Source organism: Eschrichtius robustus, chromosome 13 (assembly GCF_028021215.1).
Source record: "Eschrichtius robustus isolate mEscRob2 chromosome 13, mEscRob2.pri, whole genome shotgun sequence".
NCBI classification, from domain to species: Eukaryota; Metazoa; Chordata; class Mammalia; order Artiodactyla; family Eschrichtiidae; genus Eschrichtius; species Eschrichtius robustus.
Window position 1 is genome coordinate 97,643,162 of NC_090836.1, and position 68,704 is coordinate 97,711,865.

The 68,704-nt window shown below is 52.9% G+C and overlaps 5 protein-coding genes across 5 annotated transcripts in view; 4 read left to right on the forward strand and 1 right to left on the reverse strand.

Moving 5' to 3' along the window:
* MGAT3 (beta-1,4-mannosyl-glycoprotein 4-beta-N-acetylglucosaminyltransferase) overlaps positions 1-1,513 on the forward strand; it is a 1,602-nt gene extending 89 nt beyond the window's left edge. Inside the window, exon 1 of the mRNA XM_068561456.1 lies at positions 1-1,513. This exon is cut by the window's left edge and continues 89 nt beyond it. Within this exon, the coding sequence (XP_068417557.1) occupies positions 1-1,513 (1,513 nt within the window).
* An 18,645-nt stretch (positions 1,514-20,158) lies between these two features.
* On the forward strand, positions 20,159-22,435 carry MIURF (mitochondrial elongation factor 1 upstream open reading frame). Its single transcript, XM_068560204.1, has 2 exons — positions 20,159-20,317; positions 22,195-22,435. The coding sequence occupies exon 2, from the start codon at positions 22,223-22,225 to the stop codon at positions 22,433-22,435; it is 213 nt and encodes a 70-aa protein (XP_068416305.1). The 5' UTR covers positions 20,159-20,317; positions 22,195-22,222.
* Positions 22,436-28,308: 5,873 nt separating this feature from the next.
* MIEF1 (mitochondrial elongation factor 1) lies at positions 28,309-33,174 on the forward strand. The gene is made up of 4 exons (XM_068560203.1): positions 28,309-28,452; positions 29,295-29,472; positions 29,672-29,934; positions 30,868-33,174. The coding sequence occupies exons 1-4, from the start codon at positions 28,309-28,311 to the stop codon at positions 31,672-31,674; spliced, it is 1,392 nt and encodes a 463-aa protein (XP_068416304.1). The 3' UTR covers positions 31,675-33,174.
* A 4,205-nt stretch (positions 33,175-37,379) lies between these two features.
* ATF4 (activating transcription factor 4) lies at positions 37,380-39,468 on the forward strand. Its single transcript, XM_068561025.1, has 3 exons — positions 37,380-37,580; positions 38,144-38,461; positions 38,552-39,468. The coding sequence occupies exons 2-3, from the start codon at positions 38,236-38,238 to the stop codon at positions 39,379-39,381; spliced, it is 1,056 nt and encodes a 351-aa protein (XP_068417126.1). The 5' UTR covers positions 37,380-37,580; positions 38,144-38,235; the 3' UTR covers positions 39,382-39,468.
* Positions 39,469-42,512: 3,044 nt separating this feature from the next.
* RPS19BP1 (ribosomal protein S19 binding protein 1) lies at positions 42,513-45,993 on the reverse strand. Its single transcript, XM_068560465.1, has 4 exons — positions 45,889-45,993; positions 45,598-45,726; positions 43,379-43,476; positions 42,513-42,984 (listed from the first exon to the last, which is right to left on the reverse strand). Exons 1-4 carry the CDS (start codon positions 45,938-45,940, stop codon positions 42,850-42,852), a joined length of 414 nt encoding a protein of 137 aa, XP_068416566.1. The 5' UTR covers positions 45,941-45,993; the 3' UTR covers positions 42,513-42,849.
* Between the last annotated feature and the right edge of the window lie 22,711 nt (positions 45,994-68,704).

Below are 68,704 nucleotides of genomic sequence, written 5' to 3' on the forward strand. Positions count from 1 at the left end.
CTATGTCACCTTCCCCCGAGAACTGGCCTCCCTCAGCCCTAACCTGGTGTCCAGCTTCTTCTGGAACAATGCCCCGGTCACGCCCCAGGCCAGCCCCGAGCCAGGCAGCCCTGACCTGCTGCGTAACCCGCTCTATTCCCACTCGCCCCTGCTCCAGCCGCTGTCGCCAAGCAAGGCCACGGAGGAAATCCACCGGATGGACTTTGTGCTTCCCGAGGACACCACCGAGTACTTCCTCCGCACCAAAGCCGGGGGCGTCTGCTTCAAGCCAGGTACCAAGATGCTGGAGAAGCCGCCATCAGGGCGGCCAGAGGAGAAGGCAGAGGCGGGCGAAGGCGCGTCGGCGCGGGGCCCGGGCCGGCAGCTGCTGAGCACCCGGGAGCGGCCGGGGGGGCGCGGCGCGCGGCGCAAGTGGGTGGAGTGCGTGTGCCTCCCGGGCTGGCACGGGCCGAGCTGCGGCGTGCCCACCGTGGTGCAGTACTCCAACCTGCCCACCAAGGAGCGCCTGGTGCCCCGGGAGGTGCCGCGGCGGGTCATCAACGCCATCAACATCAACCATGAGTTCGACCTGCTGGACGTGCGCTTCCACGAGCTGGGCGACGTGGTGGACGCCTTCGTGGTGTGCGAGTCCAACTTCACGGCCTACGGGGAGCCGCGGCCGCTCAAGTTCCGCGAGATGCTGACCAACGGCACCTTCGAGTACATCCGGCACAAGGTGCTCTACGTCTTCCTGGACCACTTCCCGCTGGGCGGGCGGCAGGACGGCTGGATCGCCGACGACTACCTGCGCACCTTCCTGACGCAGGACGGCGTGTCGAGGCTGCGCAACCTGCGGCCCGACGACGTCTTCATCATCGACGACGCCGACGAGATCCCCGCTCGCGACGGCGTGCTCTTCCTCAAGCTCTACGACGGCTGGACGGAGCCCTTCGCCTTCCACATGCGCAAGTCACTGTACGGCTTCTTCTGGAAGCAGCCGGGCACCCTGGAGGTGGTGTCGGGCTGCACGGTGGGCATGCTGCAGACGGTGTACGAGCTGGACGGCATCCGCCTGCGCCGCCGCCAGTACTACACCATGCCCAACTTCCGCCAGTACGAGAACCACACGGGCCACATCCTGGTGCAGTGGTCCCTGGGCAGCCCCCTGCACTTCGCCGGCTGGCACTGCTCCTGGTGCTTCACGCCCGAGGGCATCTACTTCAAGCTGGTGTCCGCCCAGAACGGCGACTTCCCCCGCTGGGGTGACTACGAGGACAAGCGGGACCTCAATTACATCCGGAGCTTGATCCGCACAGGGGGCTGGTTCGACGGCACGCAGCAGGAGTACCCGCCGGCCGACCCCGGCGAACACATGTATGCCCCTAAGTACCTGCTCAAGAACTACGACCAGTTCCGCTACCTGCTGGACAACCCCTACCAGGAGCCCAAGAGCACAGCAGACGGTGGGCGGTGGAGCAAGGGTCCGGAGGGAAGGCCACCCGCCAGGAGCAAATTGGACGTGGTTGAAGGCTAAGGCTGCATGATCTTATCGGGCCAGTGGCCGGGGTAGGGGGGTGGGCAGCTGCCCCCCTGTTTCCTTCCTGTCTCCTTCCGCCGTCTGGGTGGCTCTTAAGAGAACCAGGAGTGGGTAGGTGGGGGAGTCTTTCCTACTCAAGCCCTTGTGAATCCAGGGTCAGGCCTGTGAGCTCACAAAACATCCTTCCTCGTCAGGAGAGGAGAGCAGGCCCTTTCACCCCTCCAAGAGTGCTGCAGCCAGGAGGTGCCAACGGAGAGTGCACGGTGGTTACTGGGGAGCAGGGGAGGGTGGGGAAGGGAGCCTGCAGGAACTCCCTAGGGCAGCCAAGGGGGAGCTACGGTCCCCTCCGGGGAGAAGCCCACCATTCGGCCTCCTGGGGCTTTGGACCTGCAGTGGGAAAGGGGGATGCCGGGAGATCCCAGGGCTCTGTAAATAGATGCATTTGGGCCCAGGTGGAAGAAGGGACACCAAGGTGGGAGGGGATGAAAAGTGGCAGCTGGAAGGAAGCCCCGACGGATGCTTTGTAGTGTCCTCAGGAGTGCTGGGCCAGAGCGAGCAGGGACCTCCACCCGCCTGCCCCACAGGACACACTGCACGGATGGCCCTGTGCCCCCAGCCCCTCCGGACCTGACACAGGTGTGGGGCCTGGGAAAGCCTGGGAAGTCTTCCTTTTGGTTCCAAACCTGGCCTTGACATTCCTTCTTACTTTTGATATCGCTGTCTTGTGGGCTGCCCACCCAGTGCTTGCAAGACCAGGAGTCCAGTTCTCAGGGTGGGACGGGACCGTCAGCCAGCCTAGTAAGTCAAACCTGGGGGAGGGGCCTCCTCCTCCCCATCACCCCTTCCCACTGGATCCCACGGCCCCAGCTCTCCACCGTCTCAGGTGGAGTCACCCATGTGCCCCTCCTTGGGGCTGGCTAGGGACCAGGAAGGGGCCATGAGGCTGCCCTGGGCCCAAGAGGGACATTAAGGCCAGTTGTATGTCATCTCATTCCTTAGTTGCCTCGTGGGGGAGGGGATGTATTTGTTAGAGTAGATTCGAAGCTGCTAGAATTAAGAGACCCCCAAATACAGTGGTTTAAGCAGACAGAAGCTGGTTTCTAACTTAACTCTCTAGAGGGAGGTTGTCTGGATCTGGTAGGGCAGCTCTGCTTTCCTTCCTCACACTTTCCAATTCTGGGTAGAGTGGTTGCTCGAGCTCCCACCATCACATGTGCATCCATGTCTGAGGGAAGCAGAAAAAGGCATGGAAGTGCACACCCTTCCTGTTAAGAACATGAGCCAGAGATGGCACAGTCACTTCCGATGGCGTCTCACTGGCCAGGACTTAGTCACATGGCCACAAGTAGCTGCAAGGGAAGCGGGAAAAGTAGTTTTCAGCTGGGCTGCCCTGTTCATTTATTAAAGGAAGGAGGAGGAGAGGATGGATGTGGGCACAAGGAGCATCTCTGGCACAAGGGGAGGAGGGAAGAGGGTAGAAATGACTGCTGCAGCTGTAGATCCTGCTCGCATGTTCAGGGCTCCTGAAACCTGCCCCTGCCCCCCTCACTGCCAGCCCAGGGCCGGGGTGCAGTGAGAGCCTGCCGCTGTGGACTGGGAGAGACGCCCCCTCCCCGAGGCCCCCTCAGATGTTTACCCAGGGATGCCGGGTCGCATAGCCTGCCTGTGGAACCGTACGTGTTTGTGCGTGTGTGTGTGTGTGTGTGTGTGTGTGTGTGTGTATTTATGGGCATGGGTGCATGCTTGCTGTATACTTGTACGTGACTGTGTCGGTGCGTCCCTGTACATATACGCTTGTGTGTGGATGTGGAAGCAGGGCCCGGGCCGCCCTTTCCGAGACCTGGAGCCTGTGGCCACACCTCCTGCAACTTCCCAAAATGACTGAGGCAGAAAGCAAGCTGGGGAGTCCGGAAAGCCAGGCTAAGGGGGATGTTGGGTCTGTCTGTCTGTCTGTCTTTCAGTCCAAGGAACGAGAATCCTCCCGACCAGAGTTCTGTAGGGCTGAGAGCCCACCACGACCCCCCGGCCCCTTCCCTCCACCCCAGCCCCTCCAGCCTCCAGCCGGGACTTTCTTGGGGTGTCTTATTGGGGGTTTCCTGATGGGCCGGGAGAGGAGGGCGTCTCCTTTGCCACAGCTCTGCCTGGGGAGGCGCCCAGCGTGGGTGTGGCTCGGGGAGCTGGCCGCGGAGCAGCCTCAGGTGGGCGGGCGTGAAGCAGGTGTGGGGGTCTCCGTTGCCCCCACTGCCCCTCCCGTCGAGGGGGTGTCCCGAGGGAACCCTTCCCTTGGAGGTAGAGCAGCCCCCTTCTCTCTGGCCCCTCTTGGGGCTAAGGGGCTCAGGAGGTCAGGGTGTCCCTGTGGCTCTGGGTCACCCAGGCCAGGGTGACCTGGCCTCACCTCCCAGCCACCTCTGCTCCCCGCCGGGCGGGCGGTCCCTGGGGGCTTCTGACTCGTGCCTGAGCCCCAGCCCAGGGCCCCCCTCCTTGACAGCTTCCTCGCCCCACGCCCCTGGCACCCTCTGCTGCTGCAGGGATGCCCCCTCCAGGCTGTCAGGGGTCCCTGGCCTCCAGTTCACCAGCTCAGGGGCAGGGGACGGCAGAGGGGAGGAGCTCAGACCTGCCAGGCCCCACCTTCCCTCTCAGACCCAGGAGGGCCGGGCGCGTTCACGGTCACCGCCGAGTGGAGGCCTGGCCATGGAGTGGAGCGCACGGCTGCCAGCGGGCTGTGGGGGCCAAGGCGTGGGGTTGAAGAGGTTCACTTATAGGCACGTCAGACACTGGGAATTTCGGGGGCAGGGGAGCCCTGGGCCACTCCCCCAGTATGAAGGGAAACCAAGCTGTGAATGTGAGCACCCTGCACTGCTGGCCCTGGCGCCGCAGCCAGCTTCCTTCCTCTGGGAACCACCCGCCCTGTGGCCTCCAGACTCAAGGAGGCCCAGCACACCTCGGATCATGTTGGTTCCCATGGGCAGGCGTGGAAGAGCTTTGGGGACAAAGGTGACAGGGTGGGGAGACGGGACTTGCCCAAGCAGCCGGCAGAGTCCTGGGAAATGTGTAATTTAAGGACACCAATAATAATAATAGTATTATTTTTTTTGTAAGGGAAAATCAATATGTACATTCTGAAATCATTTTCTCTGTAAATGGTTGGATTTCATTTCACCCTTAAAGGGATGCTTAAAGGAGAAGATAATATTAATAATAAAAACAGCTACAAAGTCTGAAGTGTGTGCTTGAGTGGCCGGTTTGGGGGTGCTCTGGGGCAGGGAGGGGTGCGAGTGGGTAGCTCTGGTCTTGCTGGGTCGGTGGGGTGTGAGCCTGCCTGAGGACTGGACAGCGGTGAGGGAGGGGGCCATTCTGAGCATCTTCATTTAGAGACGCAGTTACCCCCTCCCCTTTCCCCGACCAAGGGAGCATCTGTCCCTCCCACCGGTGGAAACGGGCCTGGAAAGGGAGGGCGCTGACAGTCCTTCACAGAAGGACCTGGCCTGGCAATACCCACCCTCCTGAGGTGGGTGGGGACCCCTTTGGGGATCTAGATGAAGACTTTGGTGCCTCTAGTGAGAGTGGAGCGATTCTCCCGCAATTGTGCTCTCAGTGGTCTTCCTCCCTACGCCTGTCAGGGGTGCTAAGGCCACACGGCCACTTGGTGGCAGACCAGGGCCAGATCTGAATTCCCAGGACTAGTCCCGTCACCAACCCTCCAGGGCAGGTAAGGGCGGCAGCCTCCAGGATGGTCACCTCCCCTATGGAGCTCATCTGGACTTGTGCTGTGATGGTGTCTGAGAGTGAATCATCACCATCATAAACATTTGCAGACATTATTTATTAAATGCCTATTTCGTGCCAAACCCTGGGCTAAGAGTGTTCCCTCCCCATCATTCCCATTTTACAGATGTGGAAGGTGAGGCTTGGACACATTACATAGGCAGTGAATGGCAGTCAGAGTTTGCCTAAACCCAGAAGCTGAGCTCTTAACTGCCAAACTGCACTGCCTCTATCAGCATCCACTCGGGGAGGAGGAGGAAGGGGGAGAAGAGGCGAGGAAGCGGATGAGGAGGAGAGGATGGTGGCGATGCCTGTGTCAATGTTCAGACATCATCCAGGCTCCTAACTGAGCCAGGCACAGTGCTGGGTCACCGGACACTGCGAGTGAGGACAGTCCCTGTTCTCAGAAGGACCACAGTCAGTGGGGGAACACAGACAGGTAAGCACGACCTCAGGACGGTGAGGTGAGGCTGGCGCAGAGTCCTCAGAGCCCAGGAACCGGCATGGTGCTCTGTCCGTGAGCATCAGGTACAACACTCCCCCTCAGCTGGCCGTCCAGGAGGGTGTGGGGTGCTGACGGGCTCCATGACCTTGGGAAGGACGCATATTCCCTTCCAGACTCTTCTCTCTGTAAAAACGGCCCATAGAAAGCTTTACTGCACATAGAGGGTAAAATGAAATAAAGGGAAATGCATGGCAACCTGTTAAGCTCCACCAGGATGGAAGAGACAAGAGCAAAAGTGATGACTAGAGTCAACACCAATCATTAACCACCGCCCTGCCCAGTTTGCTTTGCAAGTTGGAGCTTCAGCTGTGTGCAGATAAAACCCCCAGATCCTGAAGGCCCATCATCCTGGAGCCCATTGGAAGTCCCCACCCGTGTGCCCCAAATCATGAAACATCCACAAATCTCTGGTTAAACCTCAAAGGAGGGCTTCCCTGGTGGCGCAGTGGTTGAGAATCTGCCTGCCAATGCAGGGGACACGGGTTCGAGCCCTGGTCTGGGAAGATCCCACATGCCGCAGAGCAACTAGGCCCGTGAGCCACAATTACTGAGCCTGCGTGTCTGGAGCCCGTGCTCCGCAACAAGAGAGGCCGCGATAGAGAGAGGCCCGCGCACCGCGATGAAGAGTGGCCCCCACTTGCCACAACTAGAGAAAGCCCTCGCACGGAAACGAAGACCCAACACAGCCATAAATAAATAAATAAAAATTAAAAAAAAAAAAAAAAAAGAAATAGGCACGTTCTTTAAAAAAAAAAAAAAAAAAAAAAAAAAGCTCAAAGGAGTGAAAGGCCCGGCCCAGGGCCAGCCTTCTGGCCAGCATCCTTGGCCCCTCACCTGCTGTTCTAGTGAATTTCCAGAGACTCCATTATTGCAGGAAACTAACTCTTTCAAATTCATATGGTCTTTTAATAGTTTTTTTTTTCTTACTCTATTGCTTATTTATTGCTGTAACACAAACCACCCTGAAATTTAGTAGATGAAACAACAATGTATCTGCTCACAGTTCTACCATCAGGCTGGGTTCAGCTGAACAGCTCTTCTGCTCAGCAGCGGGCGGGCAGCTGCTACAGGGACGCACCCACCTGCTCAGACCTGACCTACATTGTTGGTGACAAAGGAAGGGATAACGCACAAAAGAATGAGCCTGTCAGCCAGTCAGCCATCACACACACAGACAGGACTCCCCCAACCTCACAGACCCACTGAGAAGACGCTCTGAGAAGGACCCCACATCACCCATGAGGTCTACTGCCAAAAAAGGCATTGCCTGACGATGATCCCAAGGAAGCATCACACAAAGCCACATTAAGGAACAATCCACAAAAAAACCGGCCCTTCATGTATATATCCCCCTTATTGCCTGCAACCCTGTCCTGCAGTATTTGCGAGAAAAGCCCAACCCTGTATCAGTATCACAGACCATCTTTATATATATATATATATATATATATATATATATATATATATACATATATATATATATATATATAAAAATTTGTTTGTTTGTTTATTTATTTTTGGCTGCATGCAGGCTTTCTCTAGTTGTGGCAAGTGGGGGCTGCTCTTCGTTGCGGTGCGCGGGCTTCTCATTGCGGTGGCTTCTCTTGTTGTGGAGCACCGGCTCTTGGCGCACAGGCTTCAGTAGTTGTGGCATGCGGGCTCAGTAGTTGTGGCTCGTGGGCCCTAGGGCGCAGGCTCAGCAGTTCACAGACCATCTTTGAAGCACCTATCCTAGACTACTGAAAGCTTCCAGAGACAAAACATCAACAGTGATACAGATCATTACCAGTGTGGCCTCAACATGTGGCCTTGTTGTCCCCATCATCCCAACTGGTCAAGGCCAGAGAACTTCCCAGTCAAGTCCAACCTAAAGATCAATCCAGTCTCATGAGCTAAACTGCTTTAGCCACTAAGCTGTGGGGTGATTTGTTACACAGCTAGTTATGGCCCTACATAACTGATACAGTTTGCTTTCAGTTAATGACAGAAAAGCCAACCCAAACTAGAAAAGCAGAGAGGGAATTTATTGGCTTGCTGGGGGTAAAGTTCAGTAATGGTAAAGGCTTTGGCTCCAGCTTTGGCAGAGCTCAGTGTCACATTGTCATCCAGCTCTCTCTGTGGCTCAGCTCAGTTCCACATCCCAAACTGTGTTGTCCTTATTCTCAGATGGGTTTACCCCTCATGCCTGCAAGATGGCTGTAGCAGCTCCAGGTCTCACACCATCTCATCTTGTGTACTCAGCACAGAAGAAGTAGAGCTCCTCCCCCTAAAAGTCCTGTGCCTGGATCTCACTGACTTGGATGTGGTCATGTGATCATGCCTTGAGCACTGAGGCTGGAGGGGGGTTGGAATATACTGATCGCCTTATTGAAAAGGAGGGGGGATGGTCCCCCCAAAGTGGGGGCAAAGATGTCACCATTGGTACAACCTCAACTGCCTCCGTTAGGCCTTTTACGAGCCCTTGGTAAACTCCTTCTCCTGGATCATCTGTGAAATGAGGCTCTTCATAGGACAGACTTCCGGAGTGGTTGTGAAGGTGCTCAGAGCTTGGGACAAAGCCCGGAGCACTGTGAGAGTGTCGTAAGTGTGAGCTATCATCATCATGACTATGTTCTCCCGCTCCATTTCCTCAGGTGGTGCATCTGACGCACGGATCACACAGCCTGTCTCAACACCCCTTCCCTTAGCCTCTGTGACTTCCTCTTCCTCCTCCCTGACATTCCTCCTTGGTTGCCTTTCTGGGCTCCTTTTACGCCATGCACCCCTTCAACAAGGGGGCTCCCCATGGCTTAGTCCTGGGCCCCCTGCTCTGCTTACAGTATATGACTCTAGTCAAGGTGGCGTCGGCTCACTCTCTCCAGGGAGTCCTCTCTCCTGAGCATCTTGTCCATGGATCCCACTGTTAGATGAGTCCCCAAGGTGTCAAGGTCACCTCCAACACCAAGGAGCCACGTGGAACTCAGCTTCCCCACAGGCTCTTCCCCCTGTTCTGCACTTTCCATCCCATTCATGACCCTTCATCTTCCCAATCACGACAGCTGGAAATCTGAGAGTCATTCTTGAATTCTGCCTAACAGTAGCTACCATTCATTGAGTACCTGCTCTATACTGGGGACTGTGTTATGATCTAACCATCCAGGGTCCAAATCCCAGATTCCCACTTGCCAATCACATGACCCTAGATGTGTTCATCTCAGCATTTGTAAAGTAGAGATGACTGGGCTTCCCTGGAGGCGCAGTGGTTAAGAATCTGCCTGCCAATGCAGGAGACACGGGTTCGAGCCCTGGTCCGGGAAGATCCCACATGCTGCCGAGCAACTAAGCCCGTGCACCACAACTACTGAGCTTGCGCTCTAGAGCCCGCGAGCCACAGCTACTGAAGCCCGCGCACCTAGAGACCGGGCTCTGCAACAAGAGAAGCCACCGCAATGAGAAGCCTGCGCACCACAACGAAGAGTAGCCCCCGCTCGCTGCAACTAGAGGAAGCAACAAAAGACCCAACGCAGCCATAAATAAATTTATTTATTTAAAAAAAAAAAGTAGAGATGACGACTCAAAGCGTTGGTTGTTGTGGGTATTAAATGATGCCTGTGAAGCAGCTGGCACAGAGCTGGGCACCCAGTAGGCACTCAGGCAGTGCTACCTGCTGTGGACATCTGCACCTGCTCTTTCTCACATCTCTTCCTCCCAGAACTTTGTTGTTTTGAATTTTTGAATTGAATTTATTTTTTTATATAGCAGGTTCTTATTAGTCATCAATTTTATACACATCAGTGTATACATGTCAATCCCAATCGCCCAATTCACCACACCACCATCCCCCCCCCGCAGCTTTCCCCCTTTGGTGTCCATACATTTGTTCTCTATATCTGTGTCTCAACTTCTGCCCTGCAAACCGGTTCATCTGTACCATTTTTCTAGGTTCCACATACATACATAATATACGATATTTGTTTTTCTCTTTCTGACTTACTTCACTCTGTATGACAGTCTCTAGATCCATCCACGTCTCAACAAATGGCCCAATTTCATTCCTTTTTATGGCTGAGTAATATTCCATTGTATATATGTACCACATCTTCTTTATCCATTCGTCTGTCATTGGGCATTTTGGTTGATTCCATGACCTGGCTATTGTAAATAGTGCTGCAATGAACATTGGGGTGCATGTGTCTTTTTGAATTATGGTTTTCTCTGGGTATATGCCCAGTAGTGGGATTGCTGGATCATATGGTAATTCCATTTTTAGTTTTTTAAGGAACCTCCATACTGTTCTCTGTACTGGCTGTATCAATTTCCATTCCCACCAACAGTGCAAGAGGGTTCCCTTTTCTCCACACCCTCTCCAGCATTTGTTGTTTGTAGATTTTCTGATGATGCCCGTTCTAATTGGTGTGAGGTGATACCTCATTGTAGTTTTGATTTGCATTTCTCTAATGATTAGTGATGTTGAGCAGATTTTCATGTGCTTCTTGGCCATCTGTACGTCTTCTTTGAAGAAATGTCTATTTAGGTCTTCTGCCCATTTTTGGATTGGGTTGTTTGTTTCTTTAATACTGAGCTGCATGAGCTGTTTATATATTTTGGAGATTAATCCTTTGTCCATTGATTCGTTTGCAAATATTTTCTCCCATTCTGAAGGTTGTCTTTTCGTCTTGTTTATGGTCTCCTTTGTTGTGCAAAAGCTTTTAAGCTTCATTAGGTCCCACTTGTTTATTTTTGTTTTTATTTCCATTACTCTAGGAGGTGGATCAAAAAAGATCTTGCTGTGATTTATGTCAAAGAGTGTTCTTCCTATGTTTTTCTCTAAGAGTTTTACAGTGTCCGGTCTTACATTTAGTTCTCTAATCTATTTTGAGTTTATTTTTGTGTATGGTGTTAGGGAGTGTTCTAATTTCATTCTTTTACATGTAGCTGTCCAGTTTTCCTAGCACCACTTATTGAAGAGACTGTCTTTTCTCCATTGTATATCCTTGCCTCCTTTGTCATAGATTAGTTGACCATAGGTGCGTGGGTTTATCTCTGGGCTTTCTATCTTGTTCCATTGATCTACATTTCTGTTTTTGTGCCAGTACCATATTGTCTTGATTACTGTAGCTTTGTAGTATAGTCTGAAGTCAGGGAGTCTGATCCCTCCAGCTCCGTTGTTTTCTCTCAAGACTGCTTTGGCTATTCGAGGTCTTTTGTGTCTCCATACAAATTTTAAGATTTTTTGTTCTAGTTCCGTAAAAAATGCCATTGGTAATTTGATAGGGATTGCACTGGATCTGTAGATTGCTTTGGGTAGTATAGTCATTTTCACAATATTGATTCTTCCAATCCAAGAACATGGTATATCTCTCCATATGTTGGTATCATCTTTGATTTCTTTCATCAGTGTCTTACAGTTTTCTGCATACAGGTCTTTTGTCTCCCTAGGTAGGTTTATTCCTAGGTATTTTATTCTTTTTGTTGCAATGGTAAATGGGAGTGTTTCCTTAATTTCTCTTTCAGATTTTTCATCATTAGTGTATAGGAATGCAAGAGATTTCTGTGCATTAATTTTGTATCCTGCAACTTTACCAAATTCATTGATTAGCTCTAGTAGTTTTCTGGTGGCAGCTTTAGGATTCTCTATGTATAGTATCATGTCATCTGCAAACAGTGACAGTTTTACTTCTTCTTTTCCAATTTGTATTTCTTTTTCTTCTCTGATTGCCATGGCTAGGACTTCCAAAACTATGTTGAATAATAGTGGTGAGAGTGAAGATAGTGGTGAAGATAGAATCTTCACTATCATTATTCTGAATTCTTTTTCTGGAAGGTTGCCTATCTCCACTTCATTTAGTTGTTTTTCTGGGGTTTTATCTTGTTCCTTCATCTGGTACATAGCCCTCTGCCTTTTCATCTTGTCTGTCTTTCTGCGAATGTGGTTTTTGTTCCACAGGTTGCAGGATTGTCGTTCTTCTTGCTTCTGCTGTCTGCCCTCTGGTGGATGAGGCTATCTAAGAGGCTTGTGCAAGTTTCCTGATCTTCCTCCCAGAATTTAACCATGCATTTTGGCAAGGTTGACACACACGCACATGTGCACACACACATGCCCACACATGCACACACCAGCTCCTGAAGTAGCCCTGCATGGCTAAGCCAATTAGTGACATCCGCTGCCAGGTCAGGGCGATTGCTTCAGGGATGGACAAGTGGACCAATTCAGGCTAGTGATACAGAAGAAATCGCGGGAAGCTCCTAGAAAAGAAGTTCTTCTCTCTTCTTCAAGAATAATAGAAAGGGAACTACTCCCCTTCCACTACCAGAAAAAATACAGGGGTGTGTGTAGAGCATATAGCTTATAGCACTGGCTGCTGTGTGGAGCCTCCGCTAAAACCCACAGCTAGGACTTCTCAGCTATGTGAGCCCATAAATTCCCTTTTGTTAAAGACACCTTGAGGGACTTCCCTGGTGGTCCAGTGGTAAAGAGTCCGCTTTCCAATGCTGGGGACGCGGGTTCGATCCCTGGCCAGGGAGATAGGATCCCACACGTCGCGGGGCAGCTGGGCCCGTGCAGCACAACTATTGAGCGCCTCAACTAGAGAGAAGCCTATGAGCTGCAACGAAGAGCCTGCGCGCCGCAACGAAAGATCCCGCGTGCCACAACAATGATCCTGCGTGCCGCAACTCAGACCCGATGCGGCCATAAAGAAAGTGGAATAAATAAATATTTTTAAAAAGATAAAAAATAAAGACGCTTTGAGTTGGGTTTTCTGCTACTCACAGCCAGAAACATTTGAACTCATCTGATGGAACTCAGCACTCCTCTGCCAGTTCGTACCCACTATTCTCTCCTCCCTCCCAGAACCTTCTGCCACCATTTTGCACCCAACTTGTTCACTCTTTTGGGCTCCACTCCGGTGTCAGGTTCTCCACACCCGGGTTAGGTGCTGACCTTCTGGGCTCCCCTTCTGCCTGAATGTCTCCAGTGATGCCCTTTCCACACGGACTTAGAATTGCCTGCTTTTGGGTTTGTCTCCCTGAAACAGTTCTGGCACAACTCAATGGCTATCAGAGGAATGAATGACTAAACAACTCAACGTCACTAAACAGTGGAGGCGTCAGGATTTGAACCCGGGACTGTCTCCAGTGCTGTCTGATACCCCCACTTCCCTGACCCCCTGCTCCTTGGTCACCCCACTCTGCCAGCCTGAGGGCTGGCGTTCTGTCACGGACACCCTCCCTGCCCACCCGAGGGCAGTAGGTATTCTACGGCCCAAACTTCCTCCTCTGCAGGGCTTGCCCACAGGATCGGCTGCCCCGCAGTCATCCACCCAGCCTGGCCCAGACTTGTCACTTCTATTGAATATCACACTGGATCAGCCTCTGTGGCGTAATTAGAACCTCCGGCCTGTCCTGTCAGGCTGCCTCTCTGAAGACCCAGCCTGCCTCCCACAAGCCCCCGTTTAGGGGGCTCCGCCTTCTAGAGGGTCACACAGGACAAAGCCAGGCCGTCATCCATGTGACAGTCCATCAGGGAGGCAAAAATAACAATCCTCTCCCTTCCTTGATCTGCTCTGCCCGCCACTCCCTTGCCCTTCCAGGAACGGGACTTCTAGACTTTCTCCCATTTGGTTCCACAAACATTGGTCAAGGCCTGGGGCGTAGGTTGAGGGGTGGGAGGAACAAGACACGACATTCTTGAGATTAGTACAAGGCAGAGAGTTTCCTGATTCACCCGTTCCAGTTAATGAGACCACTTCTTGGGACAGAAGGCTCTGCTGGGGGTGCTCAACTCAATAAAACTTTCAAAGAGGCCCCTTGATCGTTAGCATTTGAAGCAATCTGACTAACGTGCTTAGGAGGCAGTTACGTTTTTGCAAATCCCGTTCAGCCCTCAGGAAGCCCCACTGCTAATGCAGTCAGGCACGTGGCCCTGCTCCATGCCCATCAGTCCTCTGGTCTGATGCCCACTGGTCCTACCACCATATCCGGGCCACTACTTGCCTTTCAACTTGACCCTCCACTCAGTGACAGACTGCTGTGTGACAGGCCCTGAGGAAGACACAGAAATGGACAAGACACATTTTCTGCCTTCCATGAGCTCAGAATCAATTGGGAGTAGACCGGGGTTTCCCCGACCTCACCGCTACCAACATGGTGGGCCAGATCGTTCTTTGCTGGGGGCGCTGTCCTGTGCACTGCAGAGGGTTTAGCAGCATTCCTGAGCTCTACCCGCTAGACGCCAGTAGAATCCACTCCCCCAAGTGTGACAACCAAACATGTCTCCAGACATTGTTAGAGGTAAGGACCCCTTGAGCAGGAGAACCCGACCACTGGGCATCTGCTCTGTCCACGCCAGGCCCTTTGCATACGCGACCTCCTGTAATCTGAATAGTATTTGGCGGGGGGGGGGGGGGTGGGTTTCCTCCCACTTTCCAGCCTGCGAGATTGGAGCTTCCCAGCTGGGATTTAGGACCAGGGTTCCACCAGCCTTCTCGTGGTGCAGCACTGCCACCTGGTGGGAGAGCCGGGCATGTCCGTGACCCGCGGCGCTGGCTTCCCTTCTCTCCTTTCCTTCCTCTTTCTTCCTTCTCACTGGACACCACCCAGGATATGAGGTAGATTATACAAATACAGGCCACAGAATGGAAAAGCAAATGTATAAAAATCAGAACCGTGGAAAATGATAAGGATAAAAGAAAACCAAACCTAGGAAATAACTCAAAACGCTGAAGGCAGTGCTGGGGGAATGTCAAAATGCTAAAGGCAGACAGAGGAAAGGGATCCTTTCCTCCCCTTTCACAGAGGAAATGAAGTTTCCAGAACTTGCACGGGAGGTGTCAGAGCTCTGAGGAAGAACACTGGTGGAGGACACACCTCTGGAGCATTTGTCTTGTCTACCCAGCAGGGCTGGGCCTCACCTCTGGGTCCCCAGCACTCTGCCCAGGGCCTGGCCACGCTCACTAAATCCTTGCTGAATTCTACTGACCCGAGATGCACGTAGTAACTCACCCTTCCTTGGGTGACCGGTCTCCCAGGCCTCTAACTGGCATTAGAATTAGTAGTAGTAGATGTTGCTATCTGCTCCACTGGCGTGTCCCCAGTCGGGCCCCAAGGACTCAATTACTGGCCTTGCCATACACCCCAGACCTTGACCTGGAAATGCAGAAATCATCCACTGTTCTTCCTTTTCCCTCTTCCAGTTTCCCCCTACTAATCCATTCTCCATGCAGGGCTACTGCCAGCCCATAAAGGCTTTCGTGCAAAATCGGGAAGGGCATCTCTTCCTCAAGACATTTTACTTCCATCTATTGGAAAATTGCCATAATGTACTGATTTCATTAGAATGAGACAAATCACTGCCTCCTGCTAAAGAAATGTCATAAGAAACATACAACTCTACAAGGTCTAAGATGTGACAGGTGCTCCTTGGATGTGGTGTCCTTGTGCAGTACGTAACCTGAACAACCACACCCAGCAGCCCTGCCTCTACATTCTAGATCTGATTCTATTACCACCCCTTCCCAACTTAAATATAGTCTGTAGCTCCTCATCACCTACAGTGCCAAGTCAAAGTTCCTGATGCAGCTCCAGGGAGCCTTGCGGAGGGCACACTCACCCGGAAGTCGGAAAATGTAAACTTGTCACAATATTCTGAAGAACTGGAGATGGCGTGCTTACATACACACAAGAATTTAATATATAATAAAGGTGGCATTGGGGGAAAGGAGGATTATTTCATAAATATCTGACAGCCATTTAGAAGAAAGGCTAATTACAATCCCTCCCTCACTCCTTACACCAAAGTGAATTCCAGATGAATACACCACAGATATAAAAACTTTAAAAAGTAAAATTTGGTCAGTATTTTCTGTCTCTGGGTGGCTGTACAGTTGAGTGTGTGTGTGTGTTGGGGGGGGGGGGGCGGTCAGTAGGGAGGGTTGAGCTGGATAAACTCCCAGGTCTGACAGCGGCGACAGCTGCCATTCATTCATTTCACCCCGACTCTAAGCCCAGAGACCTCAGCCCACCACACCCATCTGCCCCCTGTAACACTTTCTCCTTGACTGCACAAAGCGGGCAGCAAAGATTTCACAGGACAACGGGGGAACCTCACTCCCGTCCAGGGATATCAGGTTTTCGTTTGGTGAACACAGGATCAGTGACATCTGAAGACAGCAAACCCCGTTCGGAGGGGCTTGGCTCTCTGAGAATGATTTCCGGGTCCCTGGCTTCTCACTCTCCCGGATCTGGTTACAGCCAACATCTCCATCATCCTGGGTAATACGAGCATCTACACCTTCACTCCACCCTGGGTTCCCCTGGGAGGGCTGCGGAGGGTTGGTGGGCTGGATTGAGCCTTCTGTCTTGTCATCCAATAGCAATTTCCCTCCACTTCAGAGCACCAAGCATTTACAGAGCGTCTCAATTTTCTAAGGCATCCTCCCCGGCAAAGTAAAGGGAATGAGACCGGAAAGACCCGGCCTCAGGGTTCTCACTCTCTCTGCCTTCTTAGGGAAGCCTGGGGCTGGCCTGAGCCACTCCTCCTGCAGGTAAAGGGGAACCTGGCCCGCTCTCACTCTCCCCTCCTGCCCCTCTGTGACATCACTCCAGGGAGGGCTTACTCACGCTGGCATTTTCAGCTTCTCTCCCTCTACTGGCTCCTTCCCTCCCCTGCTTGCGGCTAGAACGAGCATCAGCCAAGCCCAAGCCCAAGCCCACCCGACCCAACCTGCTTTTCTTCCCCTCTAACCGTCCTCTCATCTTGCTCTTTCCCTTCTCAGCAAAATCACTGTGTCTCTCTCTACTTTCCATTTACTCTTCAGCCCCTGGGCCTCTGCCCCCACCTCTTGCTGAGCCAGTCAGTCGGAGACCAGCTCCTAACAGGGGAAGGATGATACGGGACTTGCTGGGGCGCCGGCCTCTGTGACCATATGCTCCTCCCCCCAAGCCTGCAGGACACTCCTGTCTTCTGACTGGCCCTCTCTAGCATCCTTTGCTTCCGATACGTGTCCCCAGGGCTGCTCCTCCTTGTGCCCTCCCTCCACCCTTGTCCTGAGTGACTTCATCTAGCCCTTGGATGGTTTGGAGCTCAGACCCTAGTCCCACCGCTTACGGCTCTTCAAGATCCCATCTCCTTGGATGCAACTGGGACAATGACAGTCTTATCCTCACAGGACTCTGATGGCAGGTGGGGGTTGGCACGTGTGTCTTGGCACAGGCAGAGAGCTCAGGAACTGTTCACTTTTACTGTCCACTGATGACCCCTTCGAGGGACACCACAGTGGCCTGGGGACTGATCTCCTGCAGGTCTCAGCCTGCCCATCCTGTCGAACCAGGTAGAGCCCTGAGATCTCGGCACCATGGATGCATGTGGTTGCCAGATGCCTGCCCCACTGCCCCACCTCCGTTGCCATGGGAGCATGGGGTGGGGTGGGCAGGGAGGAGCCTTGTGAGTCTGGAAATAAAGAGAAGACCCTGAAGAGTAAGAAGAGTCTGGGGGAGCTGATCTGAAGGGCAGACCCCTCCCCGCCAAGGGACCTCCCTCCTTCCCTCCTAAAAATAATGTTCTGTAGAACAAGAGGATTAGGAGAGACATAAAAGGTCCCCTGGTCTTCCAGCTGGGAATGTCACCACTTAGATTTATTTGTGTCACAAAATTATTTCTTTAAAGAGCAAAGTAGGGCAGCCTCGAAGAGCGGAAAGAACACACATTTTGGAGTAAGACAGACCTGGGCTCCACAGCGAGCTTTTTGGCTGCCTGGCTCAGTGTCTTAGAGAAATGCCCGAACCTTTCTTTGCTCTGGTTTTCATCATCAGGATAATCATGCTGACCAAACAGGGTTGTTGGGATTAGACATAATACAACATTTGTAAACTACTCAATCCAGTGTCTGACACACAAGAGATGCTTAATAAAGGCAGATGTAGAGGCTGGTGCCCTCTCAGTGTGAGTGTTTTTCCCACACCAAGCCAGCCCTGGGGGAATGATGCCTAAGATCCCAGATGCCACACGCATTATTGCTCTTAAATCTTAAGCCTCCTCAAGACCCCCATCTGGGCCCCTCCCTTTCCTAGAGGTTCCAGGGGTTCACAGTCTCCCCAGTATTGATGGGGCTCCCTATGCCATGGAAAGTCTTCCTTTACCTGAGTGGGGACCCTAGGGCCCTGGAAAACTGCCTTCTTTTAGCAATTTGGAAGGCCTGGAAGATGCTCCTGAATAGACTGGAGCAGAGGGGCAGCAGGGCAATTGCTCAGGCAGGACCCCGAAGCCACGGGTTACCCTTCTATCTCACCCCCACATCAGCAACTTCTGTGGCTCTACCTCCAAATACCTCCTGGATCTGACCACTCCCCTCCACACTGCCACTCCCCTCCACACTGCCACCCTGGTCTGAACCCCTGTCCTCTCTCCCCTGTGGCTTTGCAGCAGCCTCTTGACCAGTCTCCCTGCTTTAGCCCTTGCATCCTCCCGTTAGTCTCAAAGCCAGACTGATCCTGTGAAAAATGGAAGTCAGGGACCCTTTTCACAAAGATGGTGCCGAAAGTGAAGAAGGAAGCCCCTGCCCTCCCAAAGCTGAAGCCAAAGCAAAGACTTTGAAGGCCAAGAAGGCAGTGCTGAAATGAATCCACAGACACACACACAAAAGACACAGCGGCTCCAACCGCAGCCTAAATATCCTCGGACGTGCGCCCCCAGGAGAAACAAGCTTGACCACTACACCAACACCACGTTCCCCAGACCACTGAGTCTGCCATGAAGAAGAGAGCAACGCACTTGTGTTCATTGTGGAGGTCAAGGCCATCAACACGTATCAAACAGGCTGGGAAGACACTTTTATGACATCACATAGCCAAGGCCAACACCCTGATGGGGTCTGATGGAAAGAAGAAGGCATATGTTTAACTGGCCCTGACTATGATGCTTGGGGTGGCGCCAACAAAATTGGGATCATCTAAACTGCATCCAGCTGGCTAATTCTAAATATAAATTTTTTCACCATAAACAAACAAACAAATGGAAGTCAGGTCCCATCACTCCTTTGCTCCAGATTCTCTGGTGGCTCCTGTCCCAGCAAGATTTCCCCTCCCCTGCCCCAGATAAGGACCCCCTGTCCTGCCTCTCCCCCACCCGCCTCCCCCCCGCCCCCCCCAGCCCTTGCTCACGCTCTCACGCTATTCCCCATGCACTGGCCTCCTCCCTGTTGCTCCTAGGACAGCCTGAGGGCCCACCTGAGGGCCAACACATGGAATGCCCTTCCTGAAGGTCCTACTCAGGTCCCCTTATCAGACAGGCCTTCCAGCAACACTCCAAGAAAAAAAGCAACTCCTTTCTCTCCATCCTCTCACCCAGTATTTCTCCTCCCAGCCCTTATCACCTCCTCTCACATCAGCCCCCACTAGAAGATGAGGACTTGATTTCTCTGTTCCCTGCAATGCCTGTGGCAGTGCTTTGCACACTAGACACCCCAAACAAGGATTTGTGCAAGAATAAATGGATGGGTGGGCAACTGCTCTGTGTCAGTGCCCACCCCTTCCTGATAGATGTCTTTTAAATCCTCACAAAAGCGGAGAGGGGCTGAGGGGGTTAGGAAAGTTGTCAGAGGGCAGGCAGCTGTCCTTAAGTGGTGGAGCTGCATCTGGAGCCGCCTGGGCCTGATTCCAAAGCCTGCCTCTTTCCCTCTCCCTCTACGGATTCCATAATGACATGGTTCCTGCCCTCAAATCTGATGAGAGACAGAAACTAATGCAGAAATTAAAAAACAGTGCCTGGCAAATAACAGGCGCCAATAAACACGTTTCGTTGTTGAAGGAGCGAAGAAGCCCTAACGGTGGTGTGCAGACATTTCTGTGGGGCCCAAAGGAGACACCTAAGTGTGTTGGATGAGGGGCGAGGAAGGGGCTGTAAAAGACTTCTAGAGGGGGACATTTGAAGGGGACCTTGAAAGGTAGGTCCTTGCCAGGGGTGCGGGAACAGCACGGAGGGATGAAAAGAAAGCCGTCTGACAAAACGGAAGACCTTTAAAAGCCACGATAGGGAATACCCTTAGTGTTAAACCTCCCCCAGGCACGCCCATGGCTCCAGCCCGAGATCAGCAGACAGTGCTGGGGCCTGACAGGCTACAGAGCTGGCAGCAGGTTGGGGGACTACGCCGCACAACGGCTGCAACCGACCTTCCCCGGCTCTACCCAACCCGGACCACCGCTCCTCGGCCCTCCGACTGGGCGGGGCCCGAATGGGTGGGCGGGGCCCGAATGGCCTCGGCCGGCCCGTCCTTCGGTGACGTCACTTACGGAGGAGGGACTCCGGCCTGTGGGGCGGAGCCGCGCAAGGGGCGGAGCCTGACGCGGCTCCTGGCCCCACCCCTAGAGAGGCGTAGGCCTGGAAGACCGGAAGTCCTCCAGTCCCCGCCTGCCTCCAGGCTCTCTTCGGTCCCACTCCTCAGCTCCGTGCGCAAGGTCGTGTCCCGGAAGTGAAGGGGCCATGTTGGTGGGTGACCCCAGGAGAGATACCGGGCGAGAGGCGAATCCCGAGGAGTGGAAGCGCGCGCGGTCCGCAGGTGAGTGAGGGCTGGAGTGAGGGCCGGGGTCGGGGGCTCGCCACGCCTTCTCTCAGGGCCACTGTCTGGGCCCCCCCATCCGGCCCGGGTCCGGGCTACCGGCCTGGTCGTCGGGGGTCTCGCCCCAGCCCGCCCTGGGCTTTCCCCTGGAGGCCGCTCCGGGGCCCCGCCTCAGCCTCCGGAGCCTTCCCGGGGCCCCTGAGCCGGCCTGCCCCAGCCTCGGGGTCTCTCCACCCCGCCTCGGTGCGACGCCCCGCAGGGTCGGGGGGACCTGCCGGGGCCCAGCGGTCCACTCGCCGATCGACCTTGTAGTAACAGCCCTCGCGTGACAATCGCCTCCTACTTCATAAAGCACTTTTCCTGTTGATTTCTGGATTCATCTCTCCCACTCCGGGAGGCCCTTGGGGCCGAGGGGCGCTCTTCTACAGCTGAGGAAAAAGGGACGCGGACAGTGGCTTCCTCAAGCTCGCGCAGCAAGTTATGAAGGCCGGAGGCTGATGGCTAGCCGACTTTGGGCCCAAAGTCCAGACCTTTTTACCAGTCAAATACCTCTTCCACTCAGTCTCAGTTCTTTATTTCATAAAGAGGGATGATGCTTTTTTCCACACAGGGACGTTGTGAGGGTTCCCTCTTTCGTTCAGTTTCTTTTTTGAGCCCTTGGTATGTGCCAGGCGCTGTGCTGGGAAAGTTTGTAAAGCACCTGGAAGTGCTGTACACATGGTAAGATCCCAGCAAATAGTAGTTATCATTACACAGGCAGTCAGAGTTGGGGGTCAGGAGTGCCCCCCCCCCCCCGCCCCTTTATAGCTGGGTGCTTGTGGGCAAGTTACTTCCCTCTGGGAGCGTCCGTTTCCTCCACTTAAAATGGGGATACTGACGACACTGGGATTGTTGATGGAATGAGAAGAGTTGTCACGTGGGATCTGCTTAGCCCATGCGTGCTACATAGTAAACACTCCATAAGCGTTAACGCTTCTTGTTTTGAACCTTGGCTACTTCATAAAGTCCTCAGTTTAAATGTGATAATGGATGACAAAGCACTTTACAGATGGTAACCCTCTGTGATTGTGTAAGACTTTATTTTTACGGGAGGAAGCTGGTGACAGTTTATGTGTATCTAATTCTAATACTTATCGAGCACTTACAAACGAGGGTAGGTAGCATTAATAATATTGATGCCTGTCCCTGATAGACTGCTTAGTATATGCCGAGTGCTATTCTAACCACGTTTACATACATTAACTCATTTAATCCTCATACAAACCATATGGTAAATACAATTTTAATCCTCATTTTACAGATGAGGAACTAAGGTAGGCCCAGAGAGGTTAAGAAACTTGCCCAAGGTAATGAGCTCATAAGCGGTGGTGCCAGGATTCAAGTATGACTGAGACCCCTCGTCTCCAACGACTCTAGACCACCCCTTGTGGTGAACTTCTGTTACAGGTGCTTTACCAGTGATATCTCAGGCAATTCTCAGAATAACCCCATGTGGTAAGTACTGTTAGTGTATATAGTATTGATGCATAGCAATATGTAAAGGTAGATAGCATTATCTGTATTTTAAAAGTGAGGACGCTGATGCTCAGAGAGGTTATGTACTTTGCCCAAAGCTATATGGCAAACAAGTGGCAGAGCCAAGATTCAAGCACACACAGCGCAGCTTCCAAGCCCTGGCCTTTCAGCGTAACCGGCAGTTTCCCAGGAGCAGGAGTCGGTAGGCTGGGATATAGTCCCAGCCCCGCCACTAAGTCATATTGTGATCTTGGGGGGGTCTCTGAGACCTAGATTAAGAACTGCTGAATTAGATAGTCTCCACAGGCCCTTCCAGCATTAATTCTGATTCTAGGCTTCTCTTTCTTCCCTTCTGCATATAGCTTGACGCCCAGCCCCTGTCAGTCCCCCATGGCCCCATGGAGCCGAGAGGCGGTGCTGAGTCTCTACCGGGCTCTGCTGCGCCAAGGCCGAGAGCTTCGCTACACTGATCGAGACTTCTACCTTGCCTCCATCCGCCGTGAGTTCCGGAAAAATCAGAAGCTAGAGGATCCTGCGGCCCGGGAGAGGCAGCTGGAAAAGGGCCTGGCATTCCTCCACAGCAAACTGGGAGGGATTATTTAGGATCCTCTCCTTTCCCCTCCCATCCTAATTCCAAGGGAAAGAGGACAAAAGTGCCTTCCATAGACACGCCTGCCTCTCTCCCACCTCCACCTCACAGATGCGGTAAGAAGCCTCAGGTAGGTAGGCCCTTGTTCTTATAGGTTTCATTTTTTCTGTTGCAGGGGACCAGGAGAGGGAGAACCTTTCCTTTTAGTGACCAGAGTCCTTTAGTCATAAATCAATGGAGGAAATACAACATATTAACAGAAGTATGTTCCCTTGTTAAGAAAAAAAAGGCCCTGAGTTTCAGGCCCCACCGGGAGACCATTTTGTTTCATAAAACATTTTACCTATGAAAATGCTAGAAAAGACATTGGTTAAAACTATTAGAGCTCAGTTCCTGGCTGCCTCATTCTTTGGTAGATTCACTTCTATTGAGGGCAAGATCATGTTTCCCCAAACATAACTAGACTTTGTTGCAACAGTCTCTAAAGCAAACATAGTGTACAGACCTTGGAGGACGGTGCCTTCCTGGCACTGCTACTAACAACTGTGGGATTTAGGGTAAATCACTAAATCTGTCTAGGCCTCCATTCCCTCATTTGTGAAATAACAGTACCTAACCTCTTCAGCTTATTGCAAGAATTAAATGAGACAACTCGGGAATTCCCAGGCGGTCCAGTGGTTAGGACTCTGCGCTTTCACTGCTGAGGGCCCAGGTTCAATCCCTGGTCCGGGTACTAAGATCCTGAGGGCCGCACGGTGTGGCCAAAAAAAAAAAAGAGATAACGCACACAGAGTACTTGGAATGGTTCTTGGCCAGTGGTATGTTAGTTCTATTTACTTCCCATGCCAGTGTGATAGTCCCACTGTAACCAAATGATTGTATTTAATTCAGCAACTTCCCAGAGGGCCTTCTCTGGCCCTGGCATTCTGGTAGGCTCTGAGGTGGAGATGAACGATGTGGCCCATCAAGGGACGGGTCTCATGTGGAGATCGGCGGGAGGTAATTCCAGGGCGAACAGCTCTGCACTAGAGGTCGGGTAAAGAGCTTGGAGACAGGGATGATGCCAAAACCGTGCCTTGGGGGCGGGGGGGCGGTGGAGGGATCACAGGTGGCTACAGAAAAGAGGACATTTGAGGTCTGCCTCAGGTGAGAAACAGAAGCTTGCCGGGCAGACGGGCAATGAGCAAGTGCGGAGGTGAAAACACAGACTGCCACATTTTATAGTCTGGAAACCTGAGACCAGAGTGGCTCGAATGGTGCACCTGTAAGGCAGGTGACCAGAGTTGAGGCTGGACCAGGTCTGGAAGGACATCGAATCCCCTGTTGAGGAGGTCGTGATATCGGACAGAGGGGGACCGTCAGAGCTTTGTCAGCCGGGGAGTGGCGTGGGTGAGGGATCGTGGCCGTGGCAGCATGGAGAATACACTGGCAGGGGGTACCAGAGGCCGCGGCTCTGACCAGGTGAGCTGGAGGGACTGCGGCGGTGGGGTGGCTCGTGAGCACACCGTGTGCGGCAGCGGACTTCTCCAGGCGGAAGCCGGCGCAGCAGGAGGAGAGAGGAGCGAGCGATGGCCGTGAGGTGTGAGGCGTGCCAGCTGGGTGGACGGCGCTGTTTTTAACGGAGGGAAAGCAGGAGGAGGAGCCTGACGTAGTGGCTTTGGGTCCTCCTCGGCCACACAGGTTGATGGGCAGACTGGCTTTGGGGAGTAAAGGGCCAGGTGAGAGATGATGCCCACAAGGGCCTGCCTGCCCAGGGAGAGAGGAAGTGAACACCGAAGGCTTTGTGTTCCTCGTCTCTTGACGTCTCTTGACGGAGTTGGGTTACAGGTGCTGCTACCACCTCCTCACCGCCCACCCCCCCACCCAGAAAAAAAAAGCCATAGAATCAGTAGCTCATTCGTGCAACAGATATTTGCTACGTGTCAAATACTGCTGGCCCTGAGGACACAGCAGGGAATGAGTCACAATGCCCCCGGGAAGCGTATGGCCGAGTCCGAGTGGTTAGTGGAGAGGAGACGTGTACGAGGAGGGGCTGCAGGCTACTTGGACCCCTGTAAACTACTCCCCAGCCCCGTGAGCTCTAGGTTCAACTCTTGGCTGCACAACTTTCTGACATGGTGACCTTGGGCCATTACTTAACCTCTGCCTCAGTTTCTTCATCTGTAAGTTGGAGATAACAATGTGACTGATCTCATGGGATTGTTGTGAGGATCAAGGGAACTAATAGGTGTAAAATGCCCAGCACATGGTACACACTCAGTATATGTTAGCTCTTCTCAAGTTTACTCAAGCCAGATGTTTAAGTCATATGGCCTTTTCAAGGAGAATAAGTTGGAATTTTCACAGTTCTGTGCTGTCATCCTAGGAAGATACAGGGCCTCCATTACTCATCATTCCCACTGTAATGCAGTGATGAGTATTTCTATTCCCATTTTTGTATCTAAGGAGACACGTTAAACAACTTGTCTGAAATGTGCCTAGAGTTCACATTCCCCATCCTTAGCCCTGCCCACCAGGTCAGTGTTCCGCCTCCTCTTTTTTTTTTTTTTTTTTTTTTCAATATTTTAACTGTTTGTAAGTGTACAGTTCAGTGGTGTTAAGAATATTCATATTGTAGGGACTTCCCTGGTGGCGCAGTGGTTAAGAGTCCGCCTACCAATGCAGGGAACACGGGTTCGAGCCCTAGTCCGGGAAGATCCCACATGCCGCGGAGCAACTAAGCCCGTGTGCCACAACTACTGAGCCTGCGCTCTAGAGCCCGCGAGCCACAACTATTGAGACCACGTGCCACAACTACTGAAGCCCGCGTGCCTAGAGCCCGTGCTCTGCAACAAGAGAAGCCACAGCAATGAGAAGCCCGCGCACCGCAATGAAGGGTAGCCCCCACTCGCCACAACTAGAGAAAGCTCGTGCGCAGCAACGAAGATCCAATGCAGCCAAAAATAAATAAACAAGTTAAAAAAAAAAAGAATATTCATATTGTTGCGCAAGAGATCTCCAGAACTTTTTTATCTTGTAAAACTGGAACTAAACCCATTAAACAACAGGGCTCCTCCAGGCCCCTCTCCTTGCCAGGCAGAGCTCCCGCCTCCCGCAGGCTCCCAGCTAGTGCGGCAGAGCCTGAGTGGACGGTAGACTGTGGTTAAGTAGTTTCAACTGGAACAGATTGAGTTCAGTTTTAGAATAGAAACTTTGATCTCCCTATGGGAGCTGTGGATGTTCTTTCCTCTTCCAGGTCACCAGGTCTTTGACATCACCTGGTCCTTGGATGGGGCGGGGAGTATATTGCACTAGAGTAGAAAAGCCTTTTCCCAAGCCTGCTCAACTTCATAGTTTTGGTCTCAAGCCCAGGATAGCATCACCTTGGGTTTCATAGGCCATTCCTGGCTCCATCTCAGAAGGTAAAATGTAACTCACAGGACAATCTGGATTGCTGACTGCCTTCTGGAAGTTGACCTTTTGTCCTGTGGATGGAGATCTTAAAAGACTTAATGATGGCCCACATTTGTAGAGTCCTTTTACGGTGTATAAAGTGTTCACATACGGTATTTTAGTAGATATGTTTTCCTCACTGCAACCCTATGATTTAGGCCATGCAGACATCATTATCCCCATTACATAGCTGAGGGGTTAAGAAACTCATTTGAGGTCACCCAGCTAATTAGGGCTCAAAGGCAAGTACTCAATCTCAAGATTTCCGACTAAAACCCAGGCTCTTCTATTATGCCACCTCAGTGCCTTGTTTTCACCAGTCATCAGAGGGGCCGAGGGGCCAAGGAACCAGAGAGGCTCCTTCCGGCTTCTGCGCGGAGTGAGAATGTGCCCTTCTTGCTCTGCTGCATCACATGCAAGGATCATTTAGAGCAGCGGTCCCCAACCTTTTTGGCGCCAGGGACCGGTTTCGTGGAAGACAATTTTTCCCCGGGCCCGGGCGGCGGGGATGATGGCTCAGGCGGTGATGGGAGCGACGGGGAGCGATGGGGAGCGGCAGGTGAAGCTTTCCTCGTTCGCCCACCACCCGCCTCCTGCTGTGCGGCCTGGTTCCTCACAGGCTGTGGACCACTACCGGCCCGGGGGTTGGGGACCCCTGACTCAGAGGGTGGTCCTCCCTATTGTAAATACATCCCTAAAGTTTCTTTTGTTTTAAAAGCAATAAAACAGTGGTCATGGTTTTGTATCGGGAACTGTGTAATGATCAGCTTTGTCCTGATTGGATTACTCTGCCTCAGATGAGTTTCTGTCCCATCTCTGTCTCAGTGGCCACTGGAGGGAGGATGACTAGAGCTCTTGCCTGACCCCACCTGTAAATACAGAGTTTAACTCTGCTCCTCAGCCTTGTTTGCTCTGTGCATTTGAAGTGGGAGTATATTTCATTTGGCCAAGCAGTCTCTCATTAGGTCCCTAAACCTGAGGCTCCTATCGACGGTAAAAGGTGGAGAAAAGAAAAGTGCCATGGCTGTGAACTCTAGTTAGGGAAGAAAATAATTTTGGGATTGACAGCGACTCTTAGTTAACTCAGTTGCTGGAATAAGTAGAGGCAGACATATTTCTCTCTTGTTGACGGGAGGCCAGGGGCGTGGCGTGCAGCACTAGCAACACCCAGTTGTAAGGGTTTAGAGAGGATGTTACTTCTCACTGGGAGATGCACCAGTGATCTCGTCCCGCTTTGTCCTCCCGTTCTAGGTGTATTGGTGAATGGCAGACAGCTGTTTTTCCCTACATAGTTCCTGGCGTACAGGACACGGGAGGTAGGAGGAGTAGCAGTGTTCAGATTTGAGCCACTTTGCCATCCTTCATCTGGGTCAGGCCCAGGGTTCTAACTCCATGGGAGATGGGCTTACTGGGAGACTAGGGGAGCTTCAGTCAGGATGACCCTGTTGTTGCTGGGGAGCAAAGGCGTGCTCGCCTCGCTCCAGCGCTGTGCGGAGGCCAGCCTCTTCTGCCTTGTGCCCATGAGCTCCGCGTAGGCGACCACATTTTTAGTTCATTTTCCAAGCACACTTGAGCAGGTGGGTATTTGGTTTTCCAGTTAACAGCTGAGTCTGCAGTGACCGTTTTGTTTATTCTCAGTCTCTGTCGCAGTGTCAGGCTCACCTGAGCTTCTTGTGGTGCCCCTGCACACTTTCCCCAAGAAACAAAGCATTTGTCAAGTGGGACTGTCCACAGAGAGTTCTTTTCTTCTTTGGATCTTTCTCACATATGGACTTGTAGTTATGTCTCCGTGTGCCAGGGTATTTAGTCCGTGTTGTTGTTGTTATTATTTTTCGCAGAAAATACGTAGAATAGGAACAGTTTGACTTGGGTAAGGGGAAACATGATACAGTAGAAAAACCATCATGCTAGGAGTTGAGAGGCGGCCTGAGTTTTGCATATGGCTTTGTCATTGCTTTTCTCTGGGACCTCTGGCAAGTCACCTCCCTATGTGTGAAGTGATGTGATGGGATTAGGTGGGTCTCTAATTAATTTACACCTTCTCAGATCTAACCTTCCATAAGCAGTGGTCAGAGGATCAAAATACGATCTGCGTTGTAATGTTGGGAAGGGGTCCGGAGGGTTGTATTGCGTGGGGGCGGGGTACTTCACTCACACGAGAAAGGGCTGACAGCTTATAATCGCTCTCTGTAATCTCAATAGACTGGCGGGGAGGTTTTCCCGTGACTAGCATCATCATTTCCTCCGCCTTGCATCCAGATACATCAAGGGACACGACACCTCCCTCCTGACCCTAGAACATGGAGCGATAGAGGCAGGAGGATTTGGGTTCCTGGAACTCACAGAGTACCCTGAAATTGTTGGGGACCGGCCTGACGGGGGAGGGAGGAGGAGGGCTGGTTCTCAGGGTCCGAGGTGGTGATGGCTGTATTCTGCCTTCATCCTCAGGTGAGCAATGGCAGGCGCTGGTGAGCGCAAAAGCAAGAAGGATGATAATGGCATCGGGACGGCCATTGATTTTGTGCTCTCCAATGCCCGGCTGGTGCTGGGGGTGGGCGGAGCAGCCATGCTGGGCATTGCTACGCTGGCGGTTAAGCGGGTAAGTACACTCAGCCAGGGGTTGGAGAGGTGGTGAGGCTGCCGAGTGGAGCTGACTTAGAATAAGACTTCGATACCGCTAATGGAAATGTAACTTGGTAATTTGGCATTATTAGACGAGACCTTAAGAGGATTCAGTAAATCTACTTCTAGGACTCCGCCCTAAAGAAACTGTTGGAGATACAAATAAAAAGTTTATCCCAGCGAGTGAAAAATTGCAAATAATCAAAATATCCTTCCTTGACTACCTTATTTAAAATAGCAGGACTCCCACCACACATTTTTCCTATTTCTCCTTCCTACTTTACTTTTCTTAACACCTATATCTGCGTGGTTTAGCTTGTTGATTGTGTATTGCCTGTATCCCTCTGCTAAACTGCAGACTCCATGAGGGCAGGGATTGGGTCTCTTTGGATTACTGCTTTATTCTGTGCACCTAGAACAACTCCTGGCACAGAGTAGCCATTCAGTGAAATTGTACCATAATGTTCAACACTGATTCATTTTTAGTGATATGGGGGAGTGATAAAAATGATACGTAAAAAAAAACAGTTTTCAAAAGTGTATATAGAGGAGGATCCTAATTACACAAATGTATATTTTCAGAAAGAAATACACCAAAATATTAACCATTATCTCTGGGTTATGACATTATGGATAAATCTGTTTCTTATTTATATCATTTAGTATTTCCTGAGGTCTTCTGTGCGGAGCAAAGTATTCCATAATCTAGAATAAAACAAAGTTATTGAAAAATAGTAGCTGAACTCATTAAGGCAAAGCTGCTGGGAAGGAGGGAAACAGGAAAGAAGGTCATGTGCTGGGTCCTCTCTGCTGTTTCAGATGTACGATAGGGCAATCAGTGCCCCTACTAGCCCCACCCGCCTGAGCCATTCAGGGAAAAGGAGCTGGGAAGAACCAAACTGGATGGGCTCCCCCCGATTGCTCAACAAGGACATGAAGACAGGCCTGAGTAGGTCCCTACAGGCCCTTCCCACAGGCTCCTTGGCCTTTGACACAGGTGAGGAAGGCTGGTACCCCTTCTGGGACTGACCTCGGGGCTCTCAGTGCTACTCATGCATTCAACACATTTCTTAAGGACATACGTGCCAGGCACCATGCTAGCCTTTTGTGCCAAGCCCGTCTCCTTTGGGGCTGAGGCAGCCATGGATGAGCAAGCACGGGAAGAGCTCACGTGCCTCTCTCTCTTGCCTTGGCAGATACATTCTGCCTGCCCCGGCCCAAGCCATTGGCCAGGAAGGGCCAGGTAGACTTGAAGAAGTCACGACTCCGCATGTCCCTGCAGGAGAAACTTCTTACTTACTACCGGAAGCGGGCGGCCATCCCTGCTGGCGAGCAGGCTCGGGCCAAGCAAGCTGCCGTGGACATATGTGCCGAGCTCCGGAGCTTCCTGCGGGCCAAGTTGCCTGACATGCCACTTCGGGACATGTACCTGAGTGGCAGCCTCTATGATGACCTGCAGGTAAGCAGGGGGTTCTTACGAAGGGCAGGGTTGTACTGACCAGGATGCCTCTCAGTAGGTCTGTTGGTACAGGAGGTCAGTCCCCCAGGCTTGCCAGAAAGGTCAGTCCTACTGCGTCTGAATTCCACATACTGCGGTAGCATTTGGAGATCCCTGCCTTTAACGTTTTTTGTTTTTTAGTCATACTCACAACTTCTAGGAAGCTGTCAGAGGCCTCCTCCTTCCTATATTCTTGTCCCTATCTTTCCTTTCTGGCTTTCCTTCGGGTCGTCAAGGCCTGGGGGATGTCATGTGTACTCCTGTGTCCAGAGGCAACGTGGTGTGTGGAATGAGCACGGGCGCCGGTGTCCGACAGACCTGGGTTGAAATCCACACTCTGAATTGATACAGTCACGTGGAAGAATTCTTAGTTTCCCTTTTTTTTTTTTTTTTTTTTTTTTTTTTACAGGGAGCTTCTTAAGCAGCTTTGGTGCTTGCCCCAAATTTTTTTTTTTTTTTTTTTTAAACAATGGAATATCCCTTTTTTTTTTTTTTTTTTAATTATTTATTTACTTACTTTTGGCTGTGTTGGGTCTTCGTTTCTGTGTGAGGGCTTTCTCCAGTTGCGGGAAGCGGGGGCCACTCTTCATCGCGGTGCGTGGCCCTCTCACTATCGCGGCCTCTCCTGTTGCGGAGCACAGGCTCCAGACGCGCAGGCTCAGTAACTGTGGCTCACGGGCCCAGTTGCTCCGTGGCATGTGGGATCTTCCCAGACCAGGGCTCGAACCCATGTCCCCTGCATTGGCAGGCAGATTCTCAACCACTGCGCCACCACGGAAGCCCTAGTTTCCCTTTTTGTTGGGGGGGATATAAGATGGTGGGACCTGTGTTTGGGGAAACTTGGCTCTTGAGCAGATTAAATCCCTCAAAACCTTTTTAATTCTTCTCCACCAGGTGGTGACAGCCGACCACATCCAACTCATCGTGCCCCTCGTGCTGGAGCAGAACCTGTGGTCGTGTATCCCCGGAGAGGACACCATCATGAACATCCCCGGCTTCTTCCTGGTTCGCCGGGAGAACCCAGAGTACTTTCCTCGTGGTAGCAGTTACTGGGACCGCTGTGTAGTAGGGGGCTACCTCTCTCCAAAGACAGTGGCAGACACGTTCGAAAAGGTAGTGGCTGGCTCCATCAACTGGCCGGCCATCGGGTCCCTCTTGGACTATGTGATTCGACCGGCCCCACCCCCAGAGGCTCTGACTCTGGAAGTGCAGTATGAGCGCGACAGGCATCTCGTCATTGACTTCCTGCCATCAGTGACCCTTGGTGACACTGTCTTGGTGGCCAAACCACACCGGCTAGCCCAGTATGACAACCTGTGGCGGCTGAGCCTGCGTCCCGCCGAGACGGCGCGCTTGCGGGCTCTGGACCAGGCCGACTCGGGCTGCCGCTCTCTGTGCCTCAAGATCCTCAAGGCCGTGTGCAAGTCCACTCCGGCCCTGGGCCACCTCAGCGCCAGCCAGCTCACCAACACCATCCTCCACTTGGCCCAGGAGGAGGCTGACTGGTCTCCAGATGTGCTGGCGGACCGATTCCTGCAGGCCTTGAGGGGACTCATCAGCTACCTAGAGGCCGGAGTCCTGCCCAGCGCCCTAAACCCCAAGGTGAACTTATTTGCAGAGCTCACCCCTGAGGAAATAGACGAATTGGGATACACTCTCTATTGCTCACTGTCTGAGCCGGAGGTGCTGCTGCAGACATAGGGCAGGTGAAGGCAGGTGTCGGGCGGTCAGGCCCTGGATTCTCTGTTAGAAACACTTGGTTCCATAGTTGGTGCCTCACAGGGTCCCTAGGTGCCTCCCATCTTTGCTGGTCATCGGCCTGGGCACTTCACGCTGATGAGAAAGGCATCTCTCTCTCCTCTTTTCTCACCACCCGTTTCTATTTTTGTTACCAAGCACTGTGCTCCCTACTCCTCCCCTCCCCCTTGCTCCAGGCTCGTTTTTCTTTGAATGAATTGAGAAGGTGGAGCACTGGCCCGAGCTGTGGAGACCACTTGGTGTTTTGCATCTTGGCACGGGTCTGCTGTGTCTGCCCTGCCACCTGCCCCTTTTCAGTGTCTTCTCTTTTTCCACCTGTTCACACCTGTTTTGCTTTTTTTTCTGGAGCACATCTGCCTAATCAAGATGCTGCCTTGTAGTTGACTGTCACTGAAGTTATGATTGCATGTTTCAAACTGAACTCTGCAGAGAGCGCCCAGACAGTATTTAGGGTTTCTAGGGGTAAAGCTGGTGGAAAAGCTGGCCTTTGACCCAGGTTCCTGGAAAAGAAGCCCATTCCCGCCCCCCCCCCCCCAACTCTTGACCAACTCATATCCGTAAGTGCTAAGAAGGTCTCTCATGGGAGCACTGTTGATGCCGCACACGGGAGTGAGGGCTCAAGATAAACTGGATGCAGAGTTATTCGGAGACTGTGTTTCTTAGTGGCCATCAGTGAGAGTGTAGAGTGGAGGAACCTGGAGGTGGTGGAGAGGGTCTGCGTGCTTGATGTCTGTGCCTCACCTGTGGCTGGTCCAGCCCAGCACCATCGCATGCAGGAGTCAGACAAAGACCGGGAGGGAAGGGGCTGTTGTTTGCCCCCTTCCTCACCTTCTTGCCAATTAGGACAAGGCCTTCAAGGACACAGTCTTAGTGCTAGAGGTTCAGCTATACAGGCGGCTGAACGTCAGTGACCATGTTTCTCCCACGTCAGGCCCTGCCTTTCTAGGATGTTGCCTTAGAGCAAGAACGGGCCCAACAGCCAGCCCTCCGCTCCCCAGTGTCTGTCACAGGAACGTGATGGAGGTGTTTGCTGAACTCTCCAGGCACCTCCAGAGGCCAAAGGGCAGGCACATATGCATAGACCTCTTCCCCCTGTCCTGTCTCTCACCCAGCACCTGGGGAAATCGGTGCTACCTAGGAAGAGAGCATATGGCTAAAACACACATGAGAGGGAGGTGGGTACTTGCCACGTTCCTTCTTGTTTCCCGCTGCTAGAATTGCACTATTTATTGCAATGTAAAAAGTATCCTGAGAGTGGGGAGGAATGTTTAATATACAATGTCAGTGCATCTTCTTGTTCTGTGTTTATTTTTTCCTGTTTGTGCCAAGAGGCTGATGATAATTCTGTTTCTGATCTGCCCATCCAGTATTTTGTTCTCCTGCCGTCAAATCCTATTATTATTTTTATTCTTACTACCTCTCCATCAGTGAGATTCTGGTGAAGCTCTCTGCAGCCGTCTCATTCCTTCCCAATGACCGCGCCATGAAATGACTCTTTAAATAGCATTGAAACCTTAGCTTCCCTTTGAATTTAAGGTAGAGCTTCCTGTCCCCTTTTTTGTCCTGGATTAGGAGGTTGAGAACTAGGGTTAACCTTGGCTATGTTTGGAGACTCTTCCTGCCTCTTCTCTCATATACATGCAAAGCTTCCCTAAAATGGTTCAGTTGTTTCATTTGTGTGAACACATTGAGAGAGCATGAAAAATAGAAAACCCAGAACCCTGAGAGAGCTCCTCCATCCTGGCTGTTCATCAGAATCAACTTGGAGTTTATAAAACGCTCCATATGCCTGAGTGCTACCCTGGGGGGTTGGTGTAGAGGATGTACGGAGGGTGTAGAGGATGTGGGGTGGAGCCTGGCACTGACGTTTCCAGTGCGCCCATCTGGTGTCACTGGAAGGAAGGGAGAGGGGAGGGCTGAATGTGTTGGAAAAGCATGGGTTTGTCTTCATTCAGATAAAGAATTTGGTTTTCCCAATGTGAATGTTATAAAACCTATAATTTTCCCAAGCTGGAGTCTGACCAAATTCCATATAAAACATTGGAAGGAGAGCTCAAAAAAGAAAAGATTTTAAAGATCAAATCCCGAATTATCAAAGCCAAGTGTAATGGTGATTTGAGTGTATCTCCTCTTAAAGAGCATCTTTCTCAGGGCAGCTCTGTCTCTTACCTATGTTTCACAAAGCCAAAAAGCAGAACTTTGCCACTTCACAAGCAAGAACCTCTTAGAAGTCCTCAGAACTAGAAGCGGTGGGAATCCTTGGCTCAGGTCCTGGTGGGTTTGCTGACTGAGATGGGGCAAGTCTCATCATAACACCTGGACGACAGTCAAGTGCTTTGAGCTTCTTGGTTGGAGGAGGGGAAGACCCCACCAACACACACACATTTTTTTTTTAATCTTTGGGGAAAGATGTAGGGCCTCTTCCTGCTTCTCTGCCCTTCTACTCAGTAACCCCCACCTCTGCCTGAAGCAACAGCATCTGCTCCTACTTCTCCAGCTGGAAGTTTTTTTGCACCATCTGGGTTAGCAAAGCACATAGTTAGCCTAATGCTTGAAAAAAGACTCATCATCTTGAAAACCCAATCAATTCCAAAGTGTATTTTGCTTTTCCCTGTTGCCCCTTCCTAAAACATGAGTTCAGGACAACAGTAGTTTTCTTTATACGCTTGGTTGTGACTTTTTTTTCAAATAAAAAAATAATTGAAGCTCATGTTTGGAAAAACTGTTGTGAGGCCTACAGTCTTTCCTGCTGGGCTCAGCCCTTGGTGGTCCTGTTCACACTCCGGATTAGCTGATTTTGCTCCCTTCTACTCCACTCAAGTTGAGAGCTCAAATGGTTTTGACAAGGAATCAGCTTCAGGATCAAAAGGTCCTGGAGAGGTGCTGGCGGGGCTGGGATCCCTGCATGTGTCCAGAGGCTCTGCTGTGGCACATCTTTGACAGTATGACCCTGGTTGAGAACTTCTGCTCTCACAGGATTTGTGAGAACCCTGCTCTTCGTGCTGAAGCTCAAGGCCAAAGAGAATGGTAAGAGGACTTAGGACTAGAGCTGTGAGGCTGTAGCCCTTGTAGATACACTTGGCTGATTCTAAGCGGCCAAAACACCAGAGATGTGAGTTCCGGGGTTAACCGCATATAGCGTGGTGTTTACCTTTCCATTCTGATCACGTTATGCTCTCTATGCTTGGCCCCTGAGGCCAAGTCCACAACCTGCCTTCCAGTCACTTGCTTGCCCTTCAATAAGCAGTTGATGTGTTTAGCAGATAGATTTGGAATCAGTCACCAGTCTTTCTGTCCTGTCTTGGCTAGGTCCATATAGAAGCAGCTTAGCCCTGAGACCCAGAAAACTACTGTCCCTTTTTCTCCTTGAGGGAGGAAATAAAGCTGGGGAACATGCTGTCCTTCCACAGCATGGGAAGAAGAAAATAAAAGTCTCCTTTCCAACAGCTTTGACTTGTGTGTGTGGTATGAAACATTTTCCTACAGGAGTGGGACTGGTTCTCCATTTGCAGCTAGGAGAACCTTTGAAGAGCTTGATCTGGGTCACCATAATAGAAAGGATGGGACAAGGTGCCACTGGAGTCATTCTCCCACCCCTCTGCGGTGTCAACCTGGGGCAGCATTACTTTTAATTCTCAACCATCTGCATGGTCATCTGACAGCGAAAGGAGGACATGCCCCGAGGGTCCTTTGTAAGATTTGGGTAGTGGCTCAGGGATTCTTACTGCCTTTGCACCGAAAGACTGGATGCCTTATATATATGTAGATACTCGTGATTCCCCAAGGGGAAAAAAACCCCACCCACATCAAGCATCCAGTATGCCTTGCATATACCAGTTGTTTATAGTTGTTGATTTCATCTCAGTAAATAATAGTCCTCTGAGGAAGCAGGATGATGTAATGAAGATGGGGAGGGGGCCTTGGGAGGTGTGTCAGAAGACCTGAGTTCTAATAATAGCAGTAATAGCAACCATTTATCCAGCACTTATCAGATACCAGGCGCTTAGCTCAGTGCCTTCTTGTATCATCTTACTTCATTCTAAGTGTAAGGATACTCACCATTAGCTTCATTTTACAGCTCAGGAAACTGAGACTCAGCGAGGATAAGTCACTCAACCAAAATGTCTCCGCTAATAAATGGAAGAGCCAAGTTTTGGGGGTTTGCCCCTGAAATCTCTTATAACTCCTACCCCATACTGCCTTCACTGGGCAAGACCCTTCATCCCTTTAGTCCTCAGTTTACCATTGTAAAATTGCTGGGCTAGACTGAATCAAGTCAATGGTCAGTAATGTAGGACAGTCCTTCCCAAATTTTTGACATCAGTCCTCAGAAATAATATTTGTAGGTCTTGCTGAAAGGAATGGAAGCAGAAACTCAAGGTTTCCGCCCCTGCAGTGCCTGACGAGAGGGCTGGAGGGTGGGGGAGGGCTTTCTTGTTGCTCTTAACAGTTCCCCAGTAGAGAGGGCAAGTTGTTGGCCTGACCTGGACTGCGGCCTCCAAACACACAAACTCCGGCAATTGGGCATTAGGAGGACTTGCTGGGAAGCGGTTATGCCTGGGAGTTACAGCGTTGGGAGCTAACTGAAACTACCCTAGAGTGAGAGATAGCAGCTGAATAAAATCTCTTCTTCTTAGAGGAACTGAAACTACATAAACCGAAAGAAGTTCCCCTGTGATAGGCTGCATTCTTCAATAAGATAGCGAAGTTACATTTTAGCTAAACGGATATGTAAAAATACCATAGGTTAGACTATAGGATTACGCATTTCCCCGACTCGCCTTTGATGGTAAGTGCACATAGATCGGGTGATCTCGACTGAGGTCATCAGCCTCCCCTTTCAACTACTGAAGGGCTTGCACGTCCTCAGTATTTTGCAAGTGTTTGCGTGTGAAAATGCACACGAAATGACATTTCCTTTTGCCTAGTTTCATCTTTGGGCCTGAAGCTGGTCGCTAGTTTGGAGCTTCACTGAGGACGGCAGGAAAGGACTGCAAGGGCCGGGGCCTAACGCCACTATTTGGGACGCACTGGGCCAGGGCTGCCTGGGGCAATCCTGACCGGCTGCGGGTGGGTATGGCTGAGGAAGCCACTGCAAAGCGGCGTCACAGAGACGACCGAGTGAACCGCAGAACCAGACGGCTGGAACCGTCAGCCGCTCCGCCCCTCCCCGCGCAAATCAGGGGCCTGAGCCAATAGAAACTCGAGATATATATGACTCACCATGTCTGACCAATCATCTTGATGCGCGCTCTCCTCCAGCATCTCGCGCGAGAACTAGGAGAACTCGTACTTCACAGTAATAAACCTTTCTTGGGATGAAAGCCTTCCCTCTCCGCCCTTCAGGCTAACGCCGGAAATGAGTGTGGCGGATCCCTCCGCGCTCCCCGGCGGCGGACGGGAGTGACCCTTTGATCTTAAAAGCCTTGTAAAGTAGTGCGCCTTTTTCTTGAGGCCGTAAATAAAAAGAATTCATTCTCTCTTCACAGCTACGCCCTAGACTTTAAAAGTCGGAGATTGGAAACGGTAGGGGCGTCGAATAGATGGCAATGCGCGGGTGGGAGGAGCGAGTCACGTGACCGCGGCGGAAGGATGTGGTCCGTGATGCGTCCTCACAGGGAGCAGAGTTTATAAAGGACCCGCGCTCGGCGTCTCGCCGCCATTTTTTCTTCTTCTGCCTAAATGTGGTTTCTCCGTGCGAGTGCGTGCCTTCTTTCCTCCGCTCCCGCAGGGTCCGCGGCCACCATGGCGTATTAGAGGCAGCAGTGCCTGCGGCAGCATTGGCTTTTGCAGCAGCGGCAGCAGCACCAGGCTCTGCAGCGGCACCCCCCAGCGGCTTAAGCCATGGCGTAAGTACTGGGCCTGCGCCGCTCTGGCCGTGCGCCCCCGGGTCGGTGAGGGGTTTCTGCCTGCTTGGGCGCGGCCGGCGGCTGGGCGGCTTCGCGGAGGCGGGAGCGGTTTTACGAGGGCCCGGGACGCGTGGCCCCTGCTTGGGTGTCCCCAAAACGCCGGCGCTTTTGGGTCGGGAGCCCTCGGCAGCCCCGGACTCCCCACGAACCCGCCGGGTTCCACTTGGCGCCCCGCGAAACGTGGCAGTAGCCAAGATGGCGGCGTGGCAGGGCGGCGGCCGCGGCGTGAGTCATGGGGGGGCGTGGGCGGGGCCGGGCGTCCAGAGCCGGATTTGGACATGCGGGTGGGGCGGCTTCCCCTTCTGGCCGGTTGGGGAACGGCCGGGCGTCCATCTTGTGCAGCCTGATGGACGCGGGGGTGACACGATGGCTCTGGGGCCACGTGGTCCCGGTTCTCAACACCGAATGGAGTTCTGTTTTGGCCATCTTGCCTTATGGATGAAAAGATGAAGTTCTTAGGCCAGCTGATCTTTAATGGGACTTGGTTTCTGATTCGTATTCAGGCTTTTCACGGCATTCAGCAGCAGCGTTGCTGTAACCGACAAAGACACCTTCGAATTAAGCACATTCCTCGATTCCACCGAAACCTCGCAATATGGCCGAGATGAGCTTCCTGAGCAGCGAGGCGTTGGTGGGGGACTTCATGTCCCCCTTCGACCAGTCGGGTTTGGGGGCTGAAGAGAGCCTGGGTCTCCTAGATGACTACCTGGAGGTGGCCAAGCACTTCAAACCTCATGGGTTCTCTGGCGACAAGGCTAAGGCGGGCTTCTCCGAATGGCTGGCTGTGGATGGGTTGGTCAGTGCCTCAGATAACGGCAAGGGTGAGTGGGCTTCTTTTATCTGCTGGTGGGATCTGGTGATAGTCTTGTACATTTGACTCATTGGTTGCAACTCTCTTTAATCTTTTGCAGAGGATGCTTTCTCTGGGACAGATTGGATGGTGGAGAAAATGGATCTGAAGGAGTTTGATTTTAATGCTCTGTTGGGTGTAGATGATCTGGAAACCATGCCAGATGAGCTTTTGGCCACGTTGGATGACACGTGTGATCTTTTTGGTCCCCTACTCCAGGAGGCTAATAAGGAGCCCCCCCAGATAGTGAACCCAATAGGCCATCTTCCAGAAAGTTTGCCAACAACTGACCAGGGTGCCCCTTTCACTTTCTTACAGCCTCTTCCCGTCTCCCCAGGGGCCCTGTCCTTCACTCCAGATCATTCTTTTACTTTAGAGCTATGCAGTGAAGTGGTGATCTCTGAAGAAGATAGGAAGCCAGACTCCACTGCTTACGTTACGGTGCACCCTCAGTGCGTAAAGGAAGAGGATGCCCCCTCAGATAATGATAGTGGCATCTGTATGAGCCCTGACTCCTATCTGGGCTCACCCCAGCATAGCCCCCCTACCTCAAGGGGCTCTCCGAATAGAAGCCTGCTATCTCCAGGTGCCCCTGGTGGCTCTGCCCGCCCCAAACCCTACGACCCTCCTGGAGAGAAGATGATAGCAAAAGTAAAGGGTGAGAAACTAGATAAGAAACTGAAGAAAATGGAGCAGAACAAGACAGCAGCCACTAGGTATCGCCAGAAGAAGAGGGCAGAGCAGGAGGCCCTCACTGGTGAATGTAAAGAGCTAGAAAAGAAGAATGAGGCTTTGAAAGAGAAGGCAGATTCCTTGGCCAAGGAGATCCAGTATCTGAAAGATTTAATAGAAGAGGTCCGCAAGGCAAGGGGGAAGAAGAGGATCCCCTAGTTAGGGTAGTCAGGAGGGTGTGTGCTTGTACATAGGAGGCTAGTGCTGAAGCTGTGTGTTTTAATAAATTATTTTGTAGTGAAAGTACTTCTGTAGACTGCTGTGTCTGGTTTCTTGTCTTTGGTAAAGAGCCCAGTCAATCCCCAGAAGCAGCATTTTGCTGTGGGGTTCGTTGTCAGGACTTGAAATTTTCAAGTCCAGAGTCGAATTTTTTTTTTTTTTTTTTCCTGACACTGCAGGGCTGTACGTCAGGATCACTGATGACTTCAGTTGGACCCCTGAGACAGGGAGTTGGGCTAGATCCCCCCTAGTAGGTGGCTGGGTGATTTCCCCAGGACCAAAAACTTTGACTCGATGTTAACCACCCTTGGGTGCGAGTGAGGCTGGGGAATTTTAGCCTGAGGAACAGGGTGGCAGAGAAGAGCCTGGGCTCCACCTGTTCCCTCATGATTGTTGCTTTGTGCCAACATTAAGTACCCAGATAAGGCCCCACAGTCTGAGCTGGGCACGCAAGGGGATTAGGTTTCACTGATCTGCTGCAATTCTGTAGAGACCTTCCCAGAAGGGTCTATTTAGGGAAAGATGTCTTAGTTTTTGCTGGAACAAACGGAAGAGCAGGCCCCAAAGGCTGGCTGGTTCCTAGGCTTCCCTGGCTGCCACCTTGGCAAGCTGGAAGGCCTGCCATCCCTGATGTCGGGGTGGAAGGGCACTGGAGCCACGCTGCCTTATTGCAATCCTGGCTGGTAACTTACTTTATTGCAAGATAAGGCAGACATCTCTCGTTGAGTACAGGAGTCTGAACCCAGCCTGGGCAGGTTTCTTGTGTCCTTTAGGGCCTGTTGAGGGAGGACCAGTTTTCCATTGTGAAAGACAATGTAGACGAGTGGCTGGGATGCGGGTGATGCAAATGCGGCACCAGGCACTGTTCTAAACACTGCACGCAGTCCCTGTGGTGACCCCGTCGCAGGTTTTGCGGCAGAGGGCATTTGGAGAAGTTGTAGAGCCTGTTTGAACCCAGGGTTATGGGCTTTCGCCTGTTCTGCTCCCTGTGGTGGGGCTGGTATTTCCCTGACCTGCTTCCTGGTGCCTAACAGGGTAATGTGGGAGAAGTAATGGTGGTGGCCCAGATGGGAATGCTTCCCCAAGGCACCAAGGGAGTAGGTGTCACATGTGGACCTTGGACCTGGTGATCTTCAAGGTCTTAACTGCCCTGAGCTGGGCTTCGAAGGACAGGGAAAGTTGTGCACTAGAATGGGGAAGAGCACCCTGAGAAGAAGCCTCGGAGGTGGGGACGAATGGGCACATAGTCCCACCCACCTCCAAGAGGGCTCCCAGGCCCCAGCTGTGCTGGAGAAAGTCACCTGATGGGGATCCGCCCAGCTCCTGCAGGAACTTGTTAAGCCTCCCATACACGCACACCCTGGCGGAGGTCCCGCGTGGCAGTCCTGCCCTCCTGGGTCTCTAAGTGAATGTGTCAGCTGCTTCATACCACCAGAGGCAAAGCCGCTCCATCAGGGAAGGCCTCTTCCTCCCGGCCCTCAATGTGGCACCCCAGTGTCCTCTGACTTGGTTCCTGTCCCTTTCCCAGCAGATTGTCAGTCACCAGGTCCGCGGCTCTCGGTCAGCACCCCCATGTGTGGCTCTTGCACCGGCGCGCCCCTCCCCAGGGCCCCCTGCCGCCTTCTCACCACCTGCAACGGAACCGTCCAGGGTGACTTAACAGTAGATTCTGGAGTCCCACCCTGACCCATAGGACCAGTCTCGGGTGAACGCTAACGTCAGTCACGCCTAGGGGTCACGGACACACACCTACTGGTGCTACTCGGCACAAACGTTAAGGCTGGAAAACTCAAGAGCAGAGAAGCGCAGGACCCCTGCTCTCACCCTCCCGCAGAGGCAGGCCCCTCATTCTACACCTGGGGAGGGGGCAGGAACCCCTACGTGATGACGTAACAGCAGGTGCGTGCCTGTTAGAAGGGGGCCCTGGTCAGCAGGTTCTTCAGAGAACTGGTGAGAGCGGGAAGCTGAGGCTGCTGCTTGCTAAGCCGCTTAAAAGAGGAAGGGAATGAGCCTCCAAGGACACGGGAGTGTCTCTCCTCACAGGGGCCACTGGAGCTCCGCAGGCGGCCGGAGAGCTTGGGAAAACACCCCCTTCTCCCTTCTTGGAACAAGCCATCCGAGGACGGTGGCGCAGTTCCGGTTTGGAGTCACGACACCTCTTCTGCCCACCTTGACTTCCTGGATGGCTGGTCTGCTTCCTACTCTCGGAGGCCACCCGCACCGTAGACAGGACAGGCGCCAACTCTGCCTCAGGCAATTCTGTGGTCCCCTCCTGTCCCCACTTAGGATGGAAAGCTGGCTAGTAACCAGGAACAGCCCCGCCGGGGTCTGGCTGTGTGAGGGATAAAACTTTCCCTCCTCTTGCACAGAAGAACCCACGGCGGGGTCCCTTCAGAAGTCCTCTACCAGACAACACATGTCCCAAGGAGCCCTTAGGCATGCGGGGGGCGGCGCTAGGTGAGCCAGACCGAGCCGCCTGGAGGCCTCCAGGGCCCCCTCCCCAGAAGGGACTCCTGGGCTTCTAGGACTTGTCATCAGTGCCACACTGAAGACCCAGCTGGGCAGCACCACCCACCCACCCGGGCACCTGCTCAACAGCACCTGCCCTGCGCTGCCCCCGCCGGGCGCGGCCCGGCTTCCGCCTTCCCCTGGTGGAGCAGCTCTGGGCCGGCACCACTCTTCTGCTCGGCAGACCTGAGCGTAAAACCCTGTTTCTTGAGCTCACCTCCTGAGTCGCCCCACTAGTCCCCACCTCCTGTGACAGAAGTAAGAGAAAACAAAAGTGGCCTTTGATCCACCCCGAGCCAAACACACAAGGGCACAAGCCCTGGGCACGGGCTGAGGCAGCCACGCTCCCTCCCTCAGCTTCCTCAACAGCTGCCTTCTCAGCTGGGGCTGCCACCCCAGGGAGAGGAGGCCTGCGGGGTCTGCAGATGCGGTGAACTGCCCTCCGGTGGTGCCTGCGCTGGGGCTGGGCTGCAGGACTTCTGACCTGGAGCCCGAAGAACCAGCCGGGAGGTGGGGGAGGGAGGGAAGGCTCCCCGGTGCCAGAGGAGGCGGGAGACACCCTGTTAGAGCAGCGCACACAGCCCCTGGGCCACGTTTATTAGAACCTGGAAGCCCACCCAGCGGCCCTCCTCCTATCAGAGGTGTGGTCCCCAAGGGCCCAGTGACCGGCCTCTCCACAGCCAACAGCCCCGAGGCCCTCCCTGGGCCAAAGCAGACAAAACAGCCCGACGTGTTCCTTTCCAGCAGGCAGGTGGCACCTCCCGAGCCTGCAGATGTCAGTTCGGGTCTGAGCGAAGGTCCTCCCTGGGCTTCCAGCTCGCCAGCTCCACCCCAGCCTCCACTCCAGGGCTTCCCTGAGCCAGGCTGAGAGGCCCGAGGAGGCTGTGCCCTCCCGGGAGCCTAACTGCCGAAGTACTCCTGCTGGAACTTCTGGAAGTCTTCCTCGGTGAACACGGTGCCCTCGGCCTTCTTCTTCTTCTTAGTCTTGCCCACAGGCCGGTCACAGGCCTTGCGGCCCCGGTCCTGGCGCACAATCTGGGGGCGGGTGAGAGTCGGGAGCCCTGGGTGGTGACTCGCAGCCACTTGCAGCCACACAACCTGGTGCAGCCGCCCAAGTGCCGCCCTCTCACCTGGCCCTCACTCCGTCCCGGGGAGGCAGGGCACATGGTTTCCATTTACAGAGGAGCCAGCGGAGGCCCACAGGGGTCCCAGGGGAGCGAGGCCAGGCCCAGCCTCCCACCTTCCCCGCTCTGCTCTCGGCCCTCCAGGGGGAGGCCCCTCACAGCACAGCCGGGTGTCCAGCTCTTAGGAGCCTGGAGGGGGCCCCACCCTCCAGCCTATGCTCAGGGCTGAGACTCCCACGGATCCCAGGAACAGCCTCAGTTCTCACCCCCCAGGTTCCTTCCCACAGCCCATCCCCCTGACGAACCTGCTGGGTGACGGATTCGGCCACTGTGCTTCTTGCACTAGTCATAAACCTCAGGTTTAATCCAAGGTAACCTCGCCGCTCTCGCTTCTGGAACTCAGCTGTGGATGGCAGGCAGGGTGGCATCATTTCAGATTCACTCCCTGGAAGCCTTCTGGGTCCCTTCCTGACATCTCTCCACTCCACTCCCACCTCCCATGGCCCTGCCAGAGGCCCCGTCGTCCCTTCCCCAGGTCACTGCAACAGCCTGGGCTCTTCTGTCAAAACCACACTCCACACAGATCCTGCTCAAAGTCCCCCTTGGTTCCACCTGCTCAAGTGATTTACTCAACAAAGGTGTCCTGGGCACTTACCGTGTGTCTGTCAGGCACTGTTCTAGGTGCAAGAGCACAGAGCAGGAAACAGAGCAGACAAAAAGTCCTGCCCTCATGGAACTTCCATTCCGTGGAAAGAGAGATGGTACACAAGGTAAACAGTATTTCAGAGGGTGATCATTTTATGGAGAAAAAGAGAATAGTAAACAGAAATGAGAAATGCCGGGGGGAGGGTTGCAATTCTAAACAGGAGGCTCTGAGAAGGCCTCACTGAAATGAATTCTGAGCAAAGACTGGAGAGAGAGAGCGTGACACTGTGGGGGAAGAGCATTCTGGGTAGAGGGAACAGCCAGTGCAAAGGCTCTGAAGCAGAAGTGTGACTAACGTGCTTGAAGAACAGAAGGTGGTTGGACAGAGAGGGGAGAAGCCGAGGAGATGAAGCTGGAAGGAGCAGATCATGTGGGGCCTCAGCAGGCACCGAAAGACTCAGGCTCTCACCCTGGTGGGTGCAGGGCAGAGGAGAGACAGGTCTGGCTCAGGATTTTACGGGATCACTTCGGCTGCTATGGTGAGAACAAGATTACTGGGGGAGGGGGGAGTGGAAGGGAGACCAGTTAGGAGGCTTCTGCAATAATCCAGGAAAGAGATGGTGTAGCTCAGACCAAGGTGGCAGCCACAGAGGTGTTCTTTAGGTTGGCCACTGAGGGTTGAGCGAGTCCCCTCAGTCCTCAGTCACGTGCCATGACAGGGCGGTGGGGCGGGGGCTGGGATGGAGGAGTGACCTCCCTCGGGCCCCTTGTGTGCCTGCTCCACACCAGAATCACTGTGGCTCAACCCAGGCTCGCTTTCCTGCCTCCACACTTTTGCTCATGCTGTATTTCCTCGGAATTCATAGTTCTTTTAACAAACAACTTGAACACCTTTTATGCACCAGGCCCTGGGGATTCAAAGACACACTAGGAGCTCACCAAGTCCTGCCACAGGTCAAAATTACCCTGCATTCCTGCCCACTCCTGCTCCTCTTCAAGTCGGTAGGTCTCGTTAAGTGGCACCACATCCCCCAAGATATTCCGTATTCGCTGACTCCCTCCTCCTCCATCCTCACAGCCAATTCACCACCGATGCCATCAATGCCCCCTCCTCACCGCATCTTCCACCTGCACAATTCTCTTATCTCCGCACCATCACCGCTGCCCAGGCCATAGCACCTTGAAGCAGTAGGTGGGATCAGGGCTCTGGAGACAATCTGCCTGGTTTCTACCTGTACTATCTGGGCAGGGGCCTGTTTCTGCTTCTGTAAGATGGAGGTAATGACAGTGCCGACCTCACAGGGTTGCTGTGAGCAATTACATGAGCAAACATTTGTACGAGGCTTAGAACAGCACCTGGAACACGGAGTATTAATTTTATTTAATGCTCCGTCTCTGACCCGCGTTCACTGTATGTCACTATGACCAGGCTTCTTTTTTTCAAAATTTCAAAGGCAATAAACTTCTTTCTGACTCCGCCTATGCCATTCTCTCTAGAATACTCTTCCCCCGGTTCACTCGTATACTTCCATCGGGTCTGGGCTTAAATGTTGCTTCCTCAGAGAAGCCTGATTTGGCCTTTCATTCTAAGTCCCTCTCAGAGCACCACAGTCTTAATGCATAGACCCCATCACAGCAACCATACGCTGATTTTGAAACTCTTCGATGCTTCTCTCCCTATTACGGCTGTAGACCTTGAAGGCCAGGACAATGTGATTCGTTCACCTCCGTGTTCCCAGGGTCCCGCCCCGCGCCCGTCGCACAGCAGGTATTCTAGAAACTCCTGGGGAACATTTCAAGCCCTCACTCTAGCGCCCCTTCCTCCAGGGCACCGCCCCCGACCCCGGGAGCAGCGCGTCCAGCCCCTTGCCGAGCTCACCCAGCGCCGATTTGGGCACCTTTCCCTTGGCCGAGTTCCGCAGTTTCTGGGCCTGGGTCGCCTTCGCCTTCCGCGTCCGCTTCATCGGAGCCTCGCTCGGCTTGGTTTGGCCTGGCGCGTCCCTGGGGGCTGTAGGGGAAGAGAGGAACCGACTCGGTTCGGAGGGCGCTCAGGGTTCCCATCCCACCGAGGCTAAGCCCGGTCTGGATCGTTCGCACCCTCGGGGCTCCTACCCCCAGCCCCTGCCGCCTTCCCGCCCAGGCTGGACGTCTCTGGGAAGAAGCTCCTCACCCTCAGGCACCCCCAAAAGCTCCAAACCCCGCCGCAGCAAGGAAGCCGACATAGCGGTACTTAGCTCCGCCCACACGCCTCAACTACTTCCGCCTTGGCCGCACTTGTTTCGGTGGAAACGCGAGCTAGAACAAAAGGTTCCGCAGTGGGCGGGCGGAAGTGCCCACCTTCCTTAGGACGCATGCGGTAGGTTTACCACTGGGCGCGATCTGGAGGCGGGGCCAACGCGCCGAAGGACGCATTTGTCGTCCAATCGCAACCCAACCGACCCTTTGGGAGCCAGGCCCCGCCTTCTCCCGGAAGCCGTCCACCGCTAGCCCAGCCTGGTGGGTCAGTTCTCTCGCGTCAGGCATCTCCGTAGTGGGCGAGGCCGGGGGCGGGACGGAGTGTTAGTATTCTCAATTTTTACGAAAAAGGGGAATGTATTTTTGGAAGTATTTTTTCATATACTTCAACCAGGGCAACATATGGCACAGATCTAGTTCGGCATGGGAATCCAGCTATCTTCCATTAGAGACGTTTGCAAAAATGCAAAACAATAGCAGTGTTTTCCCACTATTTTGTTTTGTTTTGTTTTCATTAAAATATGTCACTTATGTTAATATGTGGGCTTGTTATTGTTGTTTTCAATGAATTAATAAGTATTTTTTAAAATTCTGTTTTAGTTCCTAACATGGTAACTCTTGTTAGATAGTTACACATACAAAAGCTCTTTGGGATCCTGAATTTTTTTAAGAGTAAAGAGTTCTTAGACAAAATAGTTTGAGAACTTCTGGCTTAGAAATTAGTACTCTTCTTGCTGTGGGGAGGAAACCTGTCTTGTTCACTGCTCCATCTGCAGCTCCTAGCCCAGTACTTTGCATGCAGAAGGCACTCAATAAATCAGTGGTGAATGAGGGGGAACCACTGAATTCACCGTACAAACATGTTCTGAGATCCTTTTGTATACCTGACACTGTAGAGTGTAGGACATGGAGATGACTCCGTTGGTCCTTTGTGAATGAACCTCACTAACCTCCATCAGCTAGTCCAGGAGGGAAAAACCTAAACAGACATTAATAACAACAAACACTGTGTCAAGGTGCTGTCTTAAGTGTTTTACATTTGTTAACTCACTTATACCACCACCGCCCTCCCCTCCTCTGGAGTAGGAACAACTGCTTTCCCCATTTTACAAATGAGGAAACGGGCACAGAGAGGCCAAGGAACCTGTCCAGGTCACAAGGTGGTGTCAGAGCTGGGAATCAAGACAGACAGCCTGGCCTGAGCAGTTATGCACTGCTCTCCAGTGCCAACCACCCAGGAGAGTACTGCTGGGGCGCTGGGTGGGGGTCAGGAGGACTCTGGAGGAGAAGAGGAGCTGGCCATGTGGGAGGGGAGTATCTCAGGCAGGAGGATCCTGTAGTGAGGGCATGTCCCTTGGGACAGGAGTGGCCCTAGAGGAGCAAGGAGGGCTACATGGTTTCATTGGCATCAGGCTCCACGGATTTGCCCTGAGGGTTGTGGGTCCCCTGGAGCTCAGTGATGCTGTCAGACAGGCTCTTTTTCTCCTGCTTCTGAAATAGCCAGATTGTTTTTAAATTTCTTTTATTATCTTCATTTATTGTTTAATTTTAATTTTTTTTTTTTTTTGGCTGCACCGAGTCCTAGTTGTGGCAGGAGGGCTCCTTAGTTGTGGCATGCGAACTCTTAGTTGTGGTATGCATGTGGGATCTAGTTCCCCGAGCAGGGATCAAACCTGGGCCCCCTGAACGGGGAGCATGGAGTCTTATCCACTGCCCACCAGGGAAGTCCAACTCATTTATTGTTTATTGACTGTTTCCTCACCCATTCCCCACTGTAAACTCTACAAAGGCAGGGATGTTTCTTTGTTCACTGTTACATCTCTAGCGCCTGGAATAGAGTCTGGCATATAGTAAGGGCTCCATAAATGCACGAATCAGATAGACGAAGGCAGAGATGTCCAGGTGGGATGAGTGAGCCTGCCCCTCAGGAGGGCAAAGGACCAAACTCCACCGTACCCTCTTTCTCCTCCCGACCTGGGATGGTCAGAACACTGTCCCCAGGGTGGAGGGATCTTTTGTGTTCCTATGTCCCAGCGAAGCAGTAGATTCCTGCAGCGTCTCTGCCAGACTCTGGAGGGGCCGAGCGGCCACTCTGGCCACTAGGTGGCGCCGCAGGACAGCTTTCTCGCACGGCGCGGCTCCGCGATCTGGTCCGCCGCCGTCCAGGCCGGGGTGTCCGAGGGTGGGGTCTGGACGCCCCTTGACGTCAGCTGGCTGTTTGCGGCCAGCCCTGCGTGGCCCTGGCTTCCGGCTGTCCCTGCCCCGCGGCCTTCCAAGACTGAGTGGGGAAGCTGAGGCAGAACCACCAGGCTGCGCCGCCCAGCGGGGAGATGAGGCTTTCTTCCGGAAAGGTGTGCACATGACAGCTGGGCACTCACTCGCTCAATCCCTTAATAGACAGTGCCTCAGTTTGTTCATCTGTTAAATGGGGCTTAGCTCCGTAATAAAGTGGGTGTGAGGAGCCAGTAAGTTAATACGGGTAAGGCTCTTATTACCCGAATAGGGACTGGGTCGGTCAGTGATATTACAGACGGGTCCGCCCCACTCTGAGCAAGAACGAGGTGCCCGCAGATGGGCACCTAAGAAGTGCCAGGCCTGTCTTGGACCCCTGATGGGACAGACTCTGAAAGGGCAGCTCCCTCCTGCTCTGTCCCTGTCCCTGTGGGGGGTGGAGGGCAGGAGTCATGAGGTCTCACAGGTGGGTTCCTGTCCTGGTTGCCTGGCTTCAGGGTGCTTTCCTGCTCTCAGCCTGTTTCCTCATCTACACGTGAAAGCACTGGGCTCCCGCCTGGCCCTGGCCCTTCTCTGGATGCCCCTCGGTGCCTGCTCAGCCCAGGCCCTTGGCCACACAGAAGCAGCACCACAGTGAGGTGGCCGCCTCCCTAGCCTCTGTCGCCAACGTGCCCCATCCCGGTCTCCTTCCTGGCCTTTCTGGAACCCACTTAACCTCACCAGGCGTTGGTGGGGGGGGGAACCCCAAGGCTCAGAGGGAGGTAGGGTCTTCTGCAAGGTCACAGGGTATTTCAAGAGCAGAGGGAAAACTAGAACCCAGGTCTCTGGGTCCTGAGCAAGAGCGTGAGTGAGCGTGTGTGTGACCTTTTTGAATTGTGTGTTGGGGGGGACACCTGGGATCTTGTAATTTGCTTTTGCCTCCCCATCTTTCTGTGTGTCTCTGTCTGCTTATCTCTGACTCTTTCCTTCTCTTCCGCAGTCACCACCCCCCCTCCCCCCAAGTTCCTGGCCTTTCTCCACCTTCAAATTGAAAACCCAAATGGAATTTCCAATTGCCTTTTCTGACCGGTGATTGCCTGGCCCTCTCCCTTCTCTCTGCTGCCTGGCCCTGCGTTACTTCCGAGGCCCCTCTCCCTCCCTCCCTCTCACTTCCTACTCCTGCCATCAGTGGCTTTGAAGTGTGTTCACAAGAGCTCTCAAGAGAAAATCCATTTCTGTGCTGTCTGGTCCTAAATGGACGAGGAATGGGCTCCTTTCGGCCTCTGGTTTCATCACGTCCCTCTCAGGGTCTCTGGAGCTTTCTTTTCTGAGAGGTGATGCTCATGTCTCAGGTCTCATTTCCTCCTGACCAGACTGTCACCAGGCAATCACTCCTCCTCAGTCCCCCGGGTGGGGGAGGGCACCGTGGGCAAAGGGAAGGGTTGGGAGATGGGCAGGGCTGGGGGAACCCCCAGGGGGCTGGGGCTGACGCAGATGCTCTGGGCTTCACAGCCTGGGCTCACAGAGCTGTGTACCCCAAAGCAGGCCACCTTCTTTCTCCAGACCTGTTTCCTCCTCTGTGAATTGGGCTTTGAGAAATATTGTCCAGCCCTCCTCCCAGGGCTGAGGGTGGTGGGGGCCCAGAGCTCCTGGCTCCCGGGTCCTGAGGTCTGGAGGGAGCATGCGTTCTGGAGCCAGGCTGTGTAGGTTCTGATTCTGGCTTTTTCATTCACTAGCTGTGTGACTTTGGGCAATTCACATAACCTCTCTGTGCCTTGGTTTCCTCATCTGTATGTTAATGGTCCCTACCTTGCAGGGTGGCTGTGAGGATTGAGTACAAAGTATATACTTGGAACAGCACATTGGGCACAGAGTAAGCACTATATGTTTGAAAATAAAGGATTGCCATGTGGGCCAGCAGTGTGCCCGTGGGACCCGTGTCCACGTTTGTGAGTGTGACCTGCACATGTATGTAGCTGCTGGACCTCCATGCTCTTGTGATCAGCACAAGGGGAGAGTAATGCTCAAGAGCCTGGGGTCAGCGGGTCTGTGTTCAAATGTAGCCTTTGCCACCTACCAGCTGTGTGACGCGGGGAAGTTACATGGCCTCTCTGAGCTTCATGGGGGCTCTTGTGGGGGCGGGTCTGTGGAAGGGGAGGGTGCAGTGGGAGTTTGCATGGCACGTCCTCATCACCAGGCCTGGTGCTTAATCATCTATTCACTCAGTAAACATCTGCTGAGCCCATACTAGGAGCCAGGCCATGCGCAGGGAAGTGGATTTTAGGTGAACAAGGGATCTGGGTCCTGTGCTGCTCACACACTCGTGTTACACTCTCAGCAGGTGTGAGCCTTTTCTGCCTCTTGAGGGCCTGTGTTTGTGACCCCAGGGTTTGTGGAGTTTAGGGTGGTGCCCATAGACAGTCCCCAGGGACAGCAGCCTGTCTGGGGGGGGTCCAGGCAGAGGCAGAGTGGCTTCTTTTCAACGATTTGAAAAGACAAAATTGCTGGCATGACTGATTTTAAGAACTTAATAAAGACACAGGAAGAAGCTGCTAGAAATTCTCCACGGAGATCTGGGGTCAGATAGTGACTCTGGGTGGGGGGGTCAAGGGTGGGATATTTTCAAGGGCTCAACGCTGACCAGCCAAAGGCACAGCTCTGCCACTAAGCTGCTGTGTGACCGTGGCACATCCCTTGGGCCTCAGTTCCCCCTGGGCTAAGATGGGAGGAGTCCCCCAGCCCTGCCAGGCCCCCAGGGCCACTGAGAGGTTGTGAGGATACAGGGAGAGGAAGGGTGAGCTTGGAAGAGTTAGGGGAGGACTTGAGGGGCCCTCAGCAAGCCAGCACCCCTGCCTCCAGCCAACTCCTGCTCTGAGACCTCACCACCACGGAGGGGGTCAATTTGGGAGTCCTTAGGCAGAGCAGACCTTGGGGACTTGTCCTCGCTGTGAGATCCTGAATAAGTCCCTTCTCTGCTCGGGGCCTCAGGGTCCCCATCTGGGCAGTGGGGACGGACGCCAGGAGTGTAGCGGTTGTGAAAGTGTCAGAATAGGGCTCTGGGTGGAGCAGAGGGTGAGTAGTGGGGGGGGGGCGGGCGGGCTTCGGGCTCCCCAGGGACTGGGAAAGATTCTGTCCCTTCCAGCCTCAGCTTTTAAATTCTAATTACATCTCCATTAAAATGCAAATTTCCAACAAACACCCGGAATGGAGGCCCTGTTGTCATGGCAACTGGAGTCTGAGGTTGGGGAGAGGGGAGCTGGTCTCCATCTCCTGAACCTTCCTGACCAAGCTGGGGCCTGCCTGGGAACCCCACTTCTCCCCCTCTCAGAACTCTGAGCATTTCATCCACAGCTTGGGGGTCTCCTGCCCTGAGGCTCGGTCTTTAGGGGAAGCTGGGTAACATTGCTGAAGTCATTTCCCTTCTTGGCCTCAGTATCTCCATTGGGAATTGGGGATATAGGCCTCTCTTGCAGGATCATCCTGGGGATTCAGTGATTTAACGTGTAGGACATCAGGGAAGGGGGCGTCTGCCCTCCAGATGCAGTTCCAGGGTACTTGATGAAGCCATGGCCTGGACCCCTCCCCATGAAGAATAAGGTATCTCTTGCCCTGGAGTTCTAGCCTCTGCTCCATCCCTGAACCAAGAGCCAAAAGAGTGACAGTGACCTTCAAGTCCTGTGTATGCTCAGTTCTTCAGGCTGGAGCTTCCCTTACACTAATACTGTAGCCATTTGACTTTTTTTTTAAAAACATCTTTATTGGAGTATAACTGCTTTACAATGGTGTGTTAGTTTCTGCTGTATAACAAAGTGAATCAGCTATACATATACATATATCCCCATATCCCCTCCCTCTGGCGTCTCCCTCCCACCCTCCCTATCCCACTCCTCTAGGTGGTCACAAAGCACCAAGCTGATCTCCCTGTGCTATGCGGCTGCTTCCCACTAGCTATCTATTTTACATTTGGTAGTGTGTATATGTCCATGCCACTCTCTCACTTCATCCCAGCTTACCCTTCCCCCTCCCCGTGTCCTCTATGTCTGCATCTTTATTCCCGTCCTGCCCAGAACCTTTTTTTCCCCTTTTTTTTAGATTCCATATATATGTGTTAGCATATGGAATTTGTTTTTCTCTTTCTGACTTACTTCACTCTGTATGACGGACTCTAAGTCCATCCACCTTGCTACAAATAACTCAATTTCGTTTCTTTTTATGGCTGAGTAATATTCCATTGTATATATGTGCCACATCTTCCTTATCCATTCATCTGTCGACGGACACTTAGGTTGCTTCCATGTCCTTAGCCATTTGACTTTATGCTGTTCTTTCCTTGCAAGGGGGGCATGGGTGCCTAAAAAATGGTGGGGGGATCTCTCTATCCCCAGTGGATCTGAAAACAAGGGAGGATGAACAGAAAGAACTTTGGGAAGGGAAAAGAGCACTGGCAAAAGAAGCAGGAAGGGATGACTATATGGAGGAAGAAGTTGTTTCCCTTTTTGCCTCTGTTGCTAGGAAGCTCAGGTTGGATAGCATTATTACTGTACTGCAGTAATAAATGTAACTGATTACATTATTGTATTACATTACTATATTATTCAACTGTAATGTGTCCATTTCAACTTTCTAATATATCTAGCTCATTCCTGTTCCCTAAATGATTTCTAATCTTTTATTTCACTTTCTAAGAAATCCTCTTTAGAAATAGCTGAGAGTATAAATGGTAAATTAACAATTATGACAGAGAGAGAAAGAATGAGCATGGGCTGTTCTGTGCAAACCTTTCAGCTCCTGAACTTCTGGGTGATTGTGGGCTTATGCTAAGTGCTGGGAGGGGAAGACAGGGGTGGGGAGTAACGGCTGTAAAATGCGACTGATGATTGATTTTGAGTTCTTAATGCTAAACTGGTAAGATTGCATCCCTGCAAGAACAAGGGTGGGGCTCTAGGGGCTGGTCTTGGAGGGGCCAGATATTGAACAAGACAGGGGCTCAGTTCTCAGAAGTGGCCAGAGGATATGCATTAACTCCCTTACCAATCATGACTGGACAGTGCTGGTGTTTACATCAGCTCCCCTACCTCTACCGCTGCTTCCTTTGCAATTAGGCAGGGTAGGAAATTAGTTCTGGCTGATGGAGTGTTGGTGGAAGGGATGATGCCACTCTGGGCCTGGCCTGGCTCTGGAAAGCATCCCTGGCAAGCTTCGGCTCATGTTTCTTGCTACCATGACCTTGGTACATTACACTGTGGATGGCAGAGGATGTGACACAGATAAGCAATAAACTCTTTTTTTTTTTTTTTAAATAAATTTATTTATTTATTTATGGCTGCGTTGGGTCTTCATTGCTGCACGCGGGCTTTCTCTAGTTGTGGCGAGTGGGGGCTACTCTTCGTTGCAGTGCGCGGACTTCTCATTGCCGTGGCTTCTCTTGTTGCGGAGCACGGGCTCTAGGCGCGCGGGCTTCAGTAGTTGAGGCACGTGGGCTCAGTAGTTGTGGCGCGCAGGCTCTAGAGCACAGGCTCAGTAGTTGTGGCGCACGGGCTCAGTTGCTGCGTGGCATGTGGAATCTTCCCGACCAGGCCTCGAACCTGTGTCCCCTGCATTGGTTGGCAGGAGGATTCTTAACCACTATGCCACCAGGGAAGCCCAAGCAATAAACTCTTGTTGTTATCGTTTTTATAGCTCTGAGAGTTCAGGATCGATTTGTTACCACAGCATAGCCAGTCATATCCTGACTAATTCACCTCCCAGTTCCCCTCCTGACCGTCCCCAGGAGCCTCCAGGAGGTCAGGCTGGGGCTCTGGAATGACCTGTGTCATGTGAAAGTTATGAACAGAGGCAGAACGAGGAGGAGCAGGCTTTGTCACGGCTTCAGGGTCCTGTGTCTGCTCGGTGGTGAAAACCCTGGTCCCCTGCAGGCTCAGGCTTTGAGAATGCAGAGGACGAAGAAGCCTGGAGCTGGAGCTTCAGGCCCATGGGTGTACTGAGACTTTGGCCAGGCCTCTGGGGCTTCCTCAACCACAGAGGAGGAACCCCCAGGGTCCTGAGCTGCTCAGAGGCGGGCCTTAGAGAGGAACAAGGGTCAGAGGCTGGGTCTCTCATCCCGCTGCTGCACGTCCTTGCTCTCAGCCCAGGAGAGGCAGCCCCCTTTGATCCTCTTTTTTTTTTTTTTTAATTTTATTTATTTATGGCTGTGTTGGGTCTTCGTTTCTGTGCGAGGGCTTTCTCTAGTTGTGGCAAGCGGGGGCCACTCTTCATCGCGGTGCGCGGGCCTCTCACTATCGCGGCCTCTCTTCTTGCGGAGCACAGGCTCCAGACGCGCAGGCTCAGTAATTGTGGCTCACGGGCCTAGTTGCTCCGCGGCATGTGGGATCTTCCCAGACCAGGGCTGGAACCCGTGTCCCCTGCATCGGCAGGCAGATTCTCAACCACTGCGCCACCAGGGAAGCCCCTGATCCTCTTTGCCAACCAGTGAAAAGAGAAGGTGTGAAATGTCTGACTGTCTTCATCCCACACAGGTGGAGCTGAGGGTGCAGGGGGCAGGGGCTGGGCGGGTGGTGGGGACGTCCCTGGACCCCAGAGCCCCTAACTGGGTGTGTCCTGAGAGGATGCCTCCCAGTCAGGAGCCTGGGATCAGGAGTCAGACGTGGCCAGAGGGGAATCGCAGGATCTCCCGGAAGGAGGCAGAGTGGTTAGAGATTTGCACCAATAACTCCACCAAGGACCCGCAAGAGGGGCCAGTTCATTCCATCCCAACCCAGCTGGTCCAACCCAGCCAACAGTCCCAGAGGGTCTGCTTTTGCCCACTGGGCTTTGGAGACACAGAGAAGGAACGCTCTGTCCCCACCACCGTCAAGGAGTCTGGTGGGGAAGATGGGTGACAGTGCCCCTTGGCTGTGTGATTAGGGCTGGCAGGCCTGAGGAAGAGGGGCTGGGGGTGGGGGTGGGGAGAGCATCTGTTAGAGGCCTTGTTCTCTGAGGGCAGGACTGGCTACCTATTTGTGGATCCCAGTGCAAAATAAAAGTACGGGGCCCCGTGTTCAAAAATAATTGAGATGGGGGAACTTCCCTGGTGGTCCATTGGCTAAGACTCCACCCTCCCAATGCAGGGGACCTGGGTTCGATCCCTGGTCAGGGAACTAGATTCCACGTGCCGCAACTAAGTGTTCACGTGCCGCAACTAAAAGGTCTCGCACACCGCAACGAAGATCCCACATACCGCAGTTAAAGACCCGGCACAGCCAAATAACTAACTAACTAACTAAACAAATAAATATTTTAAAAATAATAACTATTAAAAAATAATTGAGGGCTTCCCTGGTGGCGCAGTGGTTGAGAATCTGCCTGCCAATGCAGGGGACACGGGTTCCAGCCCTGGTCTGGGAAGATCCCACATGCCGCGGAGCGACTAAGCCCGTGGGCCACAATTGCTGAGCCTGCGCGTCTGGAGCCTGTGCTCCGCAACGGGAGAGGCCGCGATGGTGAGAGGCCCGCGCACCGCGATGAAGAGTGGCCCCCACTTGCCGCAACTAGAGAAAGCCCTCGCACAGAAACGAAGACCCAACACAGCCATAAATAAATAAATGAATAAATAAATAAAAATTAAAAAATAATTGAGATGGTGAGCTGAGAGCAGAGCATTGAACTAAGCATGAGGCCCTTCTGAGGGTGGGGGGAGGGGAGCCCCGTGGGACTGTGCCTGTCACACCCCAGTGACGTTGCCCTGCCCGAGGGCGAGGCCACACGGGTTGCCTGGAAGGGTTTTCTAAGACGCTCTCACCCCACCCTCCCAGCACAGGAACCAGACAGCCTGGTTCAGGTCCTGTGTGAGACCAGGGGCCAGAGACTCACCCTGCCTGTGCCTCGGTTTCCTCATCTGCAAAATGAAAAGAATGACACCCAGCTTCTAGGGTTGTGAGGACTCAGGAGTGCTAGCATGTAAAGCCTCGAGCCAGCGTGGGGCAGTAATGGATCCACAGGTGGATCACCCTGGGATCTTCAAATTACCGTGGCCTGCCCCCCAACACCCCACTCTCCGCGCCCCTCCCTGCTGTTCCCTCCACAGCACTTACCGTGGTCTGACCACCAGATATTTTACTTCCACTTCTTATTCTTGTTTGTTGTCTGTCTTCTCAATCATGATGTGAGGGCCACAGAGCTTCTATACACCCTGTTTTCCCCTGAGTCTTTTGATTGAAGCCTTTAATCCATTTACATTTAAATTAATTATTAAATGTAATAGGAGTGCACTTATTGCCATTTTGTTAATTACTTCTGGTTGTTTTTGTTGTTCTTCTCTGTTCCTTTCTTCTCTTGCTCTCTTCCCTTGTGATTTGATGACTTTCTTTAATGTTATGTTTGTCTTCCTTTCTCTATTTTTTGTGTATCTGTTATTGGTTTTTGGTTTGTGGTTACCATGAGGTTTTATATAACAACCTATGTATATAGCAGTCTCTTGTAAGTGGATGGTCGCTTAAGTTTGAGTGTGTTCTAAAAGCACTACATTTTTACTCCCCCTCCCACATTTTATGTTTTTGACGTCATATTTTACATCTTTTTGTTTTGTGTATCCCTTAACTCATTATTGTAGAATAGACGGTTTCACTGCTTTTGTCTTTTAACCTTCGTACTAGCTGTATAGGTGGTTGTTCTACTGCCTTTATTATATGTTTGTCTTTACTGTGAGATTTTCTCTTTCATAATATTTGTATTTCTAGTTATGGCCTTTTCTTTTCTTTTTAAAGGAATCCCTTTAACATTTCTTGTAAGGTTGGCTTAGTGGTGATGAACTCCTTTAGCTTTTGCTTGTCTGGGAAACAGTTTATATCTCGTTCTTGCCTGTAGCCGCAGACCCTCAAATGGTGCCTGGCAGATGTTTGTTGAATGAATGAATGAATGTCAAGCCATTTGTTAGGTAAAAAATATTATTGAGCACTTACTATGTGCCGGAGACTGTTTCCTCATTCAGTATGAGCGAGGTTTGAGGCAGGAAGTGTGACAGGGGAGCAGAGTGAGTGTGAATGTGAGATGGTAGAGCCTGGTGTGATGGGTGGGGTACAGATGGTGTCCACAGACTCAAAGACAGGGAGATGGGTGGGAAGGCTTGGTTGGGAGGAGGGAGCATTCATTAGTTGTGTGGCTGTAACCTGTCATGGGGAGCTCACTCCTTAGCGGGCAGCCTGTTCCCTGGCAGGATGGCTTTCAGACTTGGAGAGTTCTCCCTGAAGCTGGGGTAAAGTCAGCCCCTGGCGCCCACACTGTCTGCCAGCGTCTGTGCTTGAGGTCCTGTCTCTTGAATTGCCTGGACGGGAGGCAAAGCCCAGCCTGAGGACAGCGCAACCTGCAGCCTCCGTCTAGGAGGGAGTCCTGGGTGACCCCCCCGCCCCCCCGTTGGGGCCCTGGCTTGGTGGACGGTGGCAGGAGATGTCCCCAGAGGGTCCTGGCAGCTCCACTCAACTCCTTTCCTGAGAAACAGGTAAAAGGAGGCTGGTGAGTCCATCAGCCCTTGGCTGAGCCATCCCAGGCTGTATGGCTTCTACATGAGCTCAGACCTCTAGGGCCCCAGACTCATGTCTCCATGGCCTCCTGGGCGTGTCCTCTGCTCTTGCATGTTGCATAGACCTCTCAGCCTCAACTTGTCCCAACTGGAGTTTGATTTCCTCCCCCAAACCTGCTTCTCCTCTCCTCTGTCTCACACCAGCCAGAAACTGGGGTGCCACTCTCCCCTTGTCCTTTACCCCCCATGAGAGGAGTCACCCGTCCTGTCCATTCAACTTTCTAAATCACCTCAGACTCTCCTGTCTCTCCACCTCCAGGACTGCGCCCCAGCCCAGGTCATCAGCCCCTCTGGACAGCCTCTCATCTGCCCCCAGGCCTGTCCCCCTTCAGATGCTTCCTTGTGGCAGGAGTTGCTGGGCACCTTTTGCCTGTCCAGCTGGTGGCCCATGTGGCTTTTAGGGCTGCTGTTGCCCCATCTGCTGGCCCCTGGGTTGGCAACACACCCCCTCCCCACCATACAAACCTTTGTGCCTGGGGCCCCATGGCTTTGGCTTCTACACAAATAGGCTCCTAAGACCCCTCGGTCCTGGGGGTGGGGCACTAGGCTGTGTCCCCACCCCAGGTCTGGTCCCAGAACTGTCCCCTCTTCTTCATCTGCTCTCCCCTCTTCTCTGCCAGATGACCTCCTTCTGTGTCCTCCCAGGCCTCGTCACTGGCTCCCATCCCTTCCCCACCCTCCCTGATGCTCCCAGGTGGAGGGAGCAGAGCATGGTGGTTAAGGGCATGACTCTGGAGTCAGCTGCCTGGGTTCAAGTCTTAGCTCCACCATCTATGGGCTGTGTGACCTTAGGCAAATTACTTAAACTCTCTGTGCTTTAGTTTCCTCATCATAAATTGTGCTTAACCATAATGTCAACCCTGTGGGTTGCTGTGAGGATTAAATGAACACATTCTAAGTGCCTTAGGAACGTAGCTGTCATGTTTTTGGTGCCTATCCATTTACAGAGTGCTTTCCCAGTTAACATCTGGTCCTCACACTTAATCTGTGACACAGAAGTCTGACCTATTCGACAAATGAGGAAATTGAGGTTCCCACCTACTCAATACAATGGAGAGCCTGGAACTTGGTCAGACCTGGGTGTGAGTTTAAGTTAGGTCATTTCCTGTGTGTCTTCGGGAGATGCCCTGCCCCTTCTAAGCCTGTTTCCTGATCTTCAGAGTCAGGATTATAAACCTTACTCTGCAGGACTCTAAGAACCCACTACTTCCCAGGTATGTGACCTTTAGCCAGGTTACTCGCCTCTCAGTGCCTCAGTCTCCTCAACTGTAAAATGGGGGTGATAATACTAGCACCTACCTCATAGGACTGATGTGAAGGTTAAATGAGGTAATATGTGAAAGTGCTTAGAACAGTGCCTAACTCACAGTAAAGACTGTATAAATGTCTGCCCTTATTATTATAAGTTGATGAAATTTGCACATAGGCACACGATTTCCCAAATACTTCCAAGAGGTTCATCCCTGGAGTGTCAGCATCCTTGGATTAGACATCTCCTGGGATTCCTTGTCCGAGATGCGGCGGGTGGGGGTGGGGGTGGAGGTAGAGTTTATGGGCAGCGGCTTTGAGCCAGAAAGAAAACTGTTGAGTCCTGGTTGTGCCTCTTACCTACCTTACGGTCTTGGGCAAGTCATTTCCTCTCCTCGGAGCCTTGGTTTCCTCTTTTGCAAAACACAGATGGTAATATTGAGAGGTAAAAGTTAAGTTGGATGCAGTGCCTGACAACAGAAGACCGTCAAGAAATGATTGCAGTGATTATGAGGCTCCAGCACACGGAAGGCAGTCCACAACCAATTCCCTGCTGCGTGAGTGAGCAATGTGTCTTTTAAAATAGTGGGGGGGGGGGGTGTTCCCCAATACCCCCTGCTTCCTCCACCAGCTGCCACCCTGCCCTCTGCCAGCACCTTGTTTGTCTCAAAGTCCAAGTCTGATGGAGGGATTCCTTTCGGCGAAAGCAGGGGGCACACACAGTCCCAGAGGAAAAGGGGACCACGGCCTCTCTTTCTCCCTTCTCTGAAACAGGAAAAGAAGTCCTCCCTCCCTCTCGGAAACTATTGAGCATTTCCTCAGACTCCAGCTCAAAGCTCCTCAGAGACCCAAATGAATTAAAGATGTAATTAATTAGGAATCGCTCATTATTTGAAGGCTGGGATTCTCTGGCAGGTGGGGTGGTGGAGGAGAGGGAGTGGGGCCATCTTTCTGCCAGGGCTGATAGATTCTCTCCTAAGGGATATGTACGGCCAAGCTGGGGGCCCAGGGGCCTGGAAGAGAGAGCAGCCCCCTCCCGCCTGCTCCCACTCAGAAGGACATCCCTGCCGTCTCGGGCAACTTCGGATGCCCACTATCTCCCTGGACAACCATGCACCAAGGCCCTTCCTCTCTCAGCCTCAGTTTTCTCATCTGCAAAATGAGACAAAGTAGGGAGGGAGGATTCTATTAAACTTCCCTTAAGGTTGCTTTATGCAGTAAGTTTCTGTCTAAGAACTTGGAGACCTCTCCCTTTGAACACCTGCAACACTCTCCTTGCTAGAAAAGTCAATTTGCACCCTCCTCCCCAATCCTAGGATATTTAGTCAAGTGTTTTCTTCGGTTCAGCTCACTCATCTAAATGGAAGGGAAGCCCAGTAAATGGGTATGACAGACTCTATGCTGGCTGCTGGGGATACTGAGATGAGTGTGGGTACTTCCTGCCCTGCAGTGTCCAGCAGAGGAGACAGAGAAGCTCGGCCTAGATGGAGAAAGGGGAAGGAAGGCACTTCAGGTGTGTGTGGGGAAACAGCATGTGCAAAGGCCTTGGAGGCATGAGACAGCATAGGGAGGGGGCAAGTATAATTAGAGCATTGGTGGCGGGGGCAGGTGTGTGCCAGGGAACGAGGCTCCTGAGCCTGGCGTGTGATGGGGAAAGGGAGGGTTAGCATTCTTCTACGTTCCCAGAGGAAAACAAAAATTTTCGAAACTGGTCAGGAATGTGATGGAGCTGTTAGGAGTACATTGAAATAGCCACATACCCTGGGAAACGGAAGTCACGGCTCTGTTTGTTCTGTGACAGTGTGAAAACTCACAATCTTTTCATCAAGATGGGTAATAAAAACACAGGAAAACTAGAAGTGTTTTGGTTCAAGTCTGCTGAGGACGTTACTCTCAGCTTGCCCAGTTCCCGCCCTCCGGCCTGGGATTCATTTGTGCGTGTCAACACTCGCCCAGATTTGCAGACATCTCAGTCTCCTGCCTTGGTTCCGCGACTTGTCAGCCATCTTTTGCTGTGGTGTTCTTGGTCACTGTGGTTATTTGAAAACTATGTCAAAGGAGAAATCGCTCTCTCTCCCTGAAAATCTTTGGCTGAGGCCACCTCCTTCACAATCCCTGTCCTTTGTCTCCATCTCCCCCTTCCTTCCCACCACTATCTCATCCCTCAACCTTGCTGAACTGCTGGACAGTTTGGGTGGGAATGGACACTGTCCAGGCTGGGGAGAGGCCACGGAGAGGTTCAGCACCACGGACAGCGATACAGCCCGCGATCTACAGGATGGGACCCTTACAGGCGTCTGCTGGGCTGGTGGGGTGGCCTTGCACGCGAACTCAGGAGGTCTGGGTGCAGGGAGCTGGGTTGGGGCTGATGATGACAGAAGAGCTCCCTGTGGGTCCAGAGATGATTTCGCCAATGGAATTCTCTTTCTCCTTTTCTCCCAAGGCCCTCAATCACCACCCCCTACCATCAGCCCCAGTTCCATTTCGTCCTTGTTCTGCAGGATTTGGCTCGTCGTGCACTCTCTCCCTCCAAGCTCCACTCTCCCTTCTCCAGGCCCCAGCTTGCCTGCCTCTGGGCACTCAGTCCCACCACGTCAGGCCCTCACCTCTGCCTCCTGTGGAGTTTCTGGCTTGGCAGTCACAGGAGGCTCTGGTGGGGCTCATCTACATGCACGCTGTGTGACCCTGGACAAGTGTCAACCCCTCCCCCTGACCTCCTGAAATCGGAAAGGGGCAGTTTGACCATGTTATTTCTGAGCTTGGAGCCAAGCTCCATGGTCAGCTCCTGGCAGCCAATATACTGGTGGGGAGAGCTGTAGGCAAGGGCAGGATGTGTGCTGGTGGCTGCAGGAGGGCACAGGCAGGGCCCTGTGGGCTTGGGGGAGGGAGAGGCAGGGGCTCTGAGTGTGTGAGTGTGTGCGTGTGTGTGCGTGTGTGTGCGTGTGTGTGCCTGTGTGTGTTAGGGAGGGGAGGTGAGGGCGGGAGGAAGAACGCAGAGGAGCTGCTGGACCAGAACAGAAGAACCCCTTAGCCTGTATATTTAGCTCATCGAGGTATATAAACAGAAGCCTGGAGCCAACCCAACGCTCCCCCCCCCCCCCCCCCCCCCCCCCCGAGTGTGAGTCATCAGCGCTGCTGCAGCTAAAGTTAGGCTCCAATCACAGGCTCCCTCTCCCTCTTTCCCTTCTTCCTTCTCCGTCCCCTTACTGCCTCCTTGTCTCCTTATTTTTCCTCCCCATCTTTCCTCTCTCCCCTCCTATCTTTCTCCCTAAATCTCTCTCCTCTTGGATGTTCTAAACTCGCTCCCTCCCTGATCTGCCCGTTCCCTCACTCTCTCTCTCTCCCTCGATTTTTCCACCTTCCTCCTCTTTCTCGTCCTTCCCTTTCCCTCTGTCTGTCTAACACTTAACTATGTCTCTCTCCCTTCATGAGTGCATTTGAGAAAGGGTATTTTTGCTCTCGTGTTTGTGTTTGTGTGAACCTAATAACAGTAACACTCAAGTGGCTGTGTGTACTTGAGAGGGAGTGTGAACGTATCTGTGCGAATTTGTGTCTTGCTGTGAGGATGTATTTAATAAAAATTCTATCTGTTTGGGTGTATGTGTGAGGCTGTCTGTGGTGTTTGTGGTGTACACACAGGAGTGTGGGGATTGTGTGTCTCTGTGTGTTTCTTCTTCTTTGGGGGCGTGCAGCTCTATACCCCAGAAGCGAAAGCAGTGGAGAACCCCTCTCCAGTTTTACCCAGAGGCTTGGGGTGCGGGGGGATCGCCAGGTCCCCAAAGACTGGGAGCAGGGTGGCTGCAAGCTCCAGGCTATCTAGAGAGTGGACCCAGGCTGGGCTTTTGAGCTCTGTCGCTTTCTGCTGTGTGACCTCAGGCCAGTCTGTTGGCCTCTCTGGTCCTTGCTTCTGCATCTGCCAGAGGAACATGATGACCCTGCTCACCTTGAAAAGCTGGGGGTGGGGAGCAAGGGAATTCATGGATGTGGAGGTGGTGAGGTCATGCTGGTTACCAGAGCACCTGAGGCCTCTCCATCAGGTGTGTGCTTTTCTGCTTCAGTGGGTTGTCTCATACTGCTTCCCCAACCGTGTATATATAATTTGACATTCAAACAGAATTGGAGGCTGGATTCTGCGACCCCCCACCCCCCACTGGAAGTGTCCCCCCACCTTAATCTGTGGATGGCTACTCTCACCTTCAAGGTGCATCTTGAAAGCCACTCTCTGCAGGAAGCCTCCCAGATCTCCGCTGAGGATGTGCACCTGTGTCCTCCATTCCCCCGTGGACCCCTCAAACACGCTGACCATGGTCTGTGTCTCTGCCCTAGGTGGAGGGACTCCTGGAAAGGTTTTATAAAGGGAATGTGTGTGCCCTGGGGATGGTGGAAGAGAATGGAAGATGAGAGATGGACGGGAGGGGCTGAGATAAAGTGGGGCAGCTTGAGCCCCAGGCTCTGCTCACCCAGAGGGAGAAGGAAGAGTCTGGGCCCTCAGCTGGGTAGGTGGGCCCAGACGTCAAGGGCCATTTGCATCAGGGACCAAGGACCTGCTGAGAAAGCATCGGTCCTCTGGCCCTAGGGCGTGCGGAGACCGATGAGCAATGCCCCCTCCCAGGCTGGTCGCTGTGCAGCAGCCAGGATGATTTTTTAGGATCTGAGTCTGATCATGTCCCTGACTACCTCACTTAAAATGATCCCTCCATCCTCACTGTCTATCTTTCTCCCCAGCTTTATTTTTCTCTACAGGCTGATCATATCTGATGTACTATATATTTCACATTTTTATCTTACGTATTTTCTGACTCGCTGACTACAATATAAGCTCCATGACAGGGCAAGGACTTCATTTTGTTCATTGCTGTACCCCCAGGGCCTAAAACTGTGCCTGGCACATAGTTGGGGCTCAGAGAGGAGCTGCTAAACGGGCAAAGTGGCCCTGTTACACCCTCCTGTGTGATCATTCATTCATTCATTCATCCATTCATTCATTCAGCAAGCCTCTGCCACCTGCTCTATGGCCAGCTCCGCCCTTCTTTGCAGGGGTCCCAGTCTGGCAGGGGCAGGACAGAGTGCTAGGCCATCAGGTCAGGGTGGGGGTGAGGAGTGAGGGACCTCTGACTCGTCTGGTGTGATGGGGGGAAGAGCCTGAGCTGGCCTAGAGGACGCAAAGGCACTCTCTAGGCAGAGACATTTGATTATGGCTTTTCATCCCCTCCCCCCAACCCCCCAGACCAAGGCCAAACAGAGGGCAGGACTGGGGATTATTCTCTAAAACCCAGAGCTGACATAGGTACAGACCTGGCCCCAGGGCTGGGGAACTGGGCTCCATGATTCTTCCTGGGGCCAGGGGTGGGGGTGGGGGGGGCGGTAGGGGAGTGGGCGGTGGGGTGAGGTGGGTTCCAGTTTTCACAAAGATCAGAACCTTAAAAGAAAGGAAGAATTTCGACCACGCAGGGAGGTCTAGGAGCTGCTCCCTCCAATGCCTATCCTGAGCCAGCAGGGGTCCCGAGGTTGCAGGGTGAGGACTGAGGCCAACCTGGAGCACCCTCTCCAGCCCAGGGCCCCTCTCCCACCCGCACAGCCCCCAATCATCTCTCCTTGAGGGCGACATTGAAGGTGGCTTCCCGGAGGCTTGACTGCAGGGGTGCCAGCCTTCGTCCAGCGGAGGATAAAGGGAAGAGATGCCTGCTCCATTATTCTTTCTGCCAACAGCAGGAAGGGCAGAGAGGAAAAGACAGTGAGAGCATGTGTGCAGGGAGACTTACACCCAGAGGATGAAGACAGATGGAGAGGGAGTGGCCCCCCGAGTTAGGGAGACAGGGAAATACTGGGAGGAGAGGTGGACATGGACAGAGGGGGATGAAGGAAGAAAGATGGACAGAGTCAGAGAAAGGAGAAGACAGAGAGGCAGCTGAGGAGGAAGGGAGACGGGAAAGAGGAACAGGAAAAAGGAGAAGCACTCCCACAGAGACAGACAGAGACAGAGAGAAGAAAGCAGAGGCTGATCTCCCTTGGTTCCTCCCATCGCTCTCCCCTCCGGCTCCATTGTGTCTCTGGTCTCTCCCTTCACCTCTCTCTTCCCGTGTCCTTTATCTCATACTCTCCCATCTCTCTCGTTTGCTGTCTCTCCCTCACTGTGCCTGTCTCACCCCCATCCCACTGTCTGCCTTCCCAGGCTGGGAGGAGCCCTGGGGGCTCTGCTGGGGGAGATGTCAGGCACCACCGTCCACCTGGGGAAGGACCAGAAACCAGGGCCCTCCCTCCCTAAGTTTCTAAGTCCTGTCCCTCTGCCTCCAAAACATCCCTCAAGTCTGTCCCCATCCCTCCTGTCAGCAATACAGCCCAGGCTAGTTAGGCCTCCGGGCCCTAATCCTGCCTTCTGCGATGGGCTCTCACATGGCACCCAGGTCCGGGCTTCCACAACAAACCTGACCTTGCCACTCCCCACTTACACCCCCTTGGCCTGGCATTCAAAGCAGGGTTGTTCCCACAACAAGCTCTGCTCCTTCACACCCCCAGGCCTTTGCTCCTCCTGACCCCTGCCTGAGATGATCTTCCTGCAATGTTCTGCCAGGAAAGCCCTCGCCCACCCACTGCCCACTGCCCCCACCAAGACTTCAGAGGGTTGCTCTGCATGTGAAGCCTGCTTTGACCCTCCCCCACCAGAAAAGACAGTTTCCTCGTGGGCCCCCTTCTCCACTGCGCTTAACACCTGTTATCTGAACATGGCCATCCGCCTGCTGGGCTGGGTTTCATTTGTCTCTGTGCATCCAATACTTGGCACATAGTAGGTGGTTCATAAATGTCACTGAGTGACCACCTGGAGTGACTGTCCGCATGCCACCTCACCTCAATTCCCTTATCAGTAACATGGACCTGGAAATGACTGTTCGAGCGCTGGCATTCAAGGAATGCACTGAGCAAATGCTGAGCACCTACTGCATGCCGGGTTATGCGTGCCGGATGTTGTGAGGCACAGAGGGGGTGATTTGCCAATGGTCAAGCGCTAGTTGGATGTTAGGGGGTTTCTGGTGTCCTGTCTGGGCTGGGGGTCTGGGCAGGGCTGCCGTTGCCTTCTCTGACGTTCACCCTGGAATAAAGCTGCTGCCCCTCCTTGCCCCCCGCCCCCACCCACTGCAGACTTCTGGGGCATCCAGCAGCCCTGTCCACTGCGCCCAGACTAGGTTCTTCAAGCCCCACCTGGGAAGCTTCTAGGGCAACAAAGGCTTCTTTTGGCTGTGAGTCAGGGGTCTCCCACCTGCCAGGAAACTGGGGGTCTTGAGATCTGTCCCCTCTTCCTCTGCCCATCTCCAGCCTCCTTCCTGGGCAGGTGGATCTCTATCCTCCCTCTTCTTCTCTCTCTCTCTCTCTCACACACACACACTCACTCACTCACTCTGGCATAGAACCCTGTTTCTGCCGCTCATTAGCTATGTGACCCTGGGCAATTGACCTAATTTCTCTGGGTCTTGGTTCTCTCATCTGTAAAATGAGCTTCATGATTCCTCTCACCAGGGTTAAGTGGGCTGATGGAGGAGATGGGCACCTGTCCGGGGGAGGGGGCTGCCTCTCCTCAGCTGGGTAAGATGCTGGACCACCACCCTTCCAGCCTGGGCGGGATTCCTGTGGCTGCAGCGACTCTGAAGGGATGCCAGCGTCCTCCTGGGCCCCTCTGGCTCTGACCTTTGCTTCCGCCAGCTTATTCCAGTTGGGGGATGGGCTGGCTGACCTGCCCAGGGCTGGGCTCGTGCACATCAGCTCCCAGGGGGTTTCATCCCTTTCTTGACATTCCCACACTGAAAACCCCACTCTCACAAGGCCTGTGTGCATCTAGCAACTTCCTGGGGCTTGTGGGGAGAGGGGAGTGGCGCATCGGAGTCCTGCTCTCCGGGGGCTCCTCCCCAGCGGCTCTCCTTCCCTGTGACCCCGCCCCCTCATCTTCTCTCCTCTCCCTTCACTCTCTGCTCTTTCCCTTCTGAAACTTCCGGTTCTTCTCTCCCCTGACCAATCCAGCCACGACCCTCCAGCCTGGGCTCTGGGTCCGTCTTGGCCTCTCTGAACCCATCAAGCACCTGCCTCTGGGGGGCCCAGCTTTGGCCCACCTTCCCTCTGAGTCTGACTCCAAATCTCCACCCTGTTTCATCCACAGTCAGCATTTCTGTTACCTTTCTATCTTGTCACGTCCTTCAGCCCTGGCACAGACCCGGTACCCAGTAGATGCTTAATAAAAGCTCTTGGAATGTTGAAGTTCGTTTTCTGCCATTGGTTTTCTTCTATCCCTAGCTCTGATCATGGTGGGCGGCTCCCAGGGCCTGGTTCTTAGGCATCCAGGGTACCGGGCTGAGAGCAGTCCCTCTCCATGCCCCGGGGGAATGTGCTCGAAGCGGCACGGGGGTGGCCCATGTGAGGGTATCTCAGGCCATCCCCTCCCTGCCCTAGTAGGTGGGGTTATTCTGCCTGTTGGGAATCCTGGAAACCGTGACTCTTAGAGTTTTTGAACCTTTTTTTTTTTTAAATTCATTCATTCATTCATTCATTCATTTTTGGCTGTGTTGGGTCTTCGTTGCTGCGCGCGGGCTTTCTCTAGCTGCGGCGAGCGGGGGCTACTCTCCGTTGCGGTGCGCAGGCTTCTCATCGCGGTGGCTTCTCTTGTTGCGGAGCACAGGCTCTAGGCGTGTGGGCTTCAGTAGTTGTGGCACGTGGGCTCAGTAGTTGTGGCACACGGGCTTAGTTGCTCCGCGGCATGTGGGAATCTTCCTGGACCAGGGCTCGAACCCGTGTGCCCTGCATTGGCAGGCGGATTCTTAACCACTGCGCCACCAGGGAAGCCTCAGAGTTTTTGAATCTTAGAATCCAGAATCCTCGTTAAGAGCACAGACTCTGGAGCCTGGTCCCCTGAATTCAAATACCAGCTCTGCCATTTATTAGCTGTGTGACCTTGAGCAAGTTACCTAACTTCTCTCTGCCACTGGCTCCTCATCTGTAAAATAGTAGTGACAATTTACAAGACTGCGGAAAGGATTAAATGCGTTAATAATATTTGTCAAGGGCTTAGACCAGGGTCTGGCACAGAAAAATGCTTTGTAAGTGTTTGAGAAATAAATCATTGTGGATTCTGAGGATATTGGAATCTTTGTCTCTGTACTCTTTGGATCTTTAAGCCTGGAAGGGACCTGTCTCATGTCCTAGGGCAGGAATCCTGCCCCAGCTTCCTTTAGTCCCAGCTTGTTTATCCCCATTGACAGGTGTTCCCTACCCTTCCAGCCACTACAACTGCTAGAAAGTTCTCCTCGGAGACGGGCAGAGAAGCCCAGCAGCTGCTGGAATAGGGAGTGAGGGCCCAACAAGGATTGGGCCTTGTCCCTGGGGGAGGGGATAGGGAGCCTGGCCCAGCTGTCAGGTGGGTGCACTAGGGGACTCCGGGCTGGGGCCCATCACACCTACCTCCTGGCAGGGCCCTGGCAGCCTCCCGCTCCCAGGGCACGGCGGGGCCTAATGAGCGTGCGCGACTGCTGCAGCCTTCTGCAAATACCAGGCCCAATATAAATAGCAATAATGAATAAATGAAGCTCCTGCAGCCAGCGAGGGCCTCCAGGAGAGACTGCCACAGCCTTGCTTCTTGCGGAGACCTGGAATTGCACTCCCATTCACCAGCAGGTTTGAGGGTCGCCCCTCATCAACACTCCTTCCGTGACCTTTAGTCTATGTGCGCCCCCCATGTCCACAGAGCCCATCCCAATAC

Coding starts and splice junctions, on each gene's coding strand:
- MIURF (XM_068560204.1), top strand. CDS start 22,223: ATGGCCCCATGGAGCCGAGAGGCGGTGCTGAGTCTCTACCGGGCTCTG.
- MIEF1 (XM_068560203.1), top strand. CDS start 28,309: ATGGCAGGCGCTGGTGAGCGCAAAAGCAAGAAGGATGATAATGGCATC. Junction 28,453..29,294: donor CTACGCTGGCGGTTAAGCGG/GTAAGTACACTC, acceptor CTGCTGTTTCAG/ATGTACGATAGGGCAATCAG. Junction 29,935..30,867: donor GCCTCTATGATGACCTGCAG/GTAAGCAGGGGG, acceptor CTTCTCCACCAG/GTGGTGACAGCCGACCACAT.
- ATF4 (XM_068561025.1), top strand. CDS start 38,236: ATGGCCGAGATGAGCTTCCTGAGCAGCGAGGCGTTGGTGGGGGACTTC. Junction 38,462..38,551: donor TGCCTCAGATAACGGCAAGG/GTGAGTGGGCTT, acceptor AATCTTTTGCAG/AGGATGCTTTCTCTGGGACA.
- RPS19BP1 (XM_068560465.1), bottom strand. CDS start 45,940: ATGTCGGCTTCCTTGCTGCGGCGGGGTTTGGAGCTTTTGGGGGTGCCT. Junction 45,727..45,888: donor GCTTTTGGGGGTGCCTGAGG/GTGAGGAGCTTC, acceptor CTTCCCCTACAG/CCCCCAGGGACGCGCCAGGC. Junction 42,985..43,378: donor CCGAATCCGTCACCCAGCAG/GTTCGTCAGGGG, acceptor ACCCGCCCCCAG/ATTGTGCGCCAGGACCGGGG.